The sequence below is a fragment of the Neltuma alba genome, unplaced genomic scaffold (assembly GCF_004799145.2).
Source record: "Neltuma alba isolate B1F8T4 unplaced genomic scaffold, ASM479914v2 tig00012688_pilon, whole genome shotgun sequence".
In the NCBI taxonomy this organism is placed as follows: domain Eukaryota; kingdom Viridiplantae; phylum Streptophyta; class Magnoliopsida; order Fabales; family Fabaceae; genus Neltuma; species Neltuma alba.
Window position 1 is genome coordinate 5,893 of NW_021637116.1, and position 63,276 is coordinate 69,168.

The 63,276-nt window shown below is 35.5% G+C and overlaps 6 protein-coding genes, 2 long non-coding RNA genes and 2 pseudogenes across 8 annotated transcripts in view; 7 read left to right on the top strand and 3 right to left on the bottom strand.

Moving 5' to 3' along the window:
- Window positions 1-2,103, bottom strand: part of LOC114729860 (putative receptor-like protein kinase At4g00960) — a 3,312-nt gene extending 1,209 nt beyond the window's left edge. Inside the window, exons 1-4 of the mRNA XM_028916896.1 lie at window positions 1,273-2,103; window positions 596-715; window positions 362-495; window positions 52-262 (exon numbers count right to left, since the gene is read on the bottom strand). Coding sequence (XP_028772729.1) covers window positions 52-262; window positions 362-495; window positions 596-715; window positions 1,273-2,077 — 1,270 coding nt within the window. The 5' untranslated portion in view covers window positions 2,078-2,103. The remainder of the gene's footprint in view (window positions 1-51; window positions 263-361; window positions 496-595; window positions 716-1,272) is intronic.
- Window positions 2,104-4,680: 2,577 nt separating this feature from the next.
- Window positions 4,681-5,476, top strand: LOC114729862 (cysteine-rich receptor-like protein kinase 26). The gene has a single exon (XM_028916897.1). The coding sequence runs from the start codon at window positions 4,689-4,691 to the stop codon at window positions 5,406-5,408; it is 720 nt and encodes a 239-aa protein (XP_028772730.1). The 5' UTR covers window positions 4,681-4,688; the 3' UTR covers window positions 5,409-5,476.
- Window positions 5,477-12,114: 6,638 nt separating this feature from the next.
- LOC114729866 (cysteine-rich receptor-like protein kinase 7) lies at window positions 12,115-15,087 on the top strand. Its single transcript, XM_028916898.1, has 4 exons — window positions 12,115-12,508; window positions 13,246-14,127; window positions 14,586-14,690; window positions 14,898-15,087. Exons 1-4 carry the CDS (start codon window positions 12,115-12,117, stop codon window positions 15,041-15,043), a joined length of 1,527 nt encoding a protein of 508 aa, XP_028772731.1. The 3' UTR covers window positions 15,044-15,087.
- A 60-nt stretch (window positions 15,088-15,147) lies between these two features.
- LOC114729867 (cysteine-rich receptor-like protein kinase 29) lies at window positions 15,148-16,722 on the top strand. The gene is made up of 4 exons (XM_028916899.1): window positions 15,148-15,364; window positions 15,494-15,731; window positions 15,819-15,978; window positions 16,144-16,722. The coding sequence occupies exons 1-4, from the start codon at window positions 15,148-15,150 to the stop codon at window positions 16,489-16,491; spliced, it is 963 nt and encodes a 320-aa protein (XP_028772732.1). The 3' UTR covers window positions 16,492-16,722.
- On the bottom strand, window positions 16,678-25,749 carry LOC114729868 (cysteine-rich receptor-like protein kinase 10; annotated as a pseudogene).
- A 139-nt stretch (window positions 25,750-25,888) lies between these two features.
- On the top strand, window positions 25,889-28,934 carry LOC114729864 (uncharacterized). Its single transcript, XR_003738785.1, has 4 exons — window positions 25,889-26,198; window positions 26,581-26,726; window positions 28,667-28,744; window positions 28,852-28,934. It is a non-coding gene; the product is annotated as an uncharacterized LOC114729864 (long non-coding RNA).
- LOC114729863 (cysteine-rich receptor-like protein kinase 10) lies at window positions 26,911-30,593 on the bottom strand (annotated as a pseudogene).
- LOC114729865 (uncharacterized) lies at window positions 30,459-30,905 on the top strand. The gene is made up of 2 exons (XR_003738786.1): window positions 30,459-30,505; window positions 30,590-30,905. It is a non-coding gene; the product is annotated as an uncharacterized LOC114729865 (long non-coding RNA).
- Window positions 30,906-40,831: 9,926 nt separating this feature from the next.
- On the top strand, window positions 40,832-41,155 carry LOC114729869 (cysteine-rich repeat secretory protein 38-like). Its single transcript, XM_028916900.1, has one exon. It carries the CDS (start codon window positions 40,832-40,834, stop codon window positions 41,153-41,155), a length of 324 nt encoding a protein of 107 aa, XP_028772733.1.
- Window positions 41,156-44,063: 2,908 nt separating this feature from the next.
- Window positions 44,064-46,269, top strand: LOC114729870 (cysteine-rich receptor-like protein kinase 29). The gene is made up of 5 exons (XM_028916901.1): window positions 44,064-44,483; window positions 44,715-44,943; window positions 45,102-45,215; window positions 45,375-45,508; window positions 45,585-46,269. Exons 1-5 carry the CDS (start codon window positions 44,064-44,066, stop codon window positions 45,807-45,809), a joined length of 1,122 nt encoding a protein of 373 aa, XP_028772734.1. The 3' UTR covers window positions 45,810-46,269.
- The last annotated feature ends 17,007 nt before the right edge of the window (window positions 46,270-63,276 follow it).

Genomic DNA, 63,276 nt, shown 5'->3' on the forward strand with positions numbered 1-63,276 from the left:
CAAATGAATAAAGCTATAGCAATGATTAAAGAAAGTACCTATGTCTCTTACCAAATAATAAGTAGTCAAGACTTTTATTGGGAAGAAACTCATACATGAGTAGTCTCTCTCCTCTTTCCAAACAAAAGCCAATGAGTCTCACCAAATTGCGATGTTTAAGCTTGGCCAACAACATCACTTCATTTTTAAATTCTCTATCTCCTTGCCTAGAATTCCTGGACAGCCTTTTGATTGCCACTTCTTCTCCGTTATAGAGCTTACCCTGCAATTGTCGTAATTGGAAGCTATATATCTAGTATGCATGACTTTCTACAAAGTCGTGAATTTGGTCTATCTCATTTTGATATTGTTGTTTTTCTACCTTATAAACAGGTCCAAATCCACCTTGCCCAAGTTTATTTGCGTCAGAGAAATTATCGGTTGCAGTTTTGATGCTTTCAAAGTCTAATAGCAATGGTTCAGAAAGTATAATTTCACGATGAAGTTCAGCATCAGCTGGGAAGGAATTCAAGCAAATTAATTAGTTGTCACAATAATTTTCTTTTAAAGAAGAATATTACAAGAGCAAACTGAAGAGATCATTAGTTTGACTTACCTTGATATGTTTCTTTAGGTTTCTTCAATCTAAAATAAATGAAGATAGAAATGAACAGTAAGATCATTGCAACAATTGGCCCCAATACAGCAATGGTAGTTCTTGATATTTTATTATTCCCTGAAAAAGCTAAATATATGTTAGTGATGGTTTCATTGGTCAATTGTTCAGATATGACATTGTATATCATACTATAAAATAGTTTCGATATTATTATACTGGTTACAAGCACATTTTCCATGAATTAAGACTAACATAATATTAATTGATTATTGGAAGATGATTATATGAATGTGAAGATACAATTCAAGATCACAAGGTGGGAGACCATCCGGTTATGAAAATGCTACTAGAAAAAACTTTCGGCAACGATTTTCAACAACAACTTTGAAAAGTTAGTTGAGATAAATCACATACTAATCGACTTTTATCTCAACTTTTGCATAAGCATAAAAATCAATTTTGTCAATGATAATCCAAACAAGCTCAGGTAATGTTCAGATTTTAGCTTTGAGGACTGAACAGATCGTTGACATACACCGTCATGACTTGCTAACATTTTAGCTTTAATCTATTGACTGCATTTTGCAGTCTTAAAAAGGGGAAAGACAAAAGACAATTCTGAATACACAAGCAAACTGATAATTAATGAGACCACCAAATTGATGGACACATACCTTTTGATGAGCTGGGGGCTTTTGAAGGAGAAAGAGGAGACAGTGGTGGGGAATCCTCAGACACAAGATCAAAGAAACGGTAATTCTCATACCTAATATTGCAGCTCGGCATAATAACCCGACCACCTGTGTTTGTATAACAACATGGCAGGATTTGGTCGATCGCCTGCGCCAAGCAGTCTGAACAACGTCCCTCAGTTAAATCAGGAGTGCACTGAACTACACCAAACACAGTCTGCGAATTTGGACCCGATTTATTTGCTGCTTCATACTTACGAACAGATGAAACTCTGTTGGCAGTTAGTTTACCATTCATTCCATCCAATAACTCCTTAGCCGCTTCATAGTACTCGCCCGGTTCTGTAGCATTTTGTTGGTTCGGCAAACTGATCCAAACATCGTATTCCATGACACCCAATATTGGTCGGTTCGAGTATCGTAGGAAGCATTCATCGTAGCCTCCCATTGCCTCCTTCAGATCTGGGCAAGACTTGGGGATAAGAATGGAGGCGTTCTTGAGACAAGATCGGCATTTGTTTGGTTTAACATCTCCTCTGCATAACCCAATGGCGCTTACTGTGTCAGGGTTTTGGCCATAAGACAGATTGTAGAAACCGTAGTCATTTTGTGTGTTGGAAGTGAGATCTGAGAGGAGGATGTTAAGGTTGGTTCGGTAGGTACTTGGTTTTGTGTAGCTACCTCTTGAATCGAAGCAGCGTTTATATCTCAAGTCGGGAGGCTCAGCGGTGAGAGTGGTAAGATGAGAAAGGAACCAAAGCAGAATCAAAGGAATAATGGAAGACATTAGGAATCAGACGGAAAGGGGAAAAAGATGAGCCTAGAAGTAACATTAATGGAGGGAGACTGTATTGGCGTCTTTAGTTGACTTCTTCTCTTGTTTATTCAGCATTATGCAATAAGTTTATTGGAGATCGAGGCAAGGACTCGTCAATTCTCAACCTTCATTATTAGTGATGGTTGAATGCGACTCAAAGCGGTAGTTGTGGACAAACCACACTATAGATCTAAATTGAATTTTATCTTATTTATTTTTTACTTTTATTTTTTTGAAACGATTATTTTAATGTACTCCTTTCTAACCACAACATAAGTCCCTTACCAGAATTAGTTAGAGCAGCGATATAAATAATGAGTACTCCCTCCTTCTGGTTCAAAATATGAGTTAAACTTTGTTGGAGGGATTTTTTTTTTTTAATAAGATAACATTTACTTTTGTCTAAGCATTTAATGTATTTTTTTAATTTTATCTTCATATATTTTCTTTCCTGTGATATATTTGTTGCATCTTTTAATTTACTTATTTTTATTTGGCTTATATATTTTATTTTTCTAATTTCTTAATAAATGTAAATGAATAAATTTTATCTTATAATTTGAACCAGAGGGAGTAATTAATGCTTATTTGTTTATTTTATTTTTACAATTAATGCTAACATAATGTGACTCCTTATATTTCTCTCTCTCTCTTTGTAATTTCATTTAGTACAAATGAAATTGAAACAAATAATTTAAAACAAATTTAATAAATTAACTACAAAAATTCATTTAATCTTTTAATTGTCCTTTTTTAAAAAAATTATTTAAAAATTATTAGTTTAAAATTTTAAATATAAATGGTTGAAATTATATTTAATCAATACATATCTCACTATAATCATAAGCATTATAGTGGCCATTATTGTGATGAAACTTCTTAAACTATGCAACAATAGGTAACCTAAATAGAGAGAGAATATATTAGCTTCTCTTGTATATTCCGTACTATATAATAAGTTCATTGGAGACCAATTGAGGCAAGCAGTCGTCAATTCTAAACACTAATGAAGTTTGAATGCCATCAATTGAAAGAGAACATGAGTGTAAAGACAAGTGGGGGCCCTATTTCCTTCCCAATTTTTTCCCCTCCATTTGTCTCTCTCTTACCTTTTTTTGGAGGATTACAATCAGATTTTAAAAATAGAATTTAATTATCCTCAAGATCATTAACAACTAAATAATATAGGAAATAACAATATACTCATACTAGTCACTTATTATTGAAATTTTTTAGTAATTAAATTATTTGCTTAAAACCTTATGATAATTCTTCTTTCTTTTTTTTTCTCCTAACTTTTCTTGACGCCCAATTCAAGGTAGAGTTTCTCTTCAGCCTATTTGCCTTGAGCTATGGGACGACAACCTAAGTCAATATGTCTGTATTCCCAGGTCAAGTCAAGATAATAAATTTTTGCAATCATATTTTTTTAGAATATTTGTTACAAATTTTACCCCACGGGTAAATCTTGCCACGTCTGCCTTTGATTTTTTTTTTTAAATATAAAAAAAGGTTAAAGTCTGAACATAAAATTAAAACATGGAGGTCCGCCTTTGATTAATGGGAGAAGAGGGATCACGCGTGTTGACCGTGTGGTCTGTCCTGTTCCTTCGGAAATATGTGGTCCCAACTACCCCATAAATAGGCAAGCACGAAGGAAGAATACAAGTATGAAAAGAAAAAAATTTATTTCTTAATATATTAAATATATGGTTTTATTTTTTTCGAAAAAATTACAATAAAAATATTAAAAAATAAATCTCATAAGTTATCGTTTTTAATTTTAAAACGTGTTATTAAATTCTTATTAAGATTTTTTAGTAACTATTTTTTTAATCTTATTGCAATTCGTCTTGTTTTTCAAAGCGTAATTTACGCCCCTTCATCTCATGGCCTCATGCTGGTTGGGCCCACCCTTGGACGACTTGACTTTTGATAGCACACTAATTTAAATGGTTTGTTTTGATTTAAAATTAAAAAAGTATTTACTTTATTTTCTGAATTTATAGTTTTTAAATTATCCCTATTAATTATACATATTAAAGAAATGTTTTCATCAATTATCTCCAATTTAAATAATTGAAGGGATATCTTAAAAAAAAAAAAACCAAGGCACTTTTTTTTGCCAATAGTTAATTTAATTAATTTTTTAAATCTTACATGGTTTACATTTCTTTACCTCATAAAAATGCTCATCCCAGGAAAGAAGCCATATGCACAACTCCGTATAGATTTGACAACAAATTAAAAGCAAGATTTATGAGTAATGAGCGAACTAGTGCAAGAATTGTATATATTCCTAGTCACATATGAATATATATTCCTTGAGTTGTCGATTAGTGGATTATAAAGTTGAGAGTAATCCTTCCCATATCATTCACCAAATAGGATTCCTAAATAGCAAATCCTAAATTTTAACAACCATGAAATTTTCTCTCATTCGTTGTGCTTTGGTTTCATTGTTCCTGCCTCATGTTCTCATTCTCGTCAACGCCCATCAGCATCCGGACTTCATTAATCACACCTGTTTCAATGACAGAGGAACCTACACAAAAAAAGTGCTTACCACACCAACCTCAATATGCTTCTTTCTAACTTCAGCTCCGACACAGAAAACTACTTTGGCTTCTATAATTCCTACTATGGTGAAAGCCCCAATACGGTTAATGGTCTCGCACTGTGTAGAGGAGACACCCAGCTACATGCTTGCCAGAACTGCATCAAAAATGCCACGACACTTCTCCCAAAACTATGTCCAAATCAGAAGGAGGTATTTCTGTACTATGATCTGTGCATTCTTCGATACTCGAATGTTTCAATTCTTGGGATGTATCAGAATCCTGAGTTTTCCTACGCGATTCACAGCCCAGAAAAAGCAAAAGATGCAAAGAAGTATAGAGATGCTCTTGATGATCTCATGATGAGGCTAAAAAGCAAAGCTTCAAGTGGTGATTCTCTGAGTAAGGTGGCTGTGGGAAACGTAACAGCTGATGAGAATGAAAGTGTGTATGGTCTTGTTCAGTGCACGCCTGATTTGACTCAGCAAGATTGTGACGATTGCTTGGTGAAGGCCATCTCGGAAATCCAAGGATGTTGTAAGGACAAGATTGGTGGTCGGGTAATTAAACTGAGCTGCAATCTTCGGTTTGACAACGTCATGTTCTATGATCCTGCCGTTGTTGAGCCAATACAATCTCCGTCTGCTATTCTTGCTACAGCTCCCTCACCAGGTCCTATATATACAGTGTTTAATTTGAATCAACTTATTTTAAGTAATTTTACATTATATTTTGTATCCTAAAATTTATATGTATTGAATTCACCTAGCAAAATTTGACTTACCCATCTTAGTGATTAAAACAACTATCTTCTAAGGACAAAGAGCTCAAGTGTAATCTTCCCTTTGAAACTGCTTTTTAACAAGTAAACGTTTTATGTTGTGCCATAGCAGTTGCTGATCCACCAAAGGAAGTTGCTGATCCACCAAAAGGAGTTGCTGATTCACCCATATCTTCACCTTCAAAAGGTACCAATTCTCTCTAATCATGAACACAGGATAAACTCATTGTTGTGCTCAATATAAGACACCTTTCAGAAAAATTGTTTCGTCCTTAGTATAGACCAATTTCTAAAATTTAGTGAAACCTTTATGAGTTATTTCTAAGATGTTTGCACGTCTAATTGGTTCATTTGGGTGGGATGTATAACTTTAAAGTAGAAATTAAATCAATAGTTGAAATTAAGGCTAATTTGGGGATGTTAAAAGTACTTGTTTGAAGAAATCAAGATTCCTAACTAATCTTAATCACTTTCTCAAAAGGCACACGGCCTAATGCTTTCTGGGCCTTTCTCCCCATATGTCATCCAATGTAAATGTGGCGGGTTTGGTTTGATATGATTTTTTTTTTTTAGCCATCAAATTTTGTTGAAAAGTAGAAAAGGATAGAAATTTATGCGCAGGCCTTCGTGAACAATTTGACCCAGCAAAATAATATATGAATGTCTCGTGCGTTTTTTCATGCTAATCTCTATATCATTGTAAATGTTGTGCTTACAAATCTAAAACTAATACACTAAATTTTGTAAAACAAACAAAATTTAGCCATTGAAGCATTCAAATAATTTTAACTCTGCTTTTGATGGTTATCGAATATGCACTTCATTTACTAAATCTATCTCATATTGGATGAGTTGCATTGGAGGCGTCGTAGAACCGAAAAAATATTGTATCATACTATTAGATTTTATAACTCACATAAATAATTAAATTATTGAAAATTAGTAGAATTATAATTCATAATTTCAATAGAAAGTTTTATTTATTATCGGATTAAATTTATAAATAGGGTGCACAAGAAAATGTGTTTAAATTAATATATTGCACAATTAAATGGTGGAACTATATCTGCCTGGATATTAATTAAGTTCAAGTTTTGATTCATTTATCTCTTTGTTTCGCTTTTGCAGGAAATAGCAACAGAACATCGAGAATCGTCGTTACGATGGCTGTGGCAATTGTTGCCTTTACCACACTTAAGGAAACAACAGCTATTGGATTATGAATATATAATCTTAATTAATAAAAGACTTTATCACACTTAATTAATTAGTTATTATGAATTAATGTTTAATTTTATCTCGAAAGTTTTGACGTAAAAGCTGTGAGTATTCAGAATATTCTTGGGAGAATCACAATTAATTACCAAAAAAGAAAAATAATTACAAAACAAGTCTTATAAGTTGTCATTTTCTATTCAGAAACTTGTCATTGAATATTGTTTGGGTTGTTATTGAGACTTTTGAGTAATTATTTTTCTTTTTTGAGACCTCATTATAATTCTCCCAATATTATTTGGATTCAATGTTACTCAGCAAGTATTGAAATAGGAAAAATGTCGCCCTTTTCTAATGGTATTCGAGGAGATGTATATCATGTTGGACCTTATATCATACACGATTCAAAGTGGGCATAAATATTAGTCTCGGAAGTTCTTGGAAAAGAATAGCATTGCCCGCAACTTCTACGTGAAAATTTCCGAAACAAAATTCAATGTTAACCCAATTACATTTGACAATTGGCGGTAACATTTGTCTTTTTTCTTTTTTCTTTTTTTTTGTATCGCCTTTTTTAACCACAATATGGCCTTTTCCACAAGGTGAGGAATATTATTATACATAAATAATAAAAAGACCTAATCTTTTATTAATGATTTGTAGGAATAATATTTTATCCGGCTATGTGGGAAGTTCTTTACGAAGCATGAACAAACGCAACTACTATCTCTGATTGTTTGAGTTTTATGTTGGTCTTAAAGATAAGATATCAGTCTATTTTATCTCTCATGTTTTTTTTTTTTTTTCAAGATAGTCCTTCTAATAATGGTAATTCTAGCAAATAAACTTGATTAGTAAGGATATTTTAGGAAATACAACACCTATTTATTACATATAACTAATTTAACTTATTTTTGTAATCTACTCAAATTAGTCAACTAGCTCTTATATTTAGGACCGGAGGTAGTATTATACCAAACTTAAAATCTACTGAAACTTCAACGAAATTGAGTCTAGAGAAACTTTTTTAAAACGAACATATAAAAATGTGTTTATTCAATGACAAGACTCTCTTAATCCCAGTTAAACAAACATGGGTAATGAATACCCTAACCATGATTAATACTGTAGAACGCTGTTACGAGGGATTACATGTATCTGGTCCTTAACATTAAAACGTGTGGTCCCCACGCAGATGAATTCCTTGAAGTTTCTCATACGTTCACATGGATGGCTTCAACGACTTCATCAGCAGCCTCCCAATGTCTTCAACTACTTGACTTCTTCTGAGTTTAGACAGCTAGATCTGTCCCAAGTTAGCAATTTAGCTAGCTTTACCGAAAAGTCTAAGGAAATGGAGAGAGAATGCGATGGCTTCTCTTATAGATTCCGCACTATGCAATAAGTTTATTAGAGACCAAATGAGGCAAGTCATCGTCAATTCTAAGCACTGATGAAGTTTGAATGCCATCAAGTATAAGAGCAAACGAGTGCAAAGACAAGTGGGAGGCCTTATTTCCTTTCCAAATTTTTTTCTCCATTGGTATGTCATTCAAAATGAGATCTTAAAGAAAAAATTTAATTATCTTAAATTTTTTTAAAAATGTAATTTACACCCCTTCATGGCCTCATGCTGGCTAGGCCCGTCCCTAGTCTTCGAGACTTCGACGACTTGACCTTTGACTTTGAGAAATTGAATAGAGCAGTGTCCGAAATATAACACACTTATTTTAACGGTTTATTTTAAATTTTAATTTAAAAAATTATTTACTTTATTTTCTAAATTTATAATTTTCTTACTGAATTATCTTTATTAATTATGCATATGGCTTTTTTTTTTAAAGATAATCCCTTCAATACCAGGCAGGCGCGGTGGGCATTCATATTTGTTTATTTTAATTTTACAATTAATGCTTACATAATGTGACTCCTTATATTTTTCTCTCTCTCTTTTGTAATTTCATTTAGTACAGGTGAAATTGAAAAAACTAATTTAAAAAAATAACAAATTAACTACAAAAATTCATTTAATCTTTTAATTGTCCTTTTTTAAAAAATTTTATTTAAAAATCATTAGTTTAAAATTTTAAATATAAATGGTTGAAATTGTATTTAATCAATACAGATATGTCATTGTAGTCATAAGCATCGTAGTGGCCATTATTGTGATGAGACTTCTTAAACTATGCAACAATAAGTAAATGGAGAGAGAATGTGCTGGCTTCTCTTGTATATTCCGCACTATGCAATAAGTTCATTGAAGACCAATTGAGGCAAGTAGTTGTCAATTCTTAGCACTGATGAAGTTTGAATGCGATCAAGTGTAAGAGAAAACGAGTGCAAAGACAAGGGGAAGGACTTGTTTCCTTTCCAAAAAAGTGCAAAGACAATAAGTAAATGGAGAGAGAATGTGTTGACTTCTCTTGTGTACTCCGCACTATGCAATAAGTTCATTGGAGACCAATTGAGGCAAGTAGTTGTCAATTCTAAGCATTGATGAGGTTTGAATGCGATCAAGTATAAGAGAAAACGAGTGCAAAGACAAGTTGGAGGCCTTGTTTCCTTGCCAAACAAGTGCAAAGACAATAAGTAAATGGAGAGAGAATGTGTTGGCTTCTCTTGTATATTCCGCACTATGCAATATGTTCATTGGAGACCAATTGAGGCAAGTAGTCGTCAATTCTAAGCACTGATGAAGTTTGAATGTGATCAAGTGGAAGAGAAAACGAGTGCAAGGACAAGTAGGGGCCCGTACTTCCTTCTCACTTTTTTTTTCTCCATTTGTATCTCTCTCTGTTTTTTTTTGGAGGATTACAATCAGATCTCAAAGAAGGAATTTAATTATCCTCAAGTTCATTAACAATTAAAGATTATGTAATGACAAGTTTTAGAATAGAAAATAACAATGTATTCATGCTAGTCATTTGTTATTGGGATTTTTAGTAATTAAATTATTTTCTTGAAACCTTATGATAATTCTTTTTTTTTTTTCCTCCTAGCTTTTCTTGACACCCAATTCAAGCAGAGTTTCTCTTCGGCCTATTTGCTTTAAGCTATGTGGGGACGACCTAAGTCAATGTGTCTGTAGTCCCAAGTCAAGTCAAGATAATAAATTTTTGCAATCATATTTTTTAGAATATTGCTTACAAATTTTACCCCACATGTAAATCTTGCCAAGTCTGCCTTTGATTTTTTTTTTAATATAAAAAAGGCTAAAGTTTGAGCATAAAATTAAAACATAGGGGCCCACCTCTGATTAATGGGAGAAGAGGGATCACATGTGTTGACCGTGTGGTCGGTCTTGTTGCTTCGGAAATTTGTGGTGCCAACTATCCCATTAATAGGCAAGGACGAAGGAAGAATATAAGCGTGAAAAGAACATAAAATTAAAACATAGGGGCCCGCCTCTGATTAATGGGAGAAGAGGGATCACATGTGTTGACCGTGTGGTCAATCTTGTTGCTTCGGAAATTTGTGGTGCCAACTATCCCATTAATAGGCAAGGACGAAGGAAGAATATAAGCGTGAAAAGAACATAAAATTAAAACATAGGGGCCCGCCTCTGATTAATGGGAGAAGAGGGATCACATGTGTTGACCGTGTGGTCGGTCTTGTTTCTTCGGAAATTTGTGGTGCCAACTATCCCATTAATAGGCAAGGACGAAGGAAGAATATAAGTGTGAAAAGAAGAAATTTTTATTTCTTAATATATTAAATATGTTATATTTTCAATTTTAAAACTTATTACTGAGATTTTCTAATAGCTATTTTCTTTTTTTGAATCTTATTGTAATTTGTCTTGTTTTTAAAAAAATGTAATTTATGCTCCTTCATGGCCTCATGTTAGTTGGGCCCGCCTTTTGTCTTGGACAACTTGACTTTTGACTTTGAGAAATTGAGCAGTACTGTCTCTGAAATATAACTATTTAAATGGTTTGTTTTCATTTTAAAATTAAAAAAGTATTTACTTTATTTTCTGAATTTATAACTTCTTAAATTATCTCTATTAATTATATATATTAAGAAAGTCTTTTCATCAATTATCTCCAATTTAAATAATTGAAGGGATGTCTTAAAAAAAAAAACCAACGCACATTTTTTTGCAAGTAGTTAATTTAATTAATTTTTTAAATCTTACATCGTAGTACTTTGTAATAATTACATTTCTTTACCTCATAAAAATGCTCATCCCAAGGACAAAGCCATATGCATAACTCCGTATAGATTTGACAACAAATCAAAAGCAAGATTTATGAGTAATGAGCAAACTAGTGCAAGACCTGTATATATTCCTAGGCACATATGAATATATATTCCTTGAGTTGTTGATTAGTGGGTTATAAAGTTGAGAATAATCCTTCCCATATCATTCACTAAATAGGATTCCAAAATTGCAAATCCTAAATTTCAACAACCATGAAATTTTCTCTCATTCGTTGTGCTTTGGTTTCATTATTCCTGCCTCATCTTCTCATTCTCATCAACGCCCATCAGCATCCGGACTTCTTTAATCGCACCTGTTTCAACGACAAGGGAACCTACGCAAACAAAAGTGCCTACCACACCAACCTCAATATACTTCATCAATTATCTCCAATTTAAATAATTGAAGGGATTATCTTTAAAAAAAATGCCATATGCATAACTCTGTATAGATTTGACAACAAATTAAAAGCAAGATTTATGAGTAAGGAGCGAATGAGTGCGAACGAGTGCAAGCCGTATATATATTCCTAGTCACGTATGAATATATTAAAAAGGCCAACTAATAACGTGCCCACTGAATGATAGCGTAAGCGAGGTATCAAGAAGAAAAACAATGTTATATCATTTATTTTCCTTAAGAGTGTTTCTGGTAGTTAAACACATAAATTATGTACTACCTCCATTTCTAATTATAAGAGCCAGTTGACTAGTTTGAGGAAATTAAGAAAATAAGTTAAGTTAGTTATTTATCATAAATAGATGTTGTCTTTCTTAAAATATTTTTACTAATCAAGTGTATTGACTAGAACTATCATTATTAGAAGGGTTACTTTGAAAAAAAATATATAAATATGAGAGAAAAAGTGGATTAGGGTCTTATATTTAGGACCAAAATAAAAGTCAAACAAAGCTTTATATTAAGGACTAGAACTAGTATGTTGTTTCCACAGTGCATGTGTCGGAATTTTACTACAAGGCCATGTGGAAGTGGAAACACAGACACATTAATTGTCGGCATTTGCTGAATTGCTGTGTCAAAATAACCAAACATATGGAACAAAATGCAATATCCCTTATTTGAATCTTGTCGTTGACTTGTTGACTTTTGTGTCCTATCAAGATGTTGAGGTTATTGTTGTCCTAATAAGCCTTGCTTCATCGCTCATCAATAATACTCAAAAATCGCATCTTAATTGCTTAAGAAGCTTTACTCTTTTCATTTATCACAGTTTTAATTTACCCCAATAATGACGCTGATTGTCAATGTTCTTCTGGTTCTTCTACCATTCTTTTGCCATCTTCTCATTCTCACCACCGAGCAGGACCGACCTTATGGTAATCAAACCTATTTCAATGAGAAAGGAACCTACAAAGACAAAAGTGCCTATCATACCAACCTCAAAACCCTTCTTTCCAATTTCACCTTCAGCACAGCAGATGACTATGGCTTTTACAATTCCTCGTACGGCCAACACCTTGACACAGTTTACATGTCTAGACTCTGCAAAGGAGATCTTACGCCAGATGCTTATATTAAAATGATGATTACCATACGAAAACTAGGGAAGCCATTGTTTAAGAATCTTATGAAATCGAAGCATATGGGACTAAAGATTAATCTATTTCCAAAAACGACGAAAAGTAAACAAAACATAAAAAAAAAAAAAGGATGAACGTTCTCTCAACACAAGCATAACCCACAACCGTGCTTAGCTCTAACCTAGAAATAAGGGAAGGCAACAATGGAGGGAGGCTTGTAATGGCAAAAAGGACAACAATGTTAAAGAATACCGTGAATCAACGGTAGAGCTCCAACCTAGGACATAGAGAAGGCTATCTTTGAGAAAGAGAATGGAAAAACTTGTTTAATTTGAAGTGTGAAAGAGGATTATCTTTGAGAAATTAGTCACTTTCTTTAATTTGAAGTTTCTTTCACGTTAATTTGGTCAACTGTTTCAATGTCGCCAAAGTCTTGCTCCTATTTAAGCTTAGTCTCAACCATATATGTAACCAGTCTAAAAAATACTCCTACCATTTTTCTTAAAAACAAAAAACAAAAGAAAACTCCATCTGGTTTTCTACCAAAAAAGAATGAAAGAAAATTCAAAACACTAAATTGGCCCCACTACAAATTCTAAAAAGACCAAGTTCCTGAAAAGCATCAAGCACGTGGAAAGTTTAAACGTCCCAACCTGCACATGGTAGTGGGCCACTTGGAAAAACCACAGTGTGAATGGAGAAATTAAATAACCCCTTGAAGACTTGTATTCCTAGAAATTCCTATCTTAGACTTGTCAACTTGTATTCCTAGAAATATTGGAATCTTATCTTCAGACTTGTCAACTATACTGTGTTTTATATTAAGGATATTGTACTAGGAAGCTTGGCTTACCGCATCCTAAGCTTCACACTCAAATCTCATTTGTCAAATTTCATTCATTCCTTGATGACAACTACAGCTACTATTTTCTTGGCTCTAATCTCTCTCCTTTCTCATCTTCTTGTTCTTACCGCCCGGCCTGACTCCTCTTTTTACAAGTGTTTCAATGAAAGGGGTAACTACACAAAACCAAGTGCCTACCACACCAACCTCAATACCCTTCTTTCTAATTTCACCTTTGACACCAAAATTGACTATGGCTTCTACAATTCCTCTTATGGTGAAAAACCCAACACAGTTAACGCACTTGGAATGTGCAGAGGAGATGTGAAGCCAGATTCTTGTCGTAATTGCCTCAATAATGCTACAATCCTTCTCCCAAAGCAATGTCCATATCAGAAGGAGGCATTTGGATACTATAATTTATGCATGTTTCGATACTCAAGTCGTCAAATGTCTGGGATTTACCAAGACACTGATTTTCACAACTATACTAGCACTGATACTAATGCAGCAGATGCAAACAAATACAACAATTTACTTAATCATCTAATGCAAGCTCTGACAAACAAGGCTAGGGATGGTAACTCTCATCGTAAGGTGGCTGCCGGAAATGCAACAGTTGATCAATCTCAAGTTGTGTATGGCCTTGTTCAGTGCACCCCTGATTTGAATGGGCAAGATTGCTTTGATTGTTTGCAGGATTCTCTTTTTTATATCCCATATTGTTGTCAGAACAAGGCCGGTGGGACGATTATCAAATTGAGCTGCAATATTAGATTTGAAAATTTCTTATTCTATGATCTTGCACATGCCGATTCAATAAAAATAACTCTCCCCTTTGCTCTTTCTCCATCAACAAATACTACTTCCCCACAAGGTATCTCTCACAAACTCATAGCCTTATGTGTATGGTGTTTACTATGAAAAATTTCACCTGCTATTAATTCGTGTGATCGGATCGGATAAGCTTGAAGAGGAAATATAAAACTTCTTTTTCGTGACATCCCAGGAGTTCCTGATTTAACAAAACCTACATCTTCAACAAAAGGTTCTCATTCTTATTCTCATAGTATGGTCTGATATGTACATGACATCATCAAAAAATATAAATTATAGAACTTCAACATGATACATTTTTCATAACCCCATCAAACTCCCTATGTAAAATTTAAGTTTCTTTAGATGAAGTTTTGAATATAAAATTTAGCTCGTGAACATATTGTTAATTACAATTATGAAATTAAAAAAATGTTATTTTGTTTTTGAGGTTGTCTGTATACTCTAGTAACATAATGTCAATGAGTTCCATCTGCAAATTCGACTTTGATTTTGCAGGAAGTAGCAATAAATCAACAACTACCATTGTTGTGTTGATTGGTGCCATTATCGCCCTTCTCATAGCATTCTTTATGGTTACAAGAAAGAAGAAAACCCATGAAAGTAAGTCTAAATGAATTTCTTATCCTTTTAGCTGGGAAAAATTCTTTAAAAATGTTAATTATAATTTCGATTAATGAAACCTTTTTGGCAAAACAAACACAAGACATTTTTTATGTTGAGATTTTTCAGCAAAACAAAGTGAGGGGAGTTTAAATAGATCTTTGTACTTCATGCTATTTGAAGAACTCATGACTTGCTCTTTCTCAGTTGAAACTACAATGAAGGATGATGATGAAACTAAACTAGCTGAGATTCTGCAAATCGATTATAATACCATCAAGCTCGCAACTGATAACTTCTCTGATGCAAACAAGCTTGGACAAGGAGGATTTGGGCCAGTGTATAAGGTATAATAAATTTGTTACTTGGAAGTTCATAGTATCATTATATTGTTGAAAGTGAAGAAGAGAAAAAAAAAGAGTCTGTATGTGTTCATGATTTACATTCTAATAAATAAATGCAGGGTTGGCTTCCCAATGGCCAAGAAGTTGCTGTGAAAATGTTGTCCAGGCATTCTAGGCAAGGAGATTTAGAATTTAAGACCGAAGTGATGTTAGTAGCAAAACTTCACCATCGAAATTTAGTAAGATTACTTGGTTTCTGTTTAGAAAAAACAGAAAGACTACTCGTCTATGAATTTCTTGCCAATAAAAGTCTTGATTTCTTTTTATTCGGTAAGTAACATAGTTTGCATATCTATCACTTTGTTTTTATTGTTTGAATGAGAATCCATATTTTAGACACCTATGGTTTTAACACATCATAGCATTAAACTGGTAAGAATATAACAAGAAATTTTGTAGATCCAAATCAGCAAGCTTTTTTGAATTGGATAGTACGATACAAGATTATAAGGGGCATTGCTCGTGGTCTGCTTTATCTTCATCAAGATTCAAGGTTACGTATTATTCATCGTGATCTTAAAGCAAGCAATATTCTCTTGGATGATGAATTAAATCCTAAGATATCAGATTTTGGCACTGCGAGACTATTTAAGGCAGATCAAACTCGAAGCAATACTAATAGAATTGTGGGAACTCGGTAAGTAATGATGAATCCAATGGTTGAAAGCTACAAGACTATTAATAACTACTATATTGAGCTAAATTTATTCATTTTAATAAGCAGCGGTTATATGGCCCCAGAATATGTACTGTACGGTCAATGTTCAGTAAAATCAGACGTATATAGTTTTGGGGTATTGGTTCTAGAGATTATAAGTGGCAAGATAAACAACTGCACCTTTCATGTAGAGAATACACAGCATCAGCTGGACCTATTAAGTTTTGTAAGTCTATGCTTCTTCCCTCTCGAAAGTAGAGAATTACGTTTATGTCTGCTCTCTCTCTCTCTATATATATATATATATATATATATATAAAGCTAACATATATACAATTGGAAAAGTAGCTCAAGACTAATATTCTTCACCATTAATGAACAACATTTTCAGGTATGGAAAAATTGGAAGGAAGGGACGACCTCAAATATAGTAGATCCTGTGATAAGCAATGGTTCAAGAAATGAAATAATGAGATGCATTCACATTGCATTGCTCTGTGTTCAAGAAAATGCAGCTGATCGACCAACCATGGCCTCAGTCTCATTTATGCTAAACAGCTTCTCTTCCTCTCTCCCTGTACCTTCAGAACGTCGATTTCTTGTGAATTATAGCAGTTCATCTGAGACAATGACTTTGAGGCATAACTGTTCAGAGGCAACAAGAGCAAGTGAACAAGGAAGAAACTCTAATCAATCATCACGAAATGATCTATCAATTACGGAGCTATATCCTCGCTAGATTTTTGGTCTTGCATGTGACGCCAATCAAAAGCGTTATACAAGAAAGTATATGTTGACAGATATAATATATATTGATTGTATTTGTATTATATAAGAAGCTTTAATCACGAAATAAGTGAAGTTTCTCACAGTATTTCTAAAAGTTGTCTTACGATGGGCAAAGATTTATCCTGCCCATTTCTCCTTATTTCAACTTCAGAACATGCATATAACTATACATGCGTAGAAAGTGAGGAGAGTCAATCTTGGCCTTTTTCCATGTGAGACAGAGTAAGCAGTGGTTGTTGAGGTTGATCCATGCATTGTAAGTTGTCTTTCTTTTGGACTTTTGTGCTTTTGAAATATGATTTCCCATGCATCTCTGCTGGGCAGCAGAGTTGATTGCTATGAAGGCTAATGGAATTCCATCTTTCCTTGCATGGAAGGTTTGGCCTTGTTCCCTACACTGAAGGCCAGGGAAATAAGAGAGGAGGATCTTCTTATTTCTCGTAGGCAAATAACCGAGTTTAGAATCTTTGACTCATGAATAACTTAGTTTCTCAACCTCTAAATTGTGTTAATAACAATGCTAATCTCATGAAGTTGTTGGTGGTTTCGTATATTGAGATCCTACAATGTATCAACTAACCAGTTTTTAAAGGAGTCAAAACTTGTGACATTGAAGATAAGCTTCCAAGCCAAATTTTTTGGGTGAAAGGGCAGTTTATGAATATATGATTAATGGTTTTTGGTAGGTCACAAGCAAGGCTACAATTCCTTGAAATGTTTAGATGGTGAAGGGAGAGGATATCATAGGAAGGAACAGCCCTATTAAGCAATTTCTAAATAAACAAAAGATGCTTGGAAGGAAAGGAGATGGACCAAAGGAATTTCCAAAACCCATTGAAATTTGAAGAGTCTATGGTTATAGATAAGGCTCAATAGCCAACCTTTGTTATGAAATTACTAGATGAATTACCTTTCCAGAGTCCGTGAAGCATTCAAGGAAAGAGGATTGAAAAACAAAAAAAAAAAAAGTCAGAACATATTTACAGTAAATATAGTTACATTTGTCTCTTTATGCTTAATTAATTTGTTGGCCCTTAATTAACTTTATCTAGCCACCTAAAATCTTCATTTCCATATATTTTAGACTAAAAACTCCAAAGTATAAAAAACAGAAACCAATATATATACATACATTTATGTGTGTGTGTGTGTGTGTCTGTGTGTCTGTGTGTAAACAGAAGCATTAACTTCAACGAATGTATCAGCATAGTTAACAATTCAGTCAGATACCTCATGACTAGCATGTTTACCAAATGGTAGCCCAGCAGAGCAAAAAATAGGAAGAGTGGTGAAAGATTTTGATGCAAGTGAAATGTCCGTATAAGTATGAGAAAATGGCGACTTAATCACTGATGAGTTCTGTTTAGCCAACAGTGAACAATAAAACAGGATTAATACAACTTAATCCCAAATTACAACATATAACGAAGATGAACAATGGATCTTGCTTAGGAAGTCTTGAATAAAAGTGATGTGGCAAAACTAGACAAACGAACATGTAGCTTAGCATTATAACTGAGGCCACATTTCTTTTCATTCCTGAACAGAGTTGTATTCTCACCCATTTGAAGCTTGAATGGAGCTAGTAGTGTCTCGTTCAGTGGATCTTGTTATTCCTAAACTATCTCCCTGAATAATGCATCTCTGGTAAAGTTCTATAATTCTTTAAAAATGCAAGTTGTGAAGGTAATGAGAGAGAGAATGAGTGGCTGCTGAGCATAAGTGCAATGTTAGCCATGGTGGGCCTGTCTGCTATATCTTCTTGAATGCAGAGTAAACCAATGTGGATGCATCTTATCATTTCCTTTCTTGACCCATCATTTAATGATGAATCTACTATATTTGAGGCTATCCCTTCCCTCTAATTTTTCCATGCCTGCAAGAAGTTTATCATCAATAGTAAACAATACATTGGCAAGCTATTATAGCATATATACTTAATCTCAGAATATGTACACCTATGCAAGAATATAAGATCAAAGGGAGCTAGGTTGACATAAATTATGTAAAAAGAAAAGGACTTACAAAGCTTAATAAATCATGGGCTTTCTCCTCGTGAAAGTTGGTATTGTTTCTCTTTCCACTACAATCTCTAAAACTAATACACCAAAACTAAAAACATCTGATTTGATTGAAAATTGTCTGTGCATTGCATATTCTGGTGCCATATATCCGCTGCGTGTTAATATGCACAAGGTTAGTCAAACATAAATTTCATTGAATCTCAAATCATTAGTTTTGAGGTCATCGGTAATATACTTACTAGGTTCCAACAATTCTGCTCGTATTGCTTTGGGTTTGATTTATGGAGAAGAGTTTTGCTATACCAAAATCTGATATTTTAGGATTTATCTCTTCATCTAAAAGAATATTACTTTCTTTGACATCACAATAAATAATACATAATGTTGAATCCTCATGAAGATAAAGAATGCCACGAGCAATGTCTCCTATGATTTTATACCGTGTTTCCTGTCACACCTTACTATCAGATCCATGTAGGATTTAATTAAAATCATTTTAGACCACATTGGATAGTCTTGGGCTCAAAAACTCTTGAAAAACGCTGATTTTCGGATTTTTACTGTTCATCGGGTAAAAATCCAGTTTTCTGGCCCAATTTAAAAAATTCATAACTTATTCCACAAAAATCCAATTGGGGTGGTTCAAAATTCTATTTAAAGCTATTTAAGTCCTCTTTCAAGGAAAAATACTATTATGATCCAATTCCTTATGAAAAAGCATCAGGTTTGTGTGAAAGGTGACACTGTCCATTTGACAAAAATCCTTATTCCAGATTCTAGACCTTAACTTTGAAAAATCATTAAAAATCGTATACTTGGCCATTTTTAACGTGCTGCCTATCAATTTGAAGCTCAGGACGTCAACTATAACCATGCCAAATTTCGTACAGAGATTCCCTCAGTAACTAAATAAAACGTGGCTCTAAACTAACATCCTGCTTAAGGATTACAGCACCAACCATAGATAATTATACATGACCAAATGTCCACGAATTTGTATAGTGTATCATCATAATTTAGCCTCCAATCTGTAGCTTGCTCTTGAGAGTTACAGGCCCTAAAATGTTACATTATATTTGGGGGGATGAGATTTTTGAAAATCCTAGTAGCAAGATCAACCAACCAAAACATTAACATGCATCAATTACAAGCATTCCAACCTTTTGCTATTAATAGGGAACTACTTTACCTCATACATGTAGCACTCTAACATGCAATAGCCAAGGCACATAAAGCAAGGAGTATAGCTACACAATCATCATCATCATCATCATTTAGTTCAACCACATAATAGCACATGAAATTGCATAGCAATCAATGCAACATTCAACATTAAGGCTAATTAAATCTTACTACCTTAATCCAATGCTCTTTAATTTTCTTGTTCTTCTTTCTTGCTTCCACAAATGCCAAACCCTAACATGGCAATCCACAAAAATGGAAGCAAGAATCATCAACCATTCCTCATGAAAAATTAACAACATAAATCAAGTAACCTCTAATCCCTTAAAGCTTCCATCTTTGTTCTTGAATTTTTAGAGTTATTTTCCATAAACCCTAAAAATTCCCTCTTAACCTTTTCCTACATAGTTTTTCATGTAGATTCCAAATATCTACTTGGATTTAACAAAATAAATCTCCTTCTTTCAGTTTCAGCTTGACCGAACCCTTAGGATTTAAAACTAAAAAATTGCAACTTTGCTTCTATGGCTTCCAACACTTGTTCTTTAGGTTTATCCTACACTATTTTTCATTTTGAACACAATGGAAGCCTCAAAACTTTGAAAAACATATCCTAGGGTTCAGATCTTGTCTTGGCCGAAAATAACACTCAAGGAAGTAACCATAAAAAATGCTTCAAAACCGACTATAATCACTTGCAAACACTAGGATCTAGCTTGTGTTGTTGTGTCTTAGCAAGATTGAACTATAAAACTTCCTCCTCCACTATATATACATTTTAGCCAGCATCAAAAGAGAAGGAAAAGCTATGATTTTTAACCATACAACTCAAGCAAACAAGGTGGAGAACATCTTAGAACCGAAAACTTACCTTGGATCTCACTTGTATGCTTAAAGTTGATGCCTTCTCCTTGGTTTTCCTTTGAAGCTCTTCCTTTTTCCTCTCTAACCCTCCTTGCACGAAATATGGATCAGATTTAGGGGAGGAAATGAGCTCATTCAATGCACAAAATATCCCACCAACCATCATTAATGAAGAGCCAAATGTCAAGTGCCTATTCCTTCTTAATTTTTCCTCTTAATTAACTTAATGACAATTGAAATTAATTTCAAAAGTCAAGATCCTCTCCAATGGTGGCTTGACACTTAGAAATCTCTAATTACCATCCATTAAAGGCTTGACAAGTGGCAACTTGTAGGCCAAGTAAAGTGCAAGACTCCGATTAACACTTTATCGGTGCACTTTTACTCCGGGTTTAATTTCTTTTCTATAATTACAGTGCTCTGGCCTCTGTAATTATTTTCTCTCAGATCCATAAATTATTCTCTTTATTTTTATCTTTCCAAATTGCCCTCTTTGTCTCAAATTTAATTTCTCAATAATTAAATAAAAAGGAAAACTATTTTCCTTCTTTTTAGTTGTTTTTCCACTTTTCCAAAGGATTGGAAATAATCCTGGATACTCAAGGGCCTTCTTTTAATTTCATAATCTCTTATAATTCCTTGGAATATCATAGGAATTTTCTTGAGATTTTATCCTCCTTAAAATATTTATTTGGAATTTTCCAAATAAAGGACCTTAAATTAGCTTAAATTGCCCTTAAATTCCTTTGTAATTTCTCTAAAGGTAAATTGGTCATAAAAATAATTTTATAATCCCATATCATTCTCAAGGAACATTGTCCTTATTTTTCTTTAATTTTCTAAGACTTGAAAATATTTTTCCATAATTATTCTTGACCAATTTTTCCTTAATTAGTTGAACTTTTCATAATTGGCTTGGAAAATTGTAATAATTATTTTCCACCAAAATTCTTTTATTTCTCCTTATCGCTTTTGACTCTTAAATATTTAGGAATATCCTTATTCCTAGTTGCCATATTACTGGATGTGACATTTCCCAATTCAGATGAGTTCGTTTCATAGGATCTACAATAATTTCAAGCCCATTTATAGTTTCAATATAAACATAATTCATATCACTCTAAAGTAAGTATTAAATGCTTGCCAAATAGCTAGTAGTCAAGACTTTTATTAGGAAGAAATTCACAGGCAAGTAACCTCTCTTTTCTTTCTAAACTGAAACCAAGTAATTTCACTAAATTACGGTGTTGAAGCTTGGCCACCAACGATACTTCATTCTTAAATTCTGGATATCTTTACCCAAAATCCATGGACAACCTTTTAACAACTATTTCTCTTCCACTAGAGAGCCTACCCTGCATTTATTGAAGTTGGGACACGTAGTTACTTTTTTGATGGCTATACATAAACCTCTTAGTCAAATGACAATACAGTTTTTTATTATGATTTTATACATACATATTTATATAACTGTTAGTGTACCTTAAACACAGACTCAAATCCTCCTTCTCCAAGCTTATTTTCAATAGAAAAGTTATCCATCGCAAGTCTGATGGTATGAAAGTTGAATTGCAATGACTCAATCGGTGTGATTTCATCTTGGTTAACTTCAAGTTTAACTGTGGAGGAGAGAAATGGATTAGTTCTTGAAGGGATGATCTTTAAGTTATCTGAACTTATAATATTGCCAAAGCTCACCGCTAGAAGAAAGGCTTTTAACGGCGATTAATTAAGGTTTTTCAAGACGGTTTTGGATGCGACATGGATATTATTGATATTGAAATGAGAATAAAACACAGCAGTTGAAAACTGTCATAAAAATTTGACTTTCCATGGAGGTTTTACTTTAAACCACCATGGAAAGTAGAATTTCCATGACGGTTTTACAGAAAATCGTCATGGAACGCCGTGATAAAATTTTGAATGGTGGTTATTCAAATAACCACTTTTAAAAAGTCTTTTTTTTAAAAAAAACTCCACATTTATTTCTTTTACTACATCCCTACAGTTACAGATCCAAATCAACTAGCAGAACAGAAGAATATGCAGAACAATTTCAAGATGACCATATGAATACTAGCATCCAATTCTTATTGAATCACCTAATATATCTAATAAATAATCAACTAGTTAATAGAAATAAAATGTGAGGAATGACCTAACTACTTCACATTTTCGAAATTCTATGGCATTGTTGTTGACAAAATACCCCTCATCAAGTTAATTTCCTTCATGTCATATGGCATAGCATTTTGAAATGCCTATAAATAAAAAATAACATGGTCATTAGTCAACTTGATAAAAAATGTGAAAAGAATTGAAAAATTACATACAATGTAACCTATATTTATCTCGTTTAATTTCTTAATCACTCATGTTTCAATGATGTCATTCATGTAATGAAAGACATAATATCCACATTCAACACTCCCGGATTGACGATGGTTAACTTGAATCACTTCCTTTACAGACTATCTTAGAGGAATCAACTCGAAGGACTTTCGTTAATGTTTCATTCACCTTTACTCAAAGTCTTGCTCCAATCTAAACTCTCTCTCTCTCTCTATATATATAATCAGTCAAGATAAGAAATTAGCCGTAGAACAAATTATACAAAAGCCAAGGTCATGTTCAATAGTCAACCCATCAAACAGACTTTTCCTTGCGCACTATTTGCAATCAATCCATGATTCCCGGAAAGCTAAGGCCTCTCAATCATACAGGCTGGCCGTTTGTATATGTACCACAGTATGAATGGAGGACACCTGCAAGGATGGTGGGCATTTAAATTCCAATGTTATAAATTGACCGTTGGAAGACTTGTGTTCCTATAAATACTCATATCTTATCCGCAGACTTGTCTCTTTTTTTTTTTTGTGATAAAAAGATCAATTATATATATATATATATATATAATTATACAACTAAAGTTGACATTGAAAGAATTCAGAAAAGGGAATGAGTAAAACACCAGTTATGTAAAAAGAGTAATCAGAAAAAGACTAAGATAACATGTTAATGTTCTTTGCTAGGATGCCATTGGAATCATAACGAATCCTTAGACTTGTCTACTTGTATTTCTAGAAATATTCCAATATTATTTCTCAAATAATTTGAGCTTATATATGTATATTGACTATTGGGATGATCACTTTAGAAAAATTTGACTCGCCTATCTGCGTGATTGGATAAGCTTAAAGTAAAAAACACTTTTCCACAAATTAAGAGCTCTCCAATCATACATTTAAAATTGCATTATGATTGTTGATAATAATTAAGGTACTATAAAATTGAATTGGTTGAGGTAATGATTTAAAAGTCTGTATTTCAATCGAAGTAATCGATCACAATCAAAATAATATAAAATCCAATCAAAATGTATACAAATACTGCATAATTTACTTTTTTAAAGAATGTTTTTGGTAATTAAATATAAATTATATGGAACATCAACACGAAAAAAGGCAGCCCAACAATGCACAAAGAGTACTTCGTCTAGTTAGGGTTCAGGAAAGGCTAGGTCATGCAGGATTTAATGCAGGCAACTTTACTTGAAAATATTTTCAAGAGGTTAATTCCGTGGCTGGAACCCGTGACCTTTTTCTACATGTTTTTTTGCCAATAATTTTCATGTCAATGTATCTACTAACAGCTACGCCTCCTAAATAAGTGATAAAAAAAATGAAGTTGCTATGAATTGAACCTGAACTGATAATCAACATGAACACTCACAGACTATGTATATTACAGGCGCAACGTCAGTGATGACTACATTTTTTATGCGTCCCTTAAGCATTTAGACTTTAGAGAAACAAATATAAGAAAGAAGCTTAGGGAGAGGATCTAACTAGTACATTCATATACAAAATCTCAAAAGTCTTTACCAGTCACTGTATTTGCATCCAACTGGTTACAATCTAATCTGGAATGAGTTTTGGTATTCATCAGAGTGATGAGCACTCTAAGCTCATCATATTTAAGACCATTCAAATATGATTTAGATGGTCTAGATTTATTTATTTTTACTTGTATTTTTAAATAAAAAATTATTTTCCAAAAAATGATGGTTAAAATATTATCTTTATTTTATATTTCATACTCATTAAAATAATGATTTTTAAAAAAATAAAAATAAATTAAATTAAATATGGACCATTCAAATCAGATTTGGATGGTCGAAATATGATGAACTTGGTTGCTTATCAATTTAATGAGCACTGAAACCAGTTTCAGCCAAATTAATAGTTCTTTTTTTAATGTTTTTTAGGCGTAATTTTCAATTCATAAGTTGGAAATGGAAGCAGATGACCACTGGTTTCTCTCTCTACCTAAGCCTGAATCCAAAAGATTACTAATGGGTTCAGTTTCTGCACTCATTGGGAGCTCTAAATCTAAACTATCTTGATTAGAATTTGATTATTCAAATTTAATTTATTGTAATTTTGTTTTTTATGTTTTAAATATTTTATTACTTCAATATAAAAAAATTTAAAATAAAAATAATCTTCTAATTATCATATCTGATCCTTAATATAAGATCAGTTGACTAATTTAGAGAAATTAGGAAATTTGCTAAATTATTTTAAACTTTTTATATTTATCATTTTTATCCCAGCTAATCTATCTCACTTATAAATTGACATATAATCAAACGATTTATATAAGTATTTAAAAAAAATCATGTAACATATGTTATAATTAAATAATTTAGTAATTTCATTAATCTCGCCAAATTAATTAATTAGGTTTTATATTAAAGACCAGAGGTAGAACCACTCTAAAAAAAGGAACATATATAATATAACAACTATAATTATAAAAGTTTAGATTTGAATTTTCCAAAGGACAATCTAAATCTTATCATGCAAGATAAAAAAGAAAATCTAATCACGTTTATGAGGACTGTAGTCAGAAATTGGGCGTTACCTTTTGAGCCCATATCTCGATCCAAATTATCCATGAAGTCCAAATTCTCGACCCAATCCAATGCAAGTCCACCAAAGGACAATTTTGTTGTATCTCAGGGCTTTGTGTTTGATCCATTCACAGTCTTTGGGTTGAGCCATTGAGCCTGTGGAAAGATATGACCGGAGACAATCCCGTAGCCGGAGGGGACGACTCAGATGATCCAAGCCCATCGGTTTAAGTTTAGGCCCTCCATCCATATTCCCTCTTTTTTACTTTTTAATTCTTCATTCAATGTAAGCATTCTCTGCCCGCCTCTTTGTCTATTGAATGGAATTGTGAGTGTCCCCCTTTTGAATCCATTACATATTGATTAGTTTCAAAACTATATTTTGTAGTTGTTGATCTAACTATGAGATCCTATTTTGCCCTGGGGTTATATACCTCGATATATGAGGTAAAATTCTGCATTCCTACTATGCTCGAAAGGTGTTTGGTTATATGCCTTCTTTTCTAATTCTTTGTATTTTATGTGACTATACTTTTAGGACTTATCATTCCATCAGTTGGCTAGTGGTCGTCGTGCATCGTGCTCTGTTCTATCAGTTCTCTGTGGAAACGGCCTTTCTCTTGTCATCATTAAAGGAAATAGCACCTGATGGCGATTCAAGCTTCCTTCGAGGTTAGCAATATACTCCATCTTTCTTAGACTTCGATAATTCCCCTAATGATACATTCTTTTCTTCTCACTGTAAATTGTAACAGCTGAAGGGTCGTGTAAAAGACTAAAAATTTATATCTTTTGTGATTGTGACCTGTCTCTTTTGCCTACTCCGTTGTCTGTTATATGGGAGTATTTCCCCTTTGAATCTATCATATGTTGATCAATTCTAGTTGTTGATCTAACCATGAGATACTATTTTGGTTAAAAAAAAAAAAAACAGAGACCCTATTAAGACATGGGGTTGATGGTTCTGTGATATGGAAATCTTCACTCGTGCATGCTCGAAAGGTGTTTGATGATATGTTTTCTTCATAATTTGTTGTACTTTATGTGATTTCAGTGTTACGACTCACTATTCAATTCGTTCACAAATGGTCGTGGCCCGTGCTGCGTCCTACCAGTTTCGTGTTTTTATGGTAGAAATGGTCTTGATCTTTTCAACATTTATGGAAATAGCGCCTGACGGCCATTTAAGCTTCCTTCGAGGTCAGTAGCATACTCCACCTTCCTTAAGCTTCGAGAAATGCCCCAGTTTTACATTCTTTCCTCCCTCTTTGAATTGTAATCGCTGAAGAGTCGTTAAAAAGTTTAGATTTTGTGAATGTATGTCTCAAAATGAGCAGGACCAATACAAGGAAATAAAGGCAAGAGCACTCGTAGATTATCTGGCATTTACATCGCCGAGAAATTCTCAATTCATTTACGATGGACATATGGCATCTCATACTTCAAAAGCATAATCAAACTCGTACTATCTTGGAAAATGATTACTCTTTGACGTTTCATGATTTGAGGATGTCATAGAATTGTAGTTAGATTGACCTGCACTGGATTCCCATGAAACCGAGTTCAGCTTCAAATCAATATCCATGTGAAATGCTGGTTCTCGAGGCAATGGCAATTCAGCTAACAGGCTACTTAGATACGAAACAATCCTTGCCATTGTGGGCCTATTTTCTGGGTTCTCTTGAACGCATAATAATCCTATTTGGATGCACTTGATCACTTCACTCTGAGGACATGAATCTTTTATTTCTGGGTCCACTATCTCAAGCGGTGTCTGATTCCTCCAATGTTTCCAAGCCTGAAATAATATATCAATAATTACATTTATGATTGAACCATTGGTTTCTGCTTTTCTGTTTTTGGCTTTGTTTGCTACACAACTCAGGATGGTGATATGCACGTCATTAGCAAAGTCTGAAACAAATTATTGGATTTTGTACTTACCTGACTTAAGAGGTCATCAAGATCTTGTGTTTCAATAGGACGAGCATTCCTTTTTGCACTAACAATCTCAAGAACTATGACGCCAAAACTAAATACATTAGACTTTCCAGAAAATTGGTCACGCATTGCATATTCTGGAGACATATAACTACTATAAAAAACAACAATACTAGTTAGAACTGCATAAGATTAAGTAAACTGTTGAGCATATCAGGAACAATAAAAAGGGTCTTCTTATATGTGTAACATATTCAAGAGCTAATTCACATAAACTCCTCCGCTAGTGGCACTTGACAAGAATAGGACTTTAATAGGAGAACATGAAAGTTAAAGTTTAACGGGAGCTTAACAATACTTTGTCCCACAAAAAATGTTTATCTGTAAAATTGTGCAATGAAAGGATAAATAGTGGAAGTGATAAGATAAACCAAAAAGAATTAAAATACTTACTATGTACCAACAATTCTATTAGTATTTATTTGATCCTGATCTATAGCAATGATTCTTGCCATGCCAAAGTCTGAAATTTTTGGATTCATGTTGTCATCTAATAATACATTGCTTGGTTTAAGATCACAGTGTCTAACTTTGAGTCGAGAATGCTCATGTAAATAATGAATTCCTTGTTCAATGCCTCCAATAATCTTGTAACGTTCAAACCAATTCAACTATCTCTCTTTTTTGGGATCTACACATCATCATGAGTCATTGAAGTTAGTACAAAGGTGAACTCTGTTTTTTATGGGAGGTGCTACCATAATCATATATGAAACATTGCATTTTAACTTGTCAGTGGTAAACTCGAAAATATAGTTGGGATAGGGATAGAGGAACTCCACCAAATAAAAAGTGATCAAGACTTTTGTTGGGTACGTATTCATAAATGAGCATTTTCTCTTGTCCTTCTAGGCAAAATCCTAATAAAGCCACCAAATTCCTGTGTTGTAACTTGGCAATTAGTAAGATTTCAGTTTTAAATTCCGTTGCACCTTGTCCAGAACTTCTTTAAAGCTTTTTGACAGCTATTTCTCTCCCATCCGGAAGAGTTCACTAAAATCATACCATTTGTTAGGCACATTGGATGAAAAGTGTATATATATCTATGTATTTATAATAATCACATTTAGTCACCTTGTAAACTTCTCCAAAACCACCTCTGCCAATTTTTTTCTCATGTGAAAATCTGTTTGTGGCAGCTTCAATCGTGGCCAAACTGAATTGCAAGGATTCCAAAGTAGCCAGTTCTTCCCCAACTGCACAGTTGAATTTAAAAGGTAAGCATATTAGAAATTGAGAATGAATGGTTTTATAAATCTTCTTCACACTACGTACAATTTTCCCTTAAAATGCTTCTCTGCCTCTGCCTTGCTCTTCTCCGCAGCAAAAACCTGACAAAACCCAACAGAATTACTGAAGCCATAACAAGGACAACAATCAAGGCAACTGCTCGTGATGAAAGTTTCTTCTTTCCTGCATTTTTTTCAAAAGAAATCCATAGAAAGAATATTCATCCTTTGACGATTCAAAAGCAAACAATAAACACGAAATTAACAATATTACATGTGTACTGTAAGTTATCAAAAAGGTATGGTGATTGCCTAGGAAGCTTCTAAATCCACAAAAGCTGTTCTTTTATATTTCTTGAGAAATAGTAGTATTTTTTTTTTCTTTTTTGCAATTTAAAATGTCAAGCACTGATAACTTGAGATTATAAGAAGAAACAAATCCGCAACCTCCCACCTAAAGGAAATTTTTATGCCATTAGGCCACAAGGCATTGGCAAATAGTATTGTGTTCCAATCCTTCGAGACTCATATGATCTCAATCTCATCTTATCTAATTAATCAAAAACGAGGTAGGATCTGGAACACTCGAAGAATCTTCTTATCAGGTTTACATTAACGTATTAGAACAGTTCTTATTGAAAATGTACAAGAAATTGATGAATTCCAGCTGGAAAATCCATATATAAAAACTAGCTCAGTGGACTTCCCAAACTCTTTCCAAACAAAAATATAAAAAGACGAAATAAACAAGTTCTGAAATTTTATTCATTAAGATGTATGTATATTACCTGAAGAAGTCAATGACGAATCAGATGAACTGTAAAATGGATACAGTTCATATGGGACAACACAAGAAGCAAGCAAAGCTCTTGCCCCTCCAGCTCTGTTACGACATATCGGAAAAGTTCCGATGGCATTTTTCAAGCAAGTCTCACACTGCGCCGACTGTATGTCAACGGTTTGGTTGCCGGCAAACTTTGCTTCCCCCGTGGTGAACTTCTCGGCCGTCTGAGAATTCGCCGCTGTTTCTGCATTATTCAACGAGCTGAACAACGTTTGATTGAACGCATTCAGATTGTTGCCAGATATGTTCCTCCCGTCCACCAGCTTCCTCCCAGGTTCGGTGCCGCCAAACTTGAAGTACCTATATATATATATATATATGTTTTGAGTTATGATTATTTCATTTGAAATCTAACCATTCCTTATATATACAGCTCCGACCAGGTGGCGTTTGGGAGAGAAGATGTATGCAGTCTTATAAACGGAGAAGCTGTTTTCAGATTTGAATTTTATGATTTTCAAGTCACATTGCAGCAACTTTAACGTTCTTTCAGGACTCACCCTTTACCTTATGAAAAGAAAAAATATGATAAATGACTTATAACATGGCTTTGTTATTTACCTGTCTGTGTATCGGAGCATGCACTCTTCATACCAGATGATGGCCTCCGTCTGGTTAGGCCAACGCCGTGTGATCTGGGAGGCTGCGGTGGTGACACACTGATGACAGCTGCTGATGTTTAGGTCTGCCTCGCAGTTGAAAAGTCCGTTGACAGCGTCGGTGAATCCGAATCCCGTAACAGTGTAATATCCCTTGACCTGAGTGGCGTTGGTGGCGAGGGAAGAGAGGAGAGCATTGAGATTGCCACCAGATCTGCTATCAGAAGTGTAGGTGCCATTTTCTGTGCAGTAATCAGCCAGATACGTTGGAGATGCTAAGGTATTCAAGCTAAGAAAAGCACACGGGTAAACTAGTGCGTACAAGATCGCAAATTTTTTAAGGGTAGCCGCCATTATCTGAGGATTACCAGTTTCTGTGTTATTTTCCAGAAACCTGGTTGCCACAGTGGGATTGGGCGGAACAAGAAGGTCATGAACAGATTCTTTTTCATGGGGATTGTTTTCTTTTTCAAAGTTTGACCCGGCGATGATTTTTCATTTTTGAGCTTCTATATTGTTATGGAGCAGGTTGTCATGAGGAAGCATTGTTCAGCCATACGTTTTGGCTTCTTTCTTTTTTTGCCTGAATTGTTCAGCCATACGTGATTGTCCACTTTAGTATTCTTTTTATCCCATGTGTGTAGAAAAATGTTGCCAACGTAGACTTTCTCTGCCGCAAGTATTGATTAATACTTTCTAATTTTTTTTTTTTTTTTTTTTTGGTTACAAGGGAAGGCTAGCGTCTAAATTACATTATCAGCATCAGTACTCCGTTTTTCCCTCATCAGAATCCTTTGCAGGTGCGCCGGACAAGAGTCCAAAAGCTTCGATCCTTGAAACCCCATTTTGGCTAGTTCATCAGCAAACTCGTTACTAGCTCTTGGAGCATACTGAATAATTACTTCCCACTGGAAATTTATCATCTGACAGATCCTTCGAAAGACCATAGAGCAGCAATCATCCTGCCCATTCAACTGAATTCTATCCACCACGGCCTAAGCGTCAGATTCCACTATTACCTTCTTAAAGCCAAAATCCCAGGCCAGTTGTAACCCTTTAAATATGGCCCATTCCTCAGCCTGAGCAGCAGAACATATTCCAATATCTTGAGTAAAACCAGATATCCAGTCACCCTTAGAGTCTCGAATCAGGCCTCCATAGACAGCTTTGTAGCTGTTCTTTGAGCTCGCGCCATCCACATTAATTTTAACCCATTCCGTTGGAGGGGTTTTCCATACAACCGGTGCCTTAAAGTTTTGTTGCTCTAAGCAGTTCAGTCCCTCAGGGGATACAAAGTTCTTCCACAAAGCCCTTATAATCCGTTCTCGGCAATTGGGCTTCTCAAAATGATCATAAAAAACATTTTGATTTCTCCATGACCATAGTTTCCCTATAGCGACCCCCCATGTCAAATTCCATGCTGTTCCCAACTTACTAACAGCATGATTCCTTAGGTTTAGCTTATCCATTCTGTCAAGTGATAAGAAAAGAAATGAGCTGCGACGTTTGAATCTAAGAGATCATATCATACTCTTTTAGCATAGCTGCAATCTCTGAGGATGCGTAAGATACCCTCGTTGGCAGAAGTGCAGTAAGTACACAAGGGAGAGATTTGTGACCATTGACTTCTCCAGACATTGGTAGGAAGAGTATATATTTCTACGTGACTAGTGAAAGTATAGACCACCAGAAAGATTAATACTTTCTAGCTGTTTTTTTTTTTGACCAGCAATACTTTCTAGCTGCTTATACTTTCACTATTCACATAAAAATATATACTTTCATTAACTTTAAAAGTGCATAATTTTTTTAATATCTTCCAAATTTTGTAATTATATGGAGATTTGTATACATTTCAAAAATAAAATAAAAAATGCGTACAATTATAACAAAAGTTAATAACTATCTCTAAAATATTTTACTTTTTTTTTAGATTATATATGTATATTTTAATAAAAATAAATAAATAATCTATTTGTAGAAAACCTTAAAAAAATTAGTATAAGTTACTTGTTCTTTTCTCATCTTTCATTGGATTTAGAGGGTTTGAATAATCAGTCCCTACCAACGTCAGACGTCACCGTAACTATTTGGGTTAGTTTTAAATGGCCAAGGTATTTATTCACTTTTTTTCCTTTTAATTTTGTTCTGTCAAGAGATGCTTGAGTGGAGTCAAAGTCAAACATAGACGGTAAAAGAAAATTAGGTATTTTTCTGATCTTTAATATAATACCTATTTAACTAATTTGATTAGATTAAGGACGTAAGGTAAGTTAGTTAATTATAAAAAATATGATAAGTTTTTCCTAAAATACCATAATTATTTTTCTTAATACCCCTTTTACTCTTCTACTTGATTATGGTTGAGGAAGTATTTCTAGGGGTAATTTAACGAAAATTAATAAATATGATAAATGGGTCTTATATTTAGAATCAAAACTAACTCAATAATTAGATCCTATATTAAGAACCGGAAGAGTATTTAACTATTACGTGATTTGTGTCATTATCATCAATAGACTATTTTAAATATTCACGGTTGAAAATTAAACGCTTCGTCCCCCACCCCCTAATGGTTGATTCGGAAAGCTGCTTTGTTTGGCTAAAAATTGAATTTGGAGAAAGAACACAAGAAACAATGTACTAATTTCTTGGGTTAATAATAACTTTTGTTCAAATACTTAGAATAAAACTGATATGCAAATACTTAGCGCAGCAAGAATAATAAATATAATTATGAATTCAACATAAAAATGTATTAATAATAACTTTTGTTCAGTAAAAGGGTTATTGTATTAACATTTTTATTTTTACAATAAGAAAATTTCTTTTTCTAAAAAAATGAAATCACATTTTGCTAATGTTTTTTTTAGTGGTCTCAGACTGTGTATAACAGCGGGAGAAAGGGTAGTGATTTCAGAACCAATTTCTTGGGTATTTTAAAAGGTCTCAGCTTGCAAGAGTTGTAGAAAATATAGAAGATTTGACCATGCGTGATTAGACTGTAACCTCAATTTTAGTTTTGATTCATATAGGTAATCACTTTTGTTTGGGATGATGTTCTCATATCCCAAAAGTAATTGTTTACTAAGTCGAAATAAAATTTATTACATATTTCATATTTGTAAATTGAAAAATTGTTTTTAAAAGATTATGCTGCTATTCCAATCTTGTGCCTCACACGACTATTGTTTGTGAATTGTGATGATGGTTTAATACGGGGGGAAAAAACTGCAGGTAAGCCAGATTGCTAGAACCATCTCTCATAAAAAGCATCCGTAATCAATCCACAAGCGGTTAATTGGCTTTGTTTAAAAACTTTGTTCTAAAAAGTGATGAGTAAGAAAGGTAGTGAGAGAAGCGGTGTGCACGAGAGTTCGCCGATCAACTCTGGAGTTTCTCCAGATGAGGGAAAAGGACCGTCAAAAGAAGAAGAAGACATCCTCGGAAGGAATATCAAGAGAATGGATGGAGATACCATCATGGAGGATAGTGATAAAGGACTTAAAAAGAATCATTCTTTCACTTGCTCGTCCAAATCCTGGTCAAAAGCTTTCTCTTCCTGACCGGTGAGCTTTGCTTTATAGGAGACTTGGCTTCGCGTTTCTTTCTTCCTTGACTAAGGCTCCTGTGTTGCATTGTCCTGTTTTAACTGAAAAACAGAGGAAACTGTTTGAGAAACTCCCAAAGTTGAATATGCCAAATGACCGCTTAGAAGAATTGTGGAGGCCATGGAAGGATGCTCTAATCATCACCATACTGGGGAGGAAGACAAACCTCGATATGATGAGGGATCGAGTTTCTTGGCTGCTAAAATCAAGGAACTTCGAACTCATCGATCTACCAAATAGCTATTTTGTGTTCAGGACAGAGGAAAAAGCTCTATGCCGGAAGCTGCTTTTTGAGGGGCCGTGGTTTATCCAGGGACACTATCTGGCAGTGCAACGGTGGAGTCCAAATTTCAATCCATATTGCAATAAGGTGAAGCAACTTGCTGTATGGATTAGGGTCCCAACTCTCCCTATGCATTGTTACTCAGAAGAGTGTATGTTGAGCTGGGGAACTTAGTTGGTAAAGCCTTGAAAGTTGATATGAATACATTAGCCCATTGCAACGGTAAGAACACAATGGTGGAGAGAGGGAAGGTCGCCCGAGTCAGTGTGGAAATCGACTTGACCCTAGTCAAAGTTTGTTCTTCGGAAAACGATATATACGGTGGAATATGAGGGGCTAGAAATTATATGCTTCAGGTGCGGGATGTGTGGTCAGAACCAAGAAGCTTGTCCCCTTAATATGAGCACGCAGGAGAGGTCACTGGAGATCGCAACGTCGGCTGAACAGCACAGTACGCCAGTTGAGGAAAGAGTCGAGAAGCAATCACCGGTCAGTGTGCCAGGGGCAGCGTTGGAAGAGATGTACGGATCATGGATGCAAGCCAAAAAAACCCTTTAGGTAAAGACCAAAAGCTCATACGGGAAAAAAGCAACCACAGAGCCAATCGAAGGGAAGCAAGAACGGGATGAAAGAGAAAAAAGCAAAACCCGGCAGTAGATTTGACATATTCCAGGATTTATAGTATTTTCTTAATTTTATTTCCCCATATATTTTTTTTTATTTTTTGATTTATTTATTACATTGTTTACTTATTATTTTTATTAATAAAAGTATATTTAAGGAAAAAAATACGTGTCTTACCTATTTATTGTTCTAAACTAATTTTAACTACTTTCTTGATAAATATAAATAGATAAGATTTATCTTATAATTTGAACCGGAGGGAGTAATCAATACTCATTTGTTAATTTTATGTTTATAATTAATGATTAAATGTGATTGCTTATATTTTTCTCTCTCTTTTATAATTTTGTTTAGTACAAGTGAAATTACAAAAAAAAAAGAAGGAAAATTTAATGAATTAACTACAAAAATTCATTTAAAAATTATTAGTTTAAAATTTTAAACATAAATTATTGAAATTGTACTTAACCAATGGAGAGCTCATTGTAATCATAAGTATCCTGGTGGTCATTTATTACTATGGGACTTCTTAAACTATGCAACAATGAGTAATGTAAATGGAGAGAAAATATGTTGGCTTCTCTCTTGTATATTCCGCACTATACAATAAGTTTATTGGAGACCAATTGAGGCAAGTAGTCGTCAATTCTAAATACTGATGAAGTTTGAATGCCATCAAGTGTAAGCGAAAATAAGTGCAAAGACAAGTAGGAGGCCTTATTTCCTTTACAAATTTTTTTCTCCATTGGTATGTCATTTACAATGAGATCTTAAAGAAAAAATTTAATTATCGTAAAGTTTATTAACACATAAAGAGTATCTAATGACAATTCTAGAATAGAAAATGATAACATATTCATGCGTGCTCATCACTTATTATTGAGATTTCTTAGTAATTAAATCATTTTCTAGAAACCTCATGCTAATTCTTTTTTCTTTTGTTTTTTTTTTGCCTCCTAACTTTTCTTGGCACCCCATTCAAGGCTTCAAGCAGAGTTTCTTCGGTCTATTTGTCTTAAGTTATGGGATGACGACCTGTATTCCCAAGCCAAGTCAAGATAAAATTTTTTACAATTATAGTTTTTAGAATATTGGTTACGCCAAGTCTGCCTTTGATTTTTTTAATATAAAAAACGGATATAGTCTGAAAATAAAATTAAAACATAGGGGCCCGCCTCTGATTATAATGGGAGAAGAGGGATCAGACGTGTTGACCGTAGAGGTGGGAATACAGACTAGTCCGACCTTGTAAGGCTGAGATTTCAAAAATACCTCAATTTTTTAGGCTTGGCCCTTAAGCTAGCAGGCTCAGAATAGACTCGCGGGCTTTTGATCAGTTAAAAAAAAATACTATTTTTTTATATTTCTCACATTTTTTATCAAAAAAAGAAAAATAAAAACTAATAAATTATTAATAAAAGACATAAATATGAATAAAATTAAGTCAGAAATATAAAATATCATTATATAAAATATCATCAACATTTTAAAAACATTTAAAACATTCATTAACAAGAAAACAAAATCTAAAAGTTTCATCTATAGTACAAATGTGCAATAAAGAAATACTATCATTAGTTTTTGAAACTTCATCATCACTATAATCAATTATTCTTCTTCATAAGTATGCTTTTTTTTTGGTAACAAAAATGTCAAGTTTGTCTTTTTTTTTTATAGAAATTTCACTTTTAAATTTTACAGTCTAGCTATTATTTTACTTTAGTTTGAGAAACATATTGTTGAAACTCATAAATTTCTAATTCAAGTTATAAAATCACAAGTTATATAAGTATAAAAATACTCTCTATCAAATATATATAGTTAAAAAATATCAACACATAATATAAATCAAATCATTATTAAAGTCCAAATTACCCTTTTTTTTAAAAATTTAATTAGAAAAATTATTGTCTAAAACTAAATAAATCAAACCATTCTGTGAAGTTTAATTTTAAAATGATAATAATAACTAAATATTTGAAATATCATTCAAAATGTGAAAAATTAATAATATTAAAATTACACAATAAATTCTTAAAAAAAAATTATGAAAGGGCCTAAACGGGCCGGTCCTCGGCCTTGTAGGGCCAACTTCTTTAAGCCCTCGGCCCTACAAGGCCAACCTGTAGAGCCTATTTCTCGTTTTAGAAAAAAAAATTTCAAGCCCGACTCTCATAACTTTTGGGCCTAAACGGGTTAGCCCGATAGACTCGACTTGTTTTCTGACTCTAGTTGACCATGTGGTCCATCCTATTCCTTGGAAATATATGTAGTCCTAGTTTTTTTTTGACCAGCAATATGTGTAGTCCCAGTTACCCTATTAACAGGCAAGGAAGAATATAAGTTTGAACACCGCTTCATGGCCTCATGCTGGATGGGCTCGCACCTGGTCTTGGATAACTTGACTTTTAACTTTGAAAAATTGAACAGAGATGCCTCTAAAATATAACACACTTATTTAAACAGTTTATTTTGAATTTAAATTTAAAAAATTATTTACATTATTTTCTAAATTTATAATTTTTTTTACTAAATTATCTTTATCAATTATGCATATTGCATTTTTTTTTAAAGATAATCCCTTCAATACCAGGCAGGCGTGGTGGGCATTCATATTTGTTTATTTTATTTTTACAATTAATGCTTACATAATGTGACTCCTTATATTTTTCTGTCTCTTTTGTAATTTCATTTAGTACAAGTGAAATTGAAAAAAATAATTTAAAACAAATTTAATAAATTAACTAAAAAAATTCATTTAATCTTTTAATTGCCTTTTTTAAAGAAATTATTTAAAAATTATTACTTTAAAATTTTAAATATAAATGGTTGGAATTGTATTTAATTAATACAGATCTCACTGTAATCATAAGCATTATAGAGGTCATTATTGTGATTAGACTTCTAAAACTATGCAATAATAAGTAAATGGAGAGAGAATGTGTTGGCTTCTCTTATATATTCCATACTATGTAATAAGTTCATTGCAGACCAATTGAGACAAGTAGTCATCAATTCTAAGCATTGATGAAGTTTAAATGCTATCAAGTGGGAGAGAAAACGAGTGCAGGGACAAGTGGGGGGCCTTATTTCCTTCCCAATTGTTTTCTCCATTTGTATCTCTCTTAATTTTTTTGGGAGGATTACAATCAGATTCTAAAGAAGGAATTTAATTACCCTCAAGTTTATTAACAATTAAAGAGTATATAATGATAAGTTTTAGAATAGAAAATAACAATATATTTGTACTAGTTACTTATTATTGGGATTTTTTTGGTAATTAAATTATTTTCTTGAAAGCCTATGATAATTTTTTTTCCTCCTAACTTTCTTGACACCCAATTCAAGCAGAGTTTCTCTTCGGCCTCAGTCCTAAGTCAAGTCAAATAATAAATTTTTACAAGGGAAAATTATAATGAAGTTCCAAACAGAAAAACAATTAAAAAACAAGTCTTAAAAATTATCATTTTCACTATAAAACTTGTCATTACAAGCTGTTGAGTTGTTATTGGGATCTTTTAGTAATTATTTTTCTTTTCTGGGACTTGATTATAATTCCCTATTTTGCAATTATATTTTTTAGAATATTGCTTACAAATCTTACCCCACAGGTAAATCTTGCTAAGTCTGCCTTTGATTTTTTTTAAATAAAAAAGGCTAAAGTCTGAACATAAAATTAAAACATAGGGGCCCTCCTCTAATTAATGGGAGAAGAGGGATCACATGTGTTGACCTTGTGGTCCGTCCTATTCCTTTGAAAATATGCAGTCCCAATTACCCCATTAATAGGCAAGGACGAAGGAGGGATATAAGTATGAAAGTAAGAAAATTTTATTTCTTAGTATATTAAACATATGGTTTTAACTTTTTAGAAAAAATTAGAATAAGGTCATAAAAAATAATTACAAAATAAGTCTTATAATTTATTATTTTCAATTTTAAAAACTATTATTAAGTTATTATTGAGATTTTCTAGTAACTATTTTTTTGGAATCTTATTGTAATTTGTCTTTTTTTTTAAAATGTAATTTACATCCCTTCATGGCCTGATGCTGGCTGGGCCCACTCTTGGTCCTGAACGACTTTACTTTTGACTTTGAGAAGTTGAATGGTGCTGCCTCCGAGATATAACACACTTATTTAAATGGTTTGTTTTGATTTTAAAATTAAAAAACAATTTACTTTATTTTCTGAACTTATAATTTTTTAAATTATCTCTATTAATTATACATATTAAGAAAGTTTTTCTTCAATTATCTCCAATTTAAATAATTGAAGGGATATCTTAAAAAAAAAAAACCATCGCACATTTTGTTGTTGCAAATAGTTCATTTAATTAATTTTTTAAATCTTACATCATAGTATTTTGTAATAATTACCAAAGAAGAAAAAACCGGACCGGACTAGCCTGTTCAACTAGAAAACCAGTGAATTGGTCTGAGGTTCGGTCTGGTTTAGCCCAAAAACCGGCCCCCAATCAACCCGGAATGAACCGGACTAAACCGGAAAAACTGCTTGTAGACTGGGTTGGCCGGTTTTTTTTATACAAAACTGCTCTCACCGTTCGGCAGAGAAGGAATGGAGTTCTTATTTTCTGCCGGAAACCATGGACACTGCCAAAGACAGGCAGTAAGTAGTTAGTAGAAGCAGAGGAGATCATGGAGGCCGAGGAAAGAAATCCTTGTTTGTGTGGCTTTGAGGTATATCCGTAGAAGACAAGAAGGAGAAATATAAGAGAGAGTATAGGATGGATGAAAAAGTGTAGAGAAGAAAAATAGTACTGACCTTTCGCTATTTCTCCATTTCTCCATTCTATTTGAGGAAGAAATAGAAGTGATCGCTGAGGACAGCAGGAAGTTAATTTGAGAAAGAGGTGGAAGAACTGGTGATGCGTGCTCAAGGAGGCAAAAATATGTTGCTACAGTGCTACTACCCTAGTCTACTCTGCTTGTTCAATGTCTTATGAGAGAGACATTCATCGTGACGTGTGATATAAGGAGAAAAGTGGCATGGCACGTGGGAGAGAGAAGATAGAGAAAAGGAAAAGAAAAAAAAATAAAAAGAAAGTTTTTATATACATTAATATATTTTATAATTAGAATATCAATATTTTACTAATTTTGATTAAATTATATTATTTTAATTATTACCGGTCTAATTTTGAACCAGTATCTTGACCGATTTAATGTCCAGTCTGGTTTCTTATTCCTTGATAATTACATTTCTTTACCTCATAAAAATGCTCATCCCAAGAACGAAGCCATATACATAACTCCGTATAGATTTGACAACAAATTAAAAGCAAGATTTATGAGTAAGGAGCGAACGAGTGCAAGACTTATATATATTCCTAGTCACGTATGAATATATTAAAAAGGCCAACCAATAACGTGCCCACTGAATGATAGCGTAAGCGGGGTGAGTGATTATTACGTACTCAACAACGTTATATCATTTTATCAAGAAGAAAAACAACGTTATATCATTGATTTTCCTTAAGAGTGTTTCTGGTAGTTAAACGCATAAATTATATATGTTGTTTCCACAGTGCACGCGTCGGAATTTTACTACAAGGCCGCGTGGAAGTGGAAACACAGACACATTACTTGTTGGCATTCGATGAATTGCCGTGTCAAAATAACCAAACATATGGAAAAAAATGCAATATCCCTTATTTGAATCTTGTTGTTGACTTGTTGACTTTTGTGTCCTATAAAGATGTTGAGGTTATTGTTGTCCTAATAAGCCTTGCTTCGTCGCTCATCAACAATACTGAAAAATTGCATCTTAATTGCTTAAGAAGCTTTACTTTTTTCATTTATCATAGTTTTTAACTTACCCCAATAATGACGCTATTGTCAATATTCTTCTAGTTCTTCTATCATTCTTTTGCCATCTTCTCATTCTCACCGCCCAACAGGACCGACCTTATGTTAATCAAACCTGTTTCAATGACAAAGGAACCTACATAGACAAAAGTGCCTATCATACCATCCTCAAAACCCTTCTTTCCAATTTCACCTCCAACACAAAAGATCACTATGGCTTCTACAATTACTCTTACGGCCAAAACCCCACACAGTTTACGCATCTGGGCTCTGCAGAGGAGATCTTATGCCAGATGCTTGTCGTAGTTGCCTCAATAATGCTGCAAGTCTTCTCCCAGTGAAATGTCCAAATCAGAAGGAGGCATTTATATACCATGACTCGTGCAGCTTTCAATATTCAAGTAGCTCAATGTTTGGGATATATCAGGACCCTGATTTTTTCTACGCAATTAATAACCCAAGTGAGGTAGCAGATGCAGAGCGGTACACACGTGCGCTTGATCGGCTAATGCAAGTTCTTAAGACCAAAGCTGCAGCTGGCGGTCCTCATCGCAAGGTGGCTGCTGGAAACGCCTCAACGCCGTTTCACTATGTACATGATTTTGCTTAGTGCACGCCTGATTTGACTGAGCAAAATTGCGAGGCTTGCTTGGAAAAGGCGATATCAGATATCCCAATTTGCCATTTGAACAAGGTTGGAGGTAGGGTTATCAAACGAAACTGCAATCTCAGATTTGAGAAGAACCGGTTCTATAATCCTAATGCTGTTGATCCAATACAAGTGTCTGCATCTTCTCCTCCTCCTCCTTCCACTACTACTCCGTCACAAGGTATCTCTCAAAACTCAACCTTAATTATGTAAATCACTCAGAAAGGTTTAGACTTATACCGATCTTGTGATATGCTCTAATTGACAATTAAAAAACATTCGTTTGCAGAGATGCTTCTAGGGTAGTAATTTCTCTGACTTTGGCTTGCAAATAAAGAAAGAACCTTATTAAGTTATAAGGCAAAGAAAGAAAATTTACTTAAGGTTACTTCTAATACGTTTTACCTCTATTTAATAACTTAAACTCTCAAAATATAATAATTTTATAACTTTACCTCTATTTAATATATACCCAACCCAAAAAATACAAAATGTACACAATAATAAATGATTGGGTTTAGTGAAAGAGGCTAATTCTTCGCAACATGGCAAACCAATGTTCAAATCCTTGTTGGGAGAGGTATCCATGTCTAGTGCTCGACCTTGTTTTGAACAAGATTTACCTTTAATGGAAAGATATTCATGAGTAATAAAAAAATAAATGAAGGGTATAATTATATATTCAAACAAAAAAAATTAATAACATGACTCATATTAAAACAAAAACTTTCTTCTTCGCTTTATGCTCACCCTGTCTTTAATGTAAGACCTAATTGTAGGGTTAATTTTGGTCTTAAATGTAAGACCTTTTTTAATATTAATCAATTTTTTTTTTCAAATCACCCCTTTTGATCAATTTTTTTTTTTCAAATAACCGTTATTGATATTTCTTCAACTATAATCAAGTAGGAAAAGAAGAGAGGACATTAAAAAAGATGATTAGGATGTTTTAGAAAAAAAAACATGTCATATTTATTATGATTAAATTATTTAACTTTTCTACTCTAATCAAATTAGTTAAATAGGTCTTTTGTTATAAGCCAAAGAAGTAAACAGGAGTAGAGGAGTGATTGTTAATAATGTATAAATTTATCATGTGTCCTTAATTACATCATTCTATTATTGTTTGTGTAACAAACTGCAGGACCCGCCGGCTCACCTAACGTTCCGTCTACCAGAGAACGTACCTAGCTACTTCTGTCTCAGTGATGTGGCCTGATATATGTGCGTTGTTCTATTATTTGCAGGTTATCCAAAAAATAATCACAATTGTGAAAACTAGAGTCAGTAATTTTACCGTTGTGGTTGTCCGTTTATCTGGTCAGAAAACATATCAATAAACTTTTGAGCATGTTCAGCTTTTGCAGGAAAACACAATAGATCAAGAACCATTATTATTATCGTGGCCGTGGTGATTGGTGCCTTCATCGCCCTTCTCATCTTGATTTTCATTTATTTTGCAGTTAGGAAATCGAAGAAAACCATTGAAAGTAAGTTGAGACTTGAGAATATGAAGATACATAAAATAATATTTTTATTATGTAGTAATTTGTCAATGTCAACCTTTCAATTCATCGCCCTAGAATAGTTTTAAATATTAGGATATTCTTCAATACCTTTTAGAGCTTTTAGTAACATTTTCCCTCCCCTCTCCTGATAGGCATCCGCTCTAAATTTGGGGTAATTTAGAAGGAAATGATAATATTTTAGTTTGCGTTGACTAATGTGCTTATATTATTTTTTAATAATCCCATGTTACCCTTGACTACTGAATTGTGTGTGACTTGGTATATTTATGGATTCAATCATGCCTCTCTTCCCTCATTTATATGCTGTCAAATAAAAAAAAAAGTTGCTATCAAATATATTTTAATTTTGAAATGCAAATCAAGCATTCAAAACAAAAACATGCAAATAAGTATCTATGTCGTTTTTGAAAAAGTTATTTGACTATTTGCATTAACAACGCAGAGAAAAATGAAAGAGAGAAAAAACATACTCAAATTAAACATATTTACTTTATTAGACCAGATTTTGGATATAAACACGACTATAGTTATTAGATATATAGTAGCTATTAATTATGTATTATCATTATATTTATTTAATTCTGCTAATTATAAAAAGTTGGTCTCATATATTAAATATTATTTATAATTATATCTTATTAATTAGTCTATAAAGTTTGTAAAAGTCAACTTAAATAATATAAGGGCAAAGTTGTCCATACAAAAATATTTTGCCTCCCCTCCCTTCCTAAACCAAATAAAGTAACATTAAAATTCCTGCCCTCCTCTCCTCTCGTATTAATTTAAACAAGGTAATATTAAAATCTCTTTCTTTTCTTTCATCTTATTTCCCTCCACTAAAATCCCTCTTCTCCCATTTTCTCTGTTGAGCCAAACATACTCTTAGGATGATAGGGAACTAAAGAAGTCAATCTGCAATGGTCAGTAATACCCATTAATAGATTGTTGAACCAAAAAAATAGGTACTTTTTGTCCACCTTTTAATATTCTTTATCTCGAGTTTGATGAATAAATTATAACATTTATGACTTGTTAAATAGTGCGTTGTGATGTTGATGACTGGTGCTGCAGTAAGAAAGAGTCATAGAAATGTTGTATTTTGGCATCAGAAAATGTCAAAATGTGGCTCTAATAAGAAAAAACCATTTACGCGTGACAAATTTCAAAGACGATAAAGCTACCTTTGAAATTTACCCATAATTAAGTCAAGTCAACTCTGGGGATGAGTATTTTACAACAAAAACCTCACAGAGCGAAACGAAATAAGAAATGTACGAACAGAGCTGAAGGCTTTAGACTTTAAACCTTCCTTGAATGCTATAATACCCGGACCAAGTTCAATGGCCGGAGCTCATTTAGCATTGCTTCAATTTCTCTGTGTACTTATCACTCAATTATCACATGGAGCCAGCAGCCGACCAGAATTTCGGGATTATTATTGCAGCAACAGCAGCAACACATCAAAGAGCACCTACCGGAACAACCTCAATACCCTTTTATCAAATCTCGCTTCCGACAAACAAATAGATTATGGCTTCTACAATCTCTCTTATGGTAGTTACCCAAATACAATATATGCTGTTGGGTTATGCAGGGGAGATGTTATGCCAGACTTTTGCCCCAGCTGCCTCAAAAATTCATCAGTCCTGCTGCCACAACTATGTCCAAATCAGAAGCAAGCTTTTGGGATGTACGATGAGTGCATGTTATCTTACTCAAACACTTCCATATTAGGCAATCGGGTGGATCCTATTGTTACAGTCTACATGTGGAACACAAACTTTGCAAAAAGTTGAAATCAGTCTAATCAGGTCCTTACTGGTTTGCTGCAAAATCTAAGAAGCAGAGCTGCCTCTGGTGACTCCAGTCTAAAGTTCGCTGCAGGAAATGAAGAAGGACCTGACCTTCAAAATATATATGCTGTTGTTTAGTGCACACCTAATCTGAACGAGTCAGAATGCAATGACTGCTTGCTTTGGGCCATCTCATAGATTCCACGTTGCTATAATCACAGGCCGGGTGGTAGGGTTATTAGACCCATTTGTAACTTTAGATATGAAAGTAGCCGCTTCTATGCAATTACAGCTGATGTACCCTTATCGGCTCCGTCGCCGCTACCGTCTCCCCCTCCCCCTCCTCTGCTTACACCTCCATCACTTCCATCGACCAACACAACATCTTCATCACCTCCTCCATATGCAGATACAATATCCTCAGAAGGTACTTTCATTAGCAGTTAAGCCCCCAAAACTTCCCCTTTGTTGAGATTTCACATTCCAGCTGGGAGGAATGGGTGGTTTTTAGCAGATAAGTAAGGATTCAAAATCAACATTCTTTCTTATTATCTCTCTTAATGAAGGGGCATTTTATTTTTCCAGGAAAGAAATCACAAACTATCATTGCCATTATTGTGTCAATTTCTGCATTTGTTGTGCTGCTTATCTGTGTTTGGATTTGTGTAAGAGTGAGAAACCAAGGAAGAAAATTACCAAGTAAGTACACGTTGATATATTGCTAACAGCTTGACAATGTTGAGTGAAGTCAAAATTTATTAAATTTCTTGTGGCTTTTTCAAGGCCTTTGTTCGGTAGAACTTACATCCTTGATTAAACACCATCTAAGGTAATCGCTTATAAACATATTTTGCCTAGGTGAGATTGACGCTGATGATTCAATTGACGTCACTGAGTCAATACAGTTCGAATTTGACACCATCAAAGTTGCTACAAATAACTTCTCCGGTCAAAACAAGCTTGGACAAGGAGGATTTGGACCAGTTTACAAGGTAGATAGATATAACACTCAGTATTATGAACATAGCACCCCGGGTCAAATTTTGATACTTGTTGTCCAACTTTCAGAGCAAGCTCTCCAGCGGAAAAGAGGTTGCCGTGAAAAGGTTGTCTATGGATTCTGGGCAAGGGGACATTGAATTTAAGAATGAAGTACAAGTAATGGTCAAGCTTCAACACCGAAATTTGGTTAGACTCCTCGGTTTTTGTTTGAAAGAAAAGGAACGCCTTCTAGTATATGAGCTTCTTCCTAATAGAAGTCTTGATTACTTTAGACATTCTATTTCTACATGAAAATGAAATTCATTACCCTTTGTTGCAAGAATAAATGAGCAAATACCCTGACTCTGCTTTATATGATTATATCTTGGATTCGGATATAGATTTGATTAGATGTGCACAATTGAGATGGGAAACATGCTATAAAATTATAGCAGGAATTGCCTGAGGCCTTCTTTACCTTCATGAAGAATGTCAACAATGAATTATTTATCGTGACCTTAAAACAAGTAATATTCTCTTAACTACAGAGATGAATCCTAAGATATTAGATTTTGGCATGACAAGACTAGTTATTATTAATCAAACCCAAGCCAATACAAATAGAGTTGTGGGGACCTAGTAAGTATCAAAACATGTCATATTTAATTAGTTTCTAATTCTCCTAGACCAAGCAAAAGAAAAACTTGAATATGATAGTCAAGAGAAATGTTACATATTGTATTTGATTACTTTGACATGTTGTGGGTATATGGCACCAGGGTATGCAAGGCATGGAAGATTCTCAACAAAGTCCAATGTTTTTAGTTTTGGTGTACTAATTCTAGAGATTGTGAGTGGCCAGAAGAATGGTGACATTCATAACATGGAGAATGTAGAGCATCTACCAAGTTTGGTACATTTTAGCCTTTTCAGTGTTATTCCTCCTTAGCTTTGAAATTCTTAAGAGTTTAGGAAATTAATCTTCATTGGTCTGCATGAAACATAGAAATTTCGAACTAATACTTGCCAAAATTGAGCAATTTGTTGCTGGCATGGAAAAGCTGGAGGAAAGGGATGGCCTCTAAGATTATAGCTCCTATGTTAAAAGGTGGTTCAAGAAATGAAATAATAAGATGCCTTCACATTGGTTTACTGTTTGTTCAAAAAAAAGTTGCTGACAGACCAACCTTGGCTTCTGTTATGGCCCATGCAGTGGACGAGAATCATGCAGCCTATGCAGGGGACGTGAGCTTGGACAAAAATGGAACCCAAGCCCATGCGATGACGCATCGCCGTAGTGCACGTGCTAAACGTGTACCTTGGAGGCTGAGAGAATAAAGAGGCTGTTACGTAAGAGAGAGAGGTGTGGATTATGTGCGAGTCATTCCCTCTTACACTTCTGCTCTGTAATCTTCTCCCTGGCCCTTAGTGGATATCCTTCTGACCTTTCTGTTATTTCCTAACGTTCCGACTGTGTAGAGATTTGTATCTTGTTGAGTAATTGTTCATACACTGTGAACGATTACAGCTATTTCAATATATATATCTTCCGTCAGATTCAATTCCATCCATGTATTTACAAGAGTCATAACATTTTGGTGCTCTCGTTGAGAGAAGATTACAATGGCGGAAGCAACTCAATTTAAAGATGTGCAATCGGACGTGAAGAACATGGGAGAGTACGTAAAGTTAATCTGAATGAGAAGATTGAGTGGCTGGATTTGAAAATGAACGAGCGATTTGAGCAGCTAGAGAATCACTCTAACACGAGGTTCGATCGCCTAGAGGCAGCCATAGAGGCATTAGCACGGGCCCCTGATGGCCAGTTTGAGCAAATGAATGAGATGATTGTTGGGTTGAGTAAGGACGCTGAAATGAATAACCGTAGCATTGAACGATTGAGCCAGTTGATGATGCCCGGGGGAGGGCATTCTAAACAGGGATCCTTAGGATACCATTCACCATATATATCCAAGCAAGTTAAGGTGGACTTCCCAAAATTTGACGGAACAGACCCCACAAATTGGATATTTCGGGCAAAGCAGTACTTCAATTACTATGAGACTCCAAACCATCACCGTCTGGTATTAGCTGCTATTAGCATGGAAGGAGATGTCATTCTGTGGTTTCAATTACAGCAGAAGTCCAAGGTGATCCACAACTAGACCTCTCTGACTCGGGCCCTTGAGGCAGAATATGGGTCGTCTCTGATGGAACAACCGAGGTCCAAACTGTTCAACTTAATGCAGACCGGGACCATTGAAGAATATTGTAGGCAGTTCATGGCATTAGCCAATCGGACTGAAGGGTTGTCAGAAGGGGCCTTGATCGATTGTTTCACGAGCGGGTTGAAACCCGAAATAAGGAGGGAAGTCATTTCACACCATCCCCATACCTTAATGAAGGTAGTCGAGCTTGCTAAGCTCTATCACATTGAAGAAGGCAGTACAGGGACAATGAGGAATAGGAGCGTTCAGTTCGTTGGAGGAGTGGGTTCCTGACCATCTGGGGCAAATGCAACCCCTTACAGTGCAGTGAAAAACCCCTTGCCTCCATTGTTACCCATGCCCAACCTGAAACCAAGTCCACAGGTGAAGAAAATGATTCCCGCTGAAATGATGCTCAGACGAGAGAAAGGTTTGTGCTATACATGTGATGCGAAATTCTCTCCGAGGCACCGATGTCCGAATAAACAATATATGCTCATTGAATGTGATGACCCTGAGGAGGAAAAAGGTTCGAGCGAGTTGACCATGACAGACAGCTCAAAATCGGAATTGGATGGAGAAGGGTGCTCAATTCATCATCTGTCTCTTCACGCCTATCACAGCTCTTCGTGCAAGGCGACTATACGATTTGTGGGTCTTATCGGGGGAGCTGAGGTCCAAATTCTCTTGGATGGGGGAAGCTCAAACAGTTTTATACACCCAAGGATTGCACAGCATCTCCAATTACCAGTTGAGGAGGCCAGAAATGTGAAGGTAATGGTCGGGGATGGGAACGCGATGAAAGGCGAGGGCATCATTCGAAATCTAGTAGTGCAAATTCAAAGACATACCTTGGAGTTCCCTGCTTATGTTTTGGCAATAGCGGGGTCAGATCTGGTGATAGGAGCATCTTGGTTGGCTACGTTAGGACCTCACATCGCAAATTATGAAGTGGGGGGGATCTTATATTAAATTCCTTATGAACGAGGAATTCATCACATTGCGGGGAACAAATGGAGCAATGGTGACACGAGCTGCCTACCACCACTTACAGCACATGGTGCAGACTGATGCAATATTAGAATGCTTTGTGTTGCAAGTAAGCGAAGTAGTGAATGAACTTGAACAGAGCACCACCGAAACAGAGGAACCTCTTCCGACAGACATGCAAACATTGCTCCACATATATGGCTATGTCTTTGACAAGCCATGTGGGTTGCCTCCACCGCGGAACCATGAACATCGGCTCGTCTTAACAGAAGGAACAGGACCGGTGAAAGTGAGACCATACAGGTACCTGTTTAGTCAGAAAAGTGAGATTGAGAAAATGGTGGTAGAATTACTAGATGATGGGTTGATTTAGCCAAGCACTAGCCCATTTTCTACTCCAGTACTTCTAGTGAAAAAGAAGGACGGCACATGGCGGTTCTGTGTATACTATAGAGCGTTGAATGCTGTCACTGTAATAAAGGACTCCTTCCCTATGCCTACGGTGGACGAGTTACTGGATGAATTAGGAGGTTCTGAATTCTATACTAAGTTAGATTTGCGTTCAGGATATCACCAGATCCTAATGCACCCTGAGGACCATGAGAAGACAGCGTTCTGAACCCATCAAGGATTATATGAGTGGCTCGTCATGCCCTTTGGACTTTCGAATGCTCCGGCCACTTTTCAATCTTTGATAAACTCAGTCTTTAGACCATTCCTGTGACAGTTTTGTTAGAAACAATCTCACCCAAGAGGGGGGTGAATTGGGTGAGTTACAAAAATTTACAATCAAAAGGGTGTAAGTAATGAATAAAAACAGAGAGTCAGAGTATGGAGAATTTTAACCGCAGAGAGGAGACACAAGATTTATACTGGTTCGGTCTAAACCACGTGACCTACTTCCAGTCCCCAGAACACCTCTGGGTATTTCACTATCTTCCAAGATCGACAGGGCTCTTGGTGCCTCGGTACAGTAATTGAATCGCTCAATCACTCCCCCTTACTCCCGTAAGGATACAACCCCTCTCAAGAGTCCACACTCTTGAGTGTCACTCAAGTTTTAATAAAAGTAGTAATTGGCTCTCTTACAGAGTGAATTTAATGATAAACACTGATGCTCGGTAGTAACGTGAAAACAGAGTATTGAATGCGTAACTAAATGATCGCAGTTGGTAGTTCCGATATTCAATCTCTTCATTAATGCTTCTTCGCGCCTTTTATAGTTGATATCGTTAAGTAGCCGTTAGACGGAAGAGCTTCTAGCCGTTGTGACTTCGTTTGCGTGTTTCGCTGGTTTCAACGGCTCCGCCATTAATGCGTCTGAGCTTCTGACACTGTAGGTCGCAGTCTACTTAATCCCGTTGAAGAGCCGTTGCACTCGTTTTCATTAATCTGCATATTTTAAGCTTTGAACAAATGAGAGTTTTGTGGTGAGTGCTTTAATCTTGAACATAGAAAGAAAGCTAATTTATCATTCAAAGATTTGTGACGAAATCATTTATCAGTAAGAAGAACAGAAAGTCATTCTGGTTTAGTTTGATCGAAAAGATGATCGATTACTTGATGATAGATCAAGTTATCGATAAACAGAATGAAGACTTTTCGAATTAGATCACCAAAATTATCGATCAAGTGTTGGATCATTGACTCTAAGAATTATCATAGAAAGAGGGGATCGTTCCATGATCGAACAAGTGATCGAACACATGTTTGTTAGAACAGATTATCGATAATTCAAATGTTATTGAAATGAAGCTTCAGTCATTGATGATCGAACATCTTATCGATAAATGTATGATGGATAATGTTATCGATAAAACATAGTTATGTATATATTCAATGAAAGACACAGGCTATCTGAAATGATCGAACAGTTGATCGATCAATGATCATTCGAACAAGTGATCGATAAAGTGAAGAAAGAAGTTTATTCCTGTAAGGTAAAGGAAATGATTATCGATCACGTTTTGTGAAAACATGAATTCCGGGGAATTGAATGATCGATCATATTATCGAAAAACCAGTGATCGATTACTTGATCGAAAAATAGTTCACCATAACTTAATGCGAATAATCAATCCTTAGACTCTTTATCGATCACGTTATGTGAAAACTTATTTAAGCAAACAAGTTAAACTTATCGATAATGTTATCGATAATTTAGTTGTAGCAAAACTGAGTAAGAGTAGATAAGGACATTGATTATCGATCATGTGATCGATAATTTTATGATCAATAAGGTTATCGATCCATCAGTGAATTTGATCACCTGCATTCAGAGAGTTAGAGCATAAAGTTCGAACACGTAATCGATAAACAAATGATCGGAAATATGATCGATAAATTTGTAACAGAACTAATGTGCAGAACAAGTAGATTGTGTTACCTTTTATCGAAGTCGTTATTGATGACTGATTTATCGATAACTTGATCGATAAATACACTTCAGATTTGGGTCTCTTATCAGTAACTCGATTGTTTACCTGATATTATCGATCAGCTTATCGATAATTTACCATACTCTTATGTGATTTTTACGTTAGCGATTATCGATCACTTTATCGATAAATTACTCATCGAATAGTTCTTCGATCCAAAAAGCCTACTATAGACCTGATTTACACTTGATCATTTATCTGAAACCTTAGCGATAAACGATTGCTCGATCAGTTGATCGATCAAAATACTTAACCTTGATATTCTGACTTTGTTATCATCAAAACTATAATCCTAACATTCTCCCCCTTTTTGATGATGACAAAACACAAGTTATAAATCATCTATCAGAGAGAACATCAACCAGTTTTATATTCTCAAAAAGCATGAAAAGATCAGATAAATATCAAGAACATATTATCGATAAAAACACTATCCAGATACACAAAAGGAGATAACAAAAGAGATAACATAAAGTCATGACATAGAACCAAAAAGCAACTCATAAAACCATATAAGCTACGAAATATCATCAGTTTTCTTCTCCCCCTTTTTGTCAGCATCAGAAGGGGTAGGAACCGAAGGAATGGTCAGGGGAATAGGGAGAGGAGGAAGAGGAAAAAGTGGAGAAATAGATGGAAAATGAAGGGAGGGAACAGGTTGGGGTACAGTGATAAGAGCAAGAGTAGTAGGGACAGAAATAGAAGTAGATGGAACAGAAGGAGAAGTGGTGGAAATAGGAGAAGTGGGTAAAGGAGAGGAAGGAGGTGCAGGCTCAGGGTGCGGTGGAGAGGGAGGATGGAAGAGGAGATCCTCATAGCTGAAGCTTGTGCTAGGTGGAGTGAAGTGCTGGCAGAGAGAGGTAACTAAGCCTTTAAGCTCTTGGAGTTCCTTGTCCACTGAATTAAACCTCTCGGTGACTTCTCTTTCCAAAACCACCATAGCTTGTTGGTGAAGATCCAGAATCTTAGAGATGCCATCAAACTTCCGGTCAGAAACTTCCCCATAGTCTCTGGCAGTGGAGTAGACTCTGGTCTCAAATGCCCGAAGCTCAGCCTGAAACATTTCCCTGAGGGATCTCTCCATAAAAGATGGACCAGGGGTATGAGATGGGGCAGCAGTGGATTCAGCTTCATCCTGGGTCCGAGATGTACTAGCAGCAGGTTGCTTTCCCTTATCCTTCTGAGATACTTTCTGTGATGGTGTAAAGGGAACAGAGATCCTCATTTTGTGGAGCTGAGTGAGGCCAAAAACAGGAACCTTAGTCTTGATTTCCCCAGGCTCAAATGGAGCAATGTTATGTGCCTGAAGGAAATAGGTGGCCAGCTGAGGATAGGGAATTGGGGTTGATCTGGACTTGTTAAGAACAAAGTCCTTCATTTCAGAGTAAATAAGATCCCCAATATTAATCTTTTCCCCACTAATAATCCGGGCTAGAAGAAGATAATCATCCTGAGTGAGATGTGAGAAACTACCGGATTTGTTTACCATGCACCTAGAATAGATGTAATGGATGATCCTATAGAAATCACACATCTGCTTAGGTGGAAAATTCAGCTCACCGGGATAATCACTGTTCTGCATCAAAATTCTATAAGCCTTTACTTCATTCATGTCACCACCTCGCACAAAATCTTGAGTCCCTAGCAGCTCATTTATTTTGGCACTGGTGAGTTTAAAAACTCTGCCTCTCAGTGTAACTTTCAGACAATTTTCTATGAGATTGTCTTTATCATCATATTTTTCTACTGATTCCATATTACAGTAGAATCTTTTAACCACTTCGGGACAGTATTCACCACCAATGATTAACCAATTCGAATAATGCTGCAGTGGGTCACTTAAATCAAGCTCAATCTGTTTATTTTTCCTCAGACCCTCTAAGTCCACAGATACCACAGGACAGAATTTTCTATTGGCAAAATCGGCCTTATACTTTGCTATATTAACTTCATTATCGAGATTGCCAGATAATAAGTCAGAAAATTCAGTGGGTATACCTTCAGAAGGAATTTCCCGTGCCACTCCTTCACTTGCCCTCTGTTTCTTCTTTCTCGGTTGCTTGGGGACTGATATATTTAAGGCTGATTCCACGGCTTTCTGAACTGAGACTCCATCATCCGACTCGGTCTCCGATTCTTCAGTCACAATCGGTAGCTTTGATTTGGACCGGGGAGATTTTCTGAGAGAGGCCGGTTGTTCTTCGGCCCGACTTTCCCGGATTTTCAGAGTAGCCCTCTTCTTCGTTGATTCCTCCCTTACCTTCGGTCTGTAACGTTTTCGAGTACCCGAAGCAGTGGTGTCGCTCGATTGAGGTTGTTTCTCCTGCGCTTCTCCCCTTTCCATGTTCGGTTGCTTCACCCGAGCCATTTCGGAGGTGCCGAGCGGTTTTTGACAGATTAATCGGTTGAGAAACGGTGATTTGAGGTGGGTGAAGGTTGGGAATGTAGCAGAGAAGGATTCGATCGAAGGAACGGTTGAAAAATTAAGATAGTGGTGATTCCTGACCGTTGCGAAAAACAGGGGTCCGGTATTTTTCGAGTTAGGGTTCGAAAACTGACGAAGGGATTTCAGAACAGTACCGTTATAGTCTTCGAAATTATCGATCAAGTTATCGATCAACACTTGATCGATCACGTGTTCGATAATTATGAAGAACACACTTGAACATAGAGCAGATTTATCGATTACGTTATCGATCATGCAATTATCGAACATATTATCGATAAAAACAGTAAAAAGAAATGCGTACCTGATATAGTTTATCGATTATTTGTTCGATAATTAAGCTTATCGGTCAGCTTATCGATCAATGCTTACCAATTTTGACGGATGGGTCTCGAATCCTTGAGGCTCTTGATCGATGTTCTGATCGATATTGAGTTTATCGATCACGTTATCGATAATTGTAGTGTTGGAGCAATTCCCTTTCTTTACAAAGTGAATTTATCGATCAGTTGTTCGATAAATTATCTCCTACTTGCCTTCATGATTATCGATCAATTGATCGATAATCTCATACTCTGTTTACCTCTGTTTTTCTTCATCGAAACAGAGTTTCCTGCAAAACAAATTTCTACATACTCCGATGCTTAAGTTAGTTATTTTATCATCAAAACAATAAATTTAAACATTTAATCTTGAGTGATAGTATGACATTTCTTACAATTCATTGGGATTTACCATTCCCAATTCTCTTCTGAAGTAGCTGAACTTCTGTTGATCTAGTGGTTTTGTGAAGATGTCGGCTATCTGATATTCAGTGGGGATGAATTCAACCTTTACATCTTTCTTTTGAACATGGTCCCGAATAAAGTGATGTCGGACATCGATGTGTTTGGTTCGAGCATGATGGACTGGATTCTTGGACAGACTTATCGTGCTCGTATTATCACATAAGATTGGAATCTCACGTAAGTTGATTCCTAGATCTTGTACTTGTTGTTTTAGCCATAAGATCTGAGCACAACAGCAGGCAGTGGCTACATATTCTGATTCTGTTGAGGAGATTGCCACGGTGTTTTGCTTTTTACTTGACCATGAGACAAGACATCCTCCGAAGAATTGACATTGTCCACTGGTGCTTTTTCTGTCTGTTTTATATCCACCGTGATCGGCGTCTGAGTATCCCATTAGATATTCGGTTCCTCTTTTTGGATACCAGATTCCTAAATTTTGAGTTCCTACAAGATATCTGAGTATCCTCTTGACGGCTTCTTCATGTGACTCTTTTGGAGCTGACTGATATCTTGCACACATTCCCACACTGAACTGAATATCTGGTCTACTTGCAGTGAGGTATAGTAAGGAACCGATCATCCCTCTGTATCTTGTTAGATTTATGTCCTTCCCGTCTTCGTCTACATCAAGCGAACAGGTTGAGCTCATAGGAGTCTTTACACTTTTGGCATTCTCCATTCCGAATTTCTTCAGCAGCTCCTTTACATATTTCGTCTGGGATATAAATATACCGTTTTTCTTTTGTTTGATTTGCAATCCCAGAAAGAAGTTTAGTTCTCCCATCATGGACATCTCGAATTCTCCCTGCATAAGCTTAGCAAATTCTTGACAGAGATCTTCATTAGTAGCACCGAAAATAATATCATCTACATATATTTGAACAATCAAAAGATCTTTCCCATTTCTTTTAATGAAAAGTGTGGCATCCACTTTACCTCTTTCAAAACCTTTTTCTATCAGGAAGTTGCTAAGTCGTTCATACCAGGCTCTAGGCGCTTGTTTCAAACCATACAAAGCCTTTTTAAGTTTGTAAACATGATTTGGAAAATTTGAATTTTCAAAACCGGGAGGTTGTTCGATAAACACCTCTTCTGATATATAACCGTTCAGAAATGCACTTTTAACATCCATTTGAAATAGTTTGAAATCTTTGATGCAAGCAAAAGCCAAAAGAACTCGTATGGCTTCCAATCTAGCTACAGGAGCATACGTTTCTTCATAATCGATTCCCTCTTCTTGATTATAGCCTTTTGCTACTAATCTGGCTTTGTTTCTGACGATCTGAGCCGATTCATCGAGCTTGTTTTTGAATACCCATTTGGTGCCAATGACCGGATGGTCTTCTGGTCTGGGTACCAATTCCCAAACTTGATTTCTCTCAAATTGGTTAAGTTCTTCCTGCATCGCAACTATCCAGAATTCATCTGATAGTGCTTCGTCAATATTAGATGGTTCAATGTGAGATATGAATGCAGAAAAAAGAACTTCATTGACTATTTGTCTCCGGGTTTTGACCCCTTCATTGACTTTACCGATGACTTGTTCCAGAGGATGATCTCGGTTGTGTCTCCATGCCTTTGGCTGCTCTAGATTTTCTTGTAAAGAAGGATCGTTTAAATCATCCCTGTTTTCTGAAACGGTTTCTGAAAATAATTTGTTCGAGTTTTTATTCAAATCCAGTTTTTGAAAATTTTGAACGATTTCAGCATCATCATCTATAGGTTTCGAAATTGCTTCAGTTTCAGCAAACACTACATGAATTGATTCTTCTATTGTAAAGGTTCGTTTATTGAAAATTCTATATGCTTTACTACGATTAGAGTAGCCAAGAAACAAACCCTCATCAGCTTTAGGATCGAATTTACCCAGGTTTTCTTTGTTGTTGTTGTGGATATAGCATCTGCTTCCAAAGACCTTAGGTGTGACAGATTGGGTTTTCTCCCCCTGTACAATTCATATGGAGTCTTCCCGAGCAGTGTTCTGATGTAGGCTCTATTAGATATATAGCAAGCTGTGCTCATTGCTTCTGCCCAGAATACTTGTGAGACCCCTTTCTCATTTAGCATTGCTCTAGCCATCTCCGTGAGTACTCTATTTTTCGTTCAACTACTCCGTTCTGTTGAGGAGTCCTTGGTGCAGAAAAGTTGTGGTCAATTCCATGTTCCTCACAATAGTCTGCAAATTCGTTGTTTTCAAATTCTCCTCCGTGATCTGACCTGATAGACACAATAGATATACCTTTCTCATTTTGGACCTTTTTGGCAAAAACAATGAAAGCATTAAAAGTTTCATCTTTAGAGGAAAGAAACAAAGTCCAGGTAAACCTTGAATAGTCATCAACTATTACAAGAGTATAAAGATTTCCCCCGAAGCTTTTTACTCTAGATGGACCGACCAAGTCCATGTGAATCATTTGGAGAGGTCTTTCAGTTGAAACTATCTTCTTTGATTTAAACGAAGATTTTGTTTGTTTACCTTTTTGACATGCATCACAAACATCATCGCGTTCATACTGGATTTTTGGTAAACCAACAACTAGATCCCTTTTTATTAATTTTGAAAGTTGATTCATGTTGACATGTGCAAGTCGTTTGTGCCAAATCCAACTTTCCTCCTTTTTACTAATAAAACAATTTTCAGAAGTTTTAGAATCAAGTTGAAGTGTATAACAGTTACCGTCCCTCGGAGCTCTCAGCTTCGTATTCAATTCTTCTTTCTTCAAAGGTAGGTCATCTTTGCTTATGATTAAGCACTCTTCAGAATCAAAGATCACCCAGTTGTTTTTGTCCGCACTCTGACTGACGCTGAGGAGATTATGACACAGACCTTCCACGTAGTACACGTCTTCGACCTTCATGCCTATACTACTTCCGATTTCTCCGATTCCAGCAATTTTTCCCGATTGGTTTCCTCCGAAGCTTACTTTTCCTCCGTCTTTTGGTTTGAGTGATGTAAACTTCTCAGTGTCACCCGTCATGTGTCTGGAACATCCGCTGTCTATATACCATTTATTTGTTCTGGATGCCTTGAGACATACCTGCAAAAATTACAATCATGTTTTAGGTACCCATACCTTCTTGGGTCCTTTTTGGTTAGTATGAGTTATTTTTGGTGCATAAGTACCTTTGGGCACCCATTTTAATGTTCCGTAATCTCCTTTCTTCTTATAGTAACAAGAAGAAGTTGAATGGCCTTTACGGTTGCAATGAGAGCAAAGTGCAAAAGGATTTGAGGAATGCACAGAATTTCTAAAATATGTAAGATATGATCTACCACTACTCTTTTTCTTTCCTTTCGATTTATCTTGGGTTGGATCGTATCCTATACCAGTCTTGTCCATAGAGCATCGTTGAGCTCCTAGAATCACCTTAAGCATTTCGCTACCTTTAGTGAATTTTTCTAAGGTTCTGGTAAGATCTTCAATCTTTCTTTCATTCTTTTCACAACTTTTGCAAGTCAAAGTCGAGTCTGTATTGACTTCAACCTTTGATTGTTGATCTTCTAAAAACTTTATCCTTTTCTTAGAGCTAACTAACTCTTTTGCAATTCTTACTAATTCTAAATGTAAAGCATTGTATTCGGACTGCAATTCATCATAAGATGGTTCAGAAATTATTACCTCGTCTGTTTCTGATTCCTCGTTTTCTTGGGCCACTAGACAGATATTAGCTGTCTCTTCATCATCACTTTCTTCTTCTTCATCGGAGGAACTGTCTCCCCAGATTGATGTGACGAAGGCTTTCTTCTTTCTGAATCTTTCTTTCTTCTTTTCTTTGTCCTTCGCTCTGGAGAGTTGGGGACATTCCGCCTTGATATGTCCTGGCTTCTTACATTCGAAGCAAATGATTGGATCCTTTGATTCGTTCGGATATGAGGAAATTCTGCGTTTCGGCTGAAACTTCTTTCCGGTTCTGTTTTTGTAGAATTTCTTGAACCTCCTGACTATAAGGCCCATTTCATCATCATCAAGATCATCTTCATTATCATCTTCGCTCTCTTGAGTTTTAAGAGCGATGCCTTTCCGGTTCTTCTCATTCATCTCCTTTTTGTATTTTTGCTTGCTCTCATATTCAGCAAGGCTCCCGAACAGTGCTGCAACAGAACCAATGGATTCTCCTTTGGTTTCTTCAATAGCTGTTACTTTCGGTTCCCATTCTTTTGTGAGACCGCTCAGTATTTTCCTCACTTGATCTTCTTGACTATATTTCTTCCCAAGTGCAGTGAGGTGGTTTATGAGATGTGAGAATCTGACTTCCATATCTCGGATACTCTCTCCTTCCTTCATTCTGAATAACTCGAATTCGGTGGTAAGAGTGTTGATTCGACTCTGTTTTACACCGGTGGTTCCTTCATGAGCTATCTCCAGAGCCTCCCACATTTCCTTCGCGGTTTCCAGACTTGAGACTCTGAAGTATTCCCTCTGACTAAGCGCACACGTGAGTATGTTGATAGCTTTGTCATTTAGAGTCACCAGCTTCTTATCTTCCTCATCGAACTCCCTGGGACTCTTGCGTACTTGCTGGCCATCTATTATTTTCATAGGGACATAGTTGCCGTGTTCTATTACGTCCCACAGCCCATACTCTGTGGCCTTAATGAAGATTTTCATCCTCATTTTCCAGAAGGTATAATTTTCTCCACTGAAGCCTGGCGGCTTAGATGTTGAGCATCCTTTGGGTAGCACGCTATCTCCAAATCCTGCCATTTGATCTCTCTTCGGACTGTTAAATCCTTCGTGAAGAGACCTGCTCTGATACCAAATGTTAGAAACAATCTCACCCAAGAGGGGGGTGAATTGGGTGAGTTACAAAAATTTACAATCAAAAGCGTGTAAGTAATGAATAAAAACAGAGAGTCAGAGTATGGAGAATTTTAACCGCAGAGAGGAGACACAAGATTTATACTGGTTCGGTCTAAACCACGTGACCTACTTCCAGTCCCCAGAACACCTCTGGGTATTTCACTATCTTCCAAGATCGACAGGGCTCTTGGTGCCTCGGTACAGTAATTGAATCGCTCAATCACTCCCCCTTACTCCCGTAAGGATACAACCCCTCTCAAGAGTCCACACTCTTGAGTGTCACTCAAGTTTTAATAAAAGTAGTAATTGGCTCTCTTACAGAGTGAATTTAATGATAAACACTGATGCTCGGTAGTAACGTGAAAACAGAGTATTGAATGCGTAACTAAATGATCGCAGTGGTAGTTCCGATATTCAATCTCTTCATTAATGCTTCTTCGCGCCTTTTATAGTTGATATCGTTAAGTAGCCGTTAGACGGAAGAGCTTCTAGCCGTTGTGACTTCGTTTGCGTGTTTCGCTGGTTTCAACGGCTCCGCCATTAATGCGTCTGAGCTTCTGACACTGTAGGTCGCAGTCTACGTAATCCCGTTGAAGAGCCGTTGCACTCGTTTTCATTAATCTGCATATTTTAAGCTTTGAACAAATGAGAGTTTTGTGGTGAGTGCTTTAATCTTGAACATAGAAAGAAAGCTAATTTATCATTCAAAGATTTGTGACGAAATCATTTATCAGTAAGAAGAACAGAAAGTCATTCTGGTTTAGTTTGATCGAAAAGATGATCGATTACTTGATGATAGATCAAGTTATCGATAAACAGAATGAAGACTTTTCGAATTAGATCACCAAAATTATCGATCAAGTGTTGGATCATTGACTCTAAGAATTATCATAGAAAGAGGGGATCGTTCCATGATCGAACAAGTGATCGAACACATGTTTGATCGAACAGATTATCGATAATTCAAATGTTATTGAAATGAAGCTTCAGTCATTGATGATCGAACATCTTATCGATAAATGTATGATGGATAATGTTATCGATAAAACATGTTATGTATATATTCAATGAAAGACACAGGCTATCTGAAATGATCGAACAGTTGATCGATCAATGATCATTCGAACAAGTGATCGATAAAGTGAAGAAAGAAGTTTATTCCTGTAAGGTAAAGGAAATGATTATCGATCACGTTTTGTGAAAACATGAATTCCGGGGAATTGAATGATCGATCATATTATCGAAAAACCAGTGATCGATTACTTGATCGAAAATAGTTCACCATAACTTAATGCGAATAATCAATCCTTAGACTCTTTATCGATCACGTTATGTGAAAACTTATTTAAGCAAACAAGTTAAACTTATCGATAATGTTATCGATAATTTAGTTGTAGCAAAACTGAGTAAGAGTAGATAAGGACATTGATTATCGATCATGTGATCGATAATTTTATGATCAATAAGGTTATCGATCCATCAGTGAATTTGATCACCTGCATTCAGAGAGTTAGAGCATAAAGTTCGAACACGTAATCGATAAACAAATGATCGGAAATATGATCGATAAATTGTAACAGAACTAATGTGCAGAACAAGTAGATTGTGTTACCTTTTATCGAAGTCGTTATTGATGACTGATTTATCGATAACTTGATCGATAAATACACTTCAGATTTGGGTCTCTTATCAGTAACTCGATTGTTTACCTGATATTATCGATCAGCTTATCGATAATTTACCATACTCTTATGTGATTTTTACGTTAGCGATTATCGATCACTTTATCGATAAATTACTCATCGAATAGTTCTTCGATCCAAAAAGCCTACTATAGACCTGATTTACACTTGATCATTTATCTGAAACCTTAGCGATAAACGATTGCTCGATCAGTTGATCGATCAAAATACTTAACCTTGATATTCTGACTTTGTTATCATCAAAACTATAATCCTAACAAGTTTGTCCTGATTTTTCTTTGAATTACTCCCTTGTTTATATTCACATGGCAGGAACATTTAGAGCATGTACAGCAAGGGACTGGAGTTGATGGATTCCCAAGATTATTCCGCTAAACTTTCAAAGTGCTCTTTTTGGTAAAAGGCAAATAGGATATATGGGCCATATTATAATCAACTCGTGGGGTTTGAGATGGATCCTACCAAAGTCCAAGCATGCTACAGTGGCCTAAACCTCGAAATGCGTCCCAACTGAGGGTTTCCTAGGCCTCTCAGTTATTACCGAGGGTTCATGCATCGATATGCTCACTTGGCAACCCAATATCCCAGTATTTTGCAGAAAGGATGGGTTTGAGTGGACTAAGAAGCTCCAAGCCTTTGAAACGGCTTAAGGAGGCTTTGACCCAAGCTCTATACTTGCTTTCCCAGACTTTTCAAAAACGTTTTGTGATTGGGACCGATGCCTCAGGAAGGGAATTGGGGCAGTTTTGGAGTCAAAATGGGCACTCGATCGCATGCTTTTCAAAACAGATCTCACCCAGGATGCAGAGTCAGTCGGCGTATGTGAGGGAATTATTATGCTTCATCCACCCCAAGCAGTAGCAAAATTCTAACATTATGTGTTCGGTCAACGCTTTATCATACGAACGATCAAGAGAGTTTGAAACATTTACAGACAGGTAGTGCAGACCCCAGAGCAAGAGCTCTACATTTCTAAGTTAATGGGGTATGATTTTACCATGAATAAAAACCCAGGGAAGTCGAACCTAGCACTATGCATATCCTTGTATCTCACATGGCATTATACTGTGCATCTATTCTGACTAGTTGACTGAGGTTTCCGTCGAGATTCAAGCTTGACATATATACAGGAATTGATTGCAGGCATAAGACTGAACCAACTCCCTCTCATGATATAGTGTACGAGACGAGCTGCTGTATTGGAAGGGGAGAGTAGTGGTACCACCTGAGAACTCGGAACTGATACATAAATACTATTGGAATTTCATTCATTGGTGGTAAGGGGACACGCGGGCGCATATCGAAACGTACCATCGCATTGCAGCGCTATTCTATTGGCCTAACATGAGGCGAGACATCACCAAGTTTGTGGGCCATTGTCTGGTTTGTCAGCAGACTAAACACATTCAGGCACATCCGGCCGGATTGTTAGATCCTCTTCTAATTCCTAGCACTATATGGGAGACATAGCCATGGACTTCATCACATCACTAACGTCGGTGCAGGGATACTCAGTGATATTGTGGTCATTGACAGATTTTCAAAGTTTGCCTATTTTCATGCCTTTAAACACAACACACAAACTACACTGCTCAGCAGTCACTGAAGTTTTTCTCCAGATGTGATTAAGTTACACGGCTTCCTAATCCATTGTGTCAGATCGCGAAAAGTCTTTACCAGCGCATTCTGGAAACAACTTTTAAATTACAGGGGACGGCCCCCCGAATGAGTTCCTCCTACCATCCACAAACTGATGTCAAACTGAAGAGTTGAACAAGAGCCTAGAGATGTATCTTCAGTGTTTTGTATTTAATGTTCAAGAATGTGGCTCGAATATTACCCTGGGGAGTTTTCGTACAACACGGCTTTCCACACCGCCATCGGCATGACCCCGTTTAAAAGTGTTTATGGCAGGGATCCCCTCATTTGTTGCCCGTTTCTGATGGAGATGGATTACCGGCTGATTTATACCAGCAATTGAAGCGCGTGATCATATCCTTACGAGACTCAAGGTGAACTTGCTCAAGCGCAAGCTAGAATGAAACGCTTCGCTGACAGGAAGTGCATAGAGGTCTATTTCCAGATCGGTGACTTGGTATTTGTTAAACTACAACGCCTTATCGCCAGCATTCTGTGCACTGAGGAAGCATCACAGTTAGCTTTGCAATATTTTGGACCCTTCCCGATAGAACAGAAGATCGGCAAGGTGTCTTATCGCCTAACACTACTTGAGACCGCCAGGATCCACCCCGTGTTTCACGTATCTATGCTGAAGAAGTGTGAAAGTCCTACAGCCATTCCCTATATGCCGTTACCTCTGTTAACAGAGCTCGAAGGGCCGATACTGCAAACCTATTGCTATTCTAGATGTCCGGGTGGTCAAACAAAAAGACACATGGGTT

Bases quoted from the DNA above. Each gene is read 5' to 3' on its own strand.
- LOC114729870 (XM_028916901.1), top strand. From the start codon at position 44,064: ATGGCCGGAGCTCATTTAGCATTGCTTCAATTTCTCTGTGTACTTATC. The intron at 44,484-44,714 runs GTCTACATGTGG...GCCATCTCATAG, and splicing joins GGGTGGATCCTATTGTTACA to ATTCCACGTTGCTATAATCA. The intron at 45,216-45,374 runs GTAAGTACACGT...TATTTTGCCTAG, and splicing joins CCAAGGAAGAAAATTACCAA to GTGAGATTGACGCTGATGAT.
- LOC114729869 (XM_028916900.1), top strand. From the start codon at position 40,832: ATGCCAGATGCTTGTCGTAGTTGCCTCAATAATGCTGCAAGTCTTCTC.
- LOC114729867 (XM_028916899.1), top strand. From the start codon at position 15,148: ATGCAGGGTTGGCTTCCCAATGGCCAAGAAGTTGCTGTGAAAATGTTG. The intron at 15,732-15,818 runs GTAAGTAATGAT...TTTAATAAGCAG, and splicing joins AATAGAATTGTGGGAACTCG to CGGTTATATGGCCCCAGAAT. The intron at 15,979-16,143 runs GTAAGTCTATGC...CAACATTTTCAG, and splicing joins AGCTGGACCTATTAAGTTTT to GTATGGAAAAATTGGAAGGA.
- LOC114729866 (XM_028916898.1), top strand. From the start codon at position 12,115: ATGACGCTGATTGTCAATGTTCTTCTGGTTCTTCTACCATTCTTTTGC. The intron at 12,509-13,245 runs GTAAACAAAACA...ATATTGTACTAG, and splicing joins ATTTCCAAAAACGACGAAAA to GAAGCTTGGCTTACCGCATC. The intron at 14,128-14,585 runs GTATCTCTCACA...TTGATTTTGCAG, and splicing joins AAATACTACTTCCCCACAAG to GAAGTAGCAATAAATCAACA.
- LOC114729862 (XM_028916897.1), top strand. From the start codon at position 4,689: ATGCTTCTTTCTAACTTCAGCTCCGACACAGAAAACTACTTTGGCTTC.